The sequence below is a fragment of the Erinaceus europaeus genome, chromosome 15, assembly GCF_950295315.1.
Source record: "Erinaceus europaeus chromosome 15, mEriEur2.1, whole genome shotgun sequence".
In the NCBI taxonomy this organism is placed as follows: domain Eukaryota; kingdom Metazoa; phylum Chordata; class Mammalia; order Eulipotyphla; family Erinaceidae; genus Erinaceus; species Erinaceus europaeus.
In genome coordinates, this window is record NC_080176.1 from 69,472,759 (window position 1) to 69,544,847 (window position 72,089).

At 39.4% G+C, this 72,089-nt stretch overlaps 1 protein-coding gene across 2 annotated transcripts; it reads left to right on the forward strand.

Annotated features, from left to right (window-relative positions):
* Window positions 1-7,307: 7,307 nt before the first annotated feature.
* Window positions 7,308-33,949, forward strand: DYNAP (dynactin associated protein). 2 transcript variants are annotated; one of them, XM_060173906.1, is made up of 4 exons: window positions 7,308-7,441; window positions 26,373-26,463; window positions 29,681-29,761; window positions 31,338-33,949. In XM_060173906.1, the coding sequence occupies exons 2-4, from the start codon at window positions 26,407-26,409 to the stop codon at window positions 31,671-31,673; spliced, it is 474 nt and encodes a 157-aa protein (XP_060029889.1). In that variant the 5' UTR covers window positions 7,308-7,441; window positions 26,373-26,406; the 3' UTR covers window positions 31,674-33,949. The 2 variants fall into 2 exon arrangements, with proteins under 2 accessions (XP_060029889.1, XP_016041976.1); XM_016186490.2 differs by lacking the exon at window positions 7,308-7,441 and having other exon boundaries at window positions 25,127-26,463.
* Window positions 33,950-72,089: the final 38,140 nt, after the last annotated feature.

Consider the following 72,089-nt stretch of genomic DNA (forward strand, 5'->3'; position numbering starts at 1 on the left):
AATTCCCAACTATGATCTTAGTAGAGAAGATAGAAATACAGATGAAGTGGTCTAGGAGGTAGCACAATGGATAAAGCATTGGACTCTTAAGCATGAGGTATGAGTTCGATCCACAGCAGCACATGTACCAGAGTGATGTCTGGTTCTTTCTCTCTCTCTCCTATCTTTCTCCTCAATAAACAAATAAAATCTTTAAAAAAGAAATACAAATGAAGTAATAAATTCATTAATTGATACTGTTAATTTTGTATGCTTAGTAACTGTTGAAAATTTAAATTATAATTAATGGCACTATAGGCTTGTAAAACCACTCTTTGTATTGAACTGGTACTTCTAACTCTTATAGATCAGGCAGGGTTGAGAACCACTGGTTCACAGATCATACTGGGAAACATTAGTTACAAGGCCTGTGCTTTTATAACAGGTAGGCTTAACTTATGAGCTTTTCTGCATCTACTGCATAATGAAAATTTAGTCAAATTTTCTTCAGTTGGTATTTTCTCCCATTTTAATGCCTTGATTCTACCATTCATTCATCTCTTAATTTACCCACTCACTGAATATTCCATCAGTAACTACTACATGTGAGCTTCTGGGAATATGACAGCAGACAGAAGAATAAGACTCTAGCTATTTGTGTTTATAACAGGAGAAATGCACAAGCAAATCAGTAAGTCAACAAGATATTTTCCAGAAGCAGTAAACGCCATAGGGCTGTTGAAAATGCAAGCAGTAAGGCTGGAAGCAGGAACACTTTCTATCAACTTTTCTCAGCTCAGTACTATCAGCATTTTGGGTCTTATAATTTTTGTTCTGGGCATGGTTAGCAGCATCTCTGCTCTCTCTCCACTAGATGCCAGTAGCATCTACCTGTTGTGACATCCAAAATTATCTCGACATTTCCAAATGTCACCTGTAGGAGGAGATAACTTTACCCACTGCATATGATGATGTAGCTCTGCAGATGGCATTTGGGTGAGTGTCGCATACTCGGACCTGGCTTCAGTCCTAAGAAAGATGTGCTGTCCCACTTTGTCTCTCCTGAGGCCTTAGAGTCACAGCTCTCTCCATGCAGCAGAATACTAAGGCATGCTTGCTGCTAACAGGTGTTTTCCTCACCTGATTTCCTAATGCAGACCTAGCTGTAGGCTCATCTACCTGGCCTCTGTTTTGATATTCTGTTCTGATATCCTGTTCCCACCCCCCAACTCTGTTATCAGACCTGAAACCTTGCTGTTTTGATTTCCATGATGTTTTGCTTCTGTTTTTGGTGATCTAGTCTCATCCATGAATGTCAGATCCCTTTACTCTGGCTCTGTGTTCCTTGGACATATCTTGCCGGGGGCTGCCGGACTGGCTGTTTCTGTCTGTAGTTCTGATCGCTAGCACTGAACTCTGAGTGGAAGGAGATAATTTGTCTTGTCTGGTAGCTACAGACTCAGTATGCACCAGAGTCCTGCCCAGAGAAATCAGGAACTGCTTGGGAACTGAGTCTGCATCTTCTCAGTGGCAGCTGAACTGTGCGCTCCTTCACAAATCTCAGTAATTACTTTCTGAGAATGCCGGTTGCTTGCTGAAACACATGGCTGGATTATTTACCTCCTACTCTTTGCCTTTTGATACTTTCAGATACCTCTGTTGCTTTTTCTTTTCTTTTTTTTTAATATTTATTTATTCCCTTTTGTTGTTCTTGTTTTTTTTTTATTGTTGTAGTTATTATTGTTGTTGATGATGTCGCCATCATTGTTGGATAGACAGAGAGAAATGGAGAGAGAAGAGGAAGACAGAGAGGGGGAGAGAAAGAGAGAAACCTGCAACCTTGCTTCACCGCTTGTGAAGCGATTCCCCTGCAGGTGGGGAGCTGGGGGCTCAAACTGGGGTCCTTAAGCCGGTCTTTGTGCTTAACCCGCTGCGCTACTGCTCGGCTTCCTGCTTTTCATATTTCTTTGTCACTTATTTCCATGTGTAATGTTTTAACTTAGTACTTACTAGATATTTTTTAAAAAATTGGGTGCCATGTAGAGAGTACATAGCATGATTTTGGCTGCCAGTCACAATTTCTGAATATAGCTTGAAATTTAAAGACAGATAAAGCATTATTTCTCAAATAGAAGGAGTATAGTTAATTAATTAAACCCTCTCTGCTTGACTACGTTTCAAGACCACATTCGGTAGAGTTGAGACCATATTTTCAGTTTCTACTGTTCTTTAAAAAAACTTTTAAATTAGTGACTTAAAAGTGATTTAATTTTTAATTTCTTAGTGATTTAATAATGAACAATAAGATTTTAAGATAACAGGGATCCAGTTCCAGACAGTTCCCACCACCAGAGTTCTGTGTCCCATCTCCTCCACTGGAAACTGGACTAAAAATATTTATAGGGTGCAGAAGGTAGAAGGTCTGATTTCTGTAATTGCTTCTCCATTGGACATGGATGTCGGCAAGTCGATTCATACTCCGAGCCTATTTCTATCTTTCCCTAGTAGGGTAAGGCTCTGGAAAAAATAGTTATGTATACCATGCTAAGATTGTAGGGCATAGTTCACGCTGCTCCCACCACTAAAGTTCTGTGTCTCTACCATTCCAACAATAATCACCACAGTTCTCTCAAAGTCTTGGAAGTGATTTGGTTACTTCTGTTTCTCTCTCTCTCTCTCTCTCATTCATTCATTCATTCATTCATTCATTCATTCTTTCTTTCTTTCTTTCTTTCTTCCTTTTTGCTTGTTTGCACATTTTATTTCAAGTTCATGTATTTTGAGTCTAGTTGTCTTTTAACTCCTTACATTACTAAGCATAATCATGTGCATTTCCATCCATTTTGTTCCAAAGGACACAATGTCATATTTTCTAATTGCAAAGTAGTAGTCCATAGAATATATATTGAAGAAACTCTTTATTCGGTCAGATGTTGATGGGCATTTACACTTTTTCCATTCTTTGACTACTGTGGATAATGCAACTATGGACATAAGGCGAAAATGGCTCTTTTAGTGTTTAGAATGGTATTGCTGGATCATAAGGTATTTCCATTTTTATTCGTTTGAGATTTCTCCATACAGTGGTTCAAAGGATCTGTAGCACTTTGTATAAACTTCTGTGCTGGGGGCTGCGCAGTGGTGCACCTGCAATGTACGAAGCACAATGACCTCTGCAAGGATTCAGGTTCAAGCCTCTGGTCCCTCACCAGTAGGGTGAAGCAGGTCTGCAGGTGTCTACCTCTCTCTCTCTCTCCCTATCTCTCCTTCCCCTCTCAATTTCACTCTGTTCTATCCAATAAAAATAGAAAAGAAGTGGCCACCAGGAGCAGTGAATTTGTAGGGCTGGCACCATGCCTTATTGATAACTCTGGAGGCAAAAAAAAGTTCTTGTGTTTTTCTTACTTTTTTTCTTTCTTTTAATTTTTTATTTAAGAAAGGATTAGTGAACAAAAACATAAGGTAGAAGGGGTACAACTCCACACAATTCCCACCACCCAATCCCCATAATCCCCCCCCTCCCATGGTAGCTTTCCCATTTTCTAGCCCTCTGGGAGCATGGACCCAGGGTCGTTGAGGGTTGCAGAAGGTAGAAGGTCTGGCTTCTGTAATTGCTTTCCCGCTGAACATGGGCGTTGACTGGTCGGTCCATACTCCCAGTCTGCCTCTCTCTTTCCCTAGTAAGGTGTGTCTCTGGGGAAGCTGAGCTCCAGGACATATTGGTGGGGTCTTCAATCCAGGGAAGCCTAGCCAGCATCCAGGTGGCATCTGGAACCTGGTGATTGAAAAGAGAGTTAACATATGAGGCCAAACAATTTGTTGAGCAATCATGGATCCCAAGCTTGGAATAGTGGAGAGGAAGTGTTAGGGAGGTACTCACTGCAAACTCTAGTGTACTTCTGCTTTCAGGTATATATTTTGCAGTAGTTTATGGATACGTGTGCACATAAGCTCTCTCTCACAGAAACTGGTGTATATCTAGATTATGGGACTTTGTTAGAAAGTGAACTACCTGAGATGAAATTTTTTTCTTAAGCTGCTTTGCCATGACTTTCTTGTATGGCTTAATATATGGAACAATAACCTTGGCCTTTATGTATTTCTATTTTATTTCCTCTTCAGATTGTCAATAGCTTCTTAACCATGTGCCACAAATTCTATTCTTGCCTATTTACTAATTTAACATGAATTTTGATCATGTGACCCAGAAGAGCTGGGATGCCATCTGAACTTGATAATCTAGGTCTTTGTTTTAATCATCACATTGACTCCCTCTCTGGAATGACAGGTGGGGACACTTGCAGTGAACCTAATGATATAAAACAATTTATTCAGGATTGTCATTGCTTGAGTCATAGCAACTTCAAAGGTTTCCATACACAGGGTTGCTTAGCAGCCACTGTGAAGTTCTCCCTCAAACCAAAAATTAAAAATCTGCTACAGAAAGTTCACGTTGAAAATAGTTTCGAGTGGAGATAAGATCAGTTACTTCTGAAGTCATTATCAAAACTCACTGAAAATTCAGATGCTGTGAAACAGCTCAAAGCTCTCAAGATTCTTTTCCAAAAGTTCAGATTTCAACCCAACAAACAATACAACTGTTAACATATTTTGGGATAATTGTCACTGTATTTCTTTTAGTGGTATATATATGTGTGTGTATCATATATATATATATATATCATATATATATATATATGATATATCAGTATCAAGAAAAGAAAGGGAAAACATAGATGAAACAGAGACTAGGTGTAATGTATTGCACCAATGCAAAGGACTCTGGGGGGACAGGGGGAAAAATTAACAGCTTTCACCTATACTTCTTATTGCTCATTGAATTTATATTGCTCTTCCATAAATAAATCCTGATCTCTAACATTTAACCAATAAAAAGTTTGCTTATTAAAACTTACGTCTGGGAGTTGGGCAGTAGTGCAGAGGGTTAAGTGCATGTGGCGTGACACATGAAGACTGGTGGAGGGATCCCGGTTCAAGCCCCCAGTTCCCCACCTGTAGGGGAGTTACTTCACAAGTGATGAAGCAGGTCTGCAGGTGTCTATCTTTCTCTCCCCATTTCTGTCTTCCCCTCCTCTCTGCATTCTCTCTGTCCTATCCAACAAGGAGGGCATCAATAATAACAACAATAATAACTACAACAAAACAACAAGGGCAACAAAAGGGAATAAATAAATAGATAATAAATAAAACTTATTCCTTTGTCTATGCAGAATAATCTCAGAAATTCTCTCACTTCTACTACAACTTTGTGAATTATTTTTCTTCTCCTATTGTCTCAGGCATACAGTGCAACCTGAAAGGAAGTTGTTTCTGGGGTAGTGCTAGGGTTATCTACAGTTTAGAAGTGAAGGGATTACATGATGGGGAGGGAAAAGGAAAGGAGGGATGTTTTTCCTTGTGGAGTTTAATGTTGTTGAAGATAGAAAAAGTGAGATGTTTGGCATTTCTCTCTTAAACATCACCTGCCCATCAGCTCCCTCATTCTCTCTTGTTGGGAGTACTTTCATGTTAATAAACAATTCTTATTCTACTTACTACCCTACTTGTCTTGTGTCTTGGAAGCCTTCTACCTACCAAGGGCAAAAACTAAGAGGACCTGGGGACCCTGAAGTTCCCTGGCAACAAACTTAGTAATTGGGGGAATTAGGGGCTCTATAGTGGAGATGTGAGGTTCCTGCTGTCTTAGGGTTCAAAAAGACAATCGATAGTTAATGTTATCATCACATTATTTGTTAATTGGGTTAACTTTGAAAAGTCCTTTTGTTATGGTTTGCTGTACAGCATCTCCCAATCCAAACCAAATAATATTGCATCTGCCGATCACAACCTAACCAACGCAACGATTGCCACCTCAACATGCTTCACCTCAGACTGTGTCCAGAGACTTCATGTGTGGAATGACAACCCTTCAGCTTCATTACTCGGGTGAGACCTTTCCTTTTATAGTACACTCTAATTTCATCTCAGGTAGTTCACTTTCTAACAAAGTCCCATAACCTAGATATACACCAGTTCCAGTGAGAGAGAGCTTATGTTCACACGTACCCATAAACTACTGCAAAATATATACCTGAAAGCAGAAGTACACTAGAGTTTGCAGTGAGTACCTCCCTAACACTTCCTCTCCACTATTCCAAGCTTGGGATCCATGATTGCTCAACAAATTGTTCGGCTTCGTATGTTAACTCTCTTTTCAATCACCAGGTTCCAGATGCCACCAGGATGCTGGCCAGGCTTCCCTGGATTGAAGACCCCACCAATGTGTCCTGGAGCTCAGCTTCCCCAGAGACACACCTTACTAGGGAAAGATAGAGGCAGACTGGGATTATGGACTGACCAGTCAATGCCCATGTTCAGCGGGGAAGCAATTACAGAAGCCAGACCTTCTACCTTCTGCAACCCTCAACAACCCTGGGTCCATGTTCCCAGAGGGCTAGAGAATGGGAAAGCTATCATGGGAGGGGGTGGGTTATGGAGATTGGGTGGTGGGAGTTGTGTGGAGTTGTACCCCTCCTACCTTATGTTTTTGTTCATTAATCCTTTCTAAAATAAAAAATTAAAAAAAAACTTAGTAATTACTAAGTTATTACCAATTTATTAAAAATTGATGGGTCATTCAATCTATTTTTAAAAAATATTTTATTTATTTATTAATGAGAAAGATATTGTGAGAGAGAGGAAGAACCAGACATCCCTCTGGTACATGTGCTGCCAGGGACTGAGCTCAGGACCACATTCTTGAGATTCCAATGCTTTATCTACTGCACCACCTTCTGGACCACTCTATCTTTAAAGATCACTGATGTTTCTCTATTTTTCTCTGCAGTGTCAGCAAAGTGGATTTATGCTTCCAATCCCCATTCTTCTTTCAAATTTGAAATAGAATGATGTGATAAGAGCAATTCATGCAATGTCTTATCAATGAACAATCTAAGCCCTTCTTTTCCTATCCTTTTGCTACAATTAGCTTTATGGGAATTATATTTTCCTAAGTCAGGAAGACTATGCAAAAAGATGAATTGAGAAAATCTGTGTATTTTTTTTGAAACAAAAGTAATTTTTCTATTTGTTCTTTCAGAATTTCTACCCTTAGGCTAGTTGAATAATCTCCAAAGACTGGGAAAAAAAACCCCAAAGTTTAGAGAGGTCAGCAACTGTATTTATTGAGCATGTTAGAACTAAAAGCTAATTGTACTTACAATTCTAAAGCCAAGCTGCGTAAATGTTTAATCCCTAGTGCTTTCTTAGTGGCAAACACATAGCACATGGTTAGGAAATATTTACTGAGTGTGTTGAGTTAGAGTTTGAGTTCATTCTACCAATATCTCACCATTCGAAACCCTGAGACATCCAACTTTGTCTTGTAAGACACTAAAACTACTTTAGACAGACTGCCCCTTGGAACACTGAGATCTGCAAACTTCACTTCTGTATTGTGCAAGTCCTTATCACCATTTCTTGCCCTAGTTTCCATCCCCATCTTTCTCTCTCCTTCTTCTCTTAGTTAATCCTCCAACTTTTTTTCAATTCCAACTTCGATGTTTTTACACTGTGCATAATGACTATTATTTTTTTTTTTCAAAAATCTAAAAAAAGGGTCAGTTTTTAAAGTGTAGTCACTTATACTCATTCTTCTTTAAATTACAAGGTAGATTGAATTTTAACAGTCGGCTCAAATTGTGAATGCATTTCTAATAATGACTTGTTCTTTGAAATATTAACTCTCCTAAAAGCTTAGACCGAGGAGAAGAGAAGCAATCAAGTGGTGTTACTTTATAAAGTACAGCTATGTATAAATAACGTTAAAGGACATAAATTATGATGAGGTTGTGTATGATTTAGCAAATCCTAACAATGGAATTTTCAAAGCTAACCTAATTACCAAATAATTTGATTATAGGAATATCTATCTATTGCCTTCTTAAACTGTAAGACAGCGGGAACCTCTTGCTTCCTCTATAAAGCCCCTATTTCTCCCAGTCCTGGAACCTCTGGGGTGGGGCTTACTTTCCTGCATGCTTCTCTCAATTCAAACCAACTGATACTGCATCTGCTGATTCCAACTTAATCAATGCAACTAGTACCACCTCAGCATGCTTCACTTTGGACTATGTCCAGAGATGTCAGGCGTGGAATGTCAACCCTTCAGCCTCATTACTCAGCCACCAGGTTCCAAATGCTACCATGATGCCAACTAAACTTCTCTGGGCAGAGGACCCCACCAATATGTCCTGGAGCTCTGCTTCCCCAGAACCCTACCCCATTAGGGAAAGAGAGAGACAGGCTGGGAGTATGGATCGACCTGTCAACACCCATGTTCAGTAGGGAAGCAATTACAGAAGCCAGACCTTCCACCTTCTATACCCCATGGTGACCCTGGGTCCATACTCCCAGAGGGATACAGAATAGGAAAGCTATCAGGGGGAGGGGATGAGATGCAGAGTTCTGGTGGTGAGAATTGTGTGGAATTGTACCCCTCTTACCCTATGGTCTTGTCAGTGTTTCCATTTTATAAATTAAAATTATAGAAAAATATGAAAAAAATTAGAAGATAGTCATTGAAACAATAATGTAAATAGCTCACCAAAGAAGATCATGTTTACGTTATGACTGCCATGGGAGTAATAAAGAAGTCAGACTTCAGCCTACCCCAGCTAATATGCTATAGAAGGAATGGTTTTAATGTGCTTTTGTCTTTATTTGATGATGGAGAAAGAGAGAGTAGAGAACAGAATGTGTCTTCCTCTATTTTCTTCAGCAATGTGTTATAGCTTTCATTGCACAGGTCTTATATCTCTATATCAGTTATTTTAGAAAATTTATAATTCTTTAAAAAAAGAAGATTTATTTGTTATGAAGATAAAAATGAGACATGAGAGAAAGAGGTGGGGCTTTGGATTGAACTTTTGCTACCTGGGGCCCCAGGCATGCAGGTTGGTGCTTTATAAGACAAAGTATTCTATATCCTTGACCCTAATTACTTTTTATTTTATGTGTTTAGGGAGTTCTAAGCCCAAGAAATTGAGCTTAGGAACTTAAACTTGTACTCTACCACTGAATCTCCAACTTGGTTCAATTATTTTATTTTATCTTTATGGGAGGTGGTACAGAAGGGGCAAAGCATTGCTGTACCACCATCCATGGATTTCTATTCATTTTGTCTTAGTTGCTCTCATACAGTGCAAGGAACTCATTCATGCAAGGCAGATACTCTTTTACTGAGTCATTCACCTAGTCATTTACTTATTATTGATGTGATTATAAACTGGACTGTTTAATTTCTTTCTATTTCAGTTTTTGCTTAGAGATAAGCAATAGATTTTTAATTTTGCATCCTATAACTTTACAGATCTATTATTTTTAATACATTTTAGTGAATTCTTTGGTGTAGATTGGCAATTTTTAAAAACACTACTTTAGATTTGTGATGTTCCATACAAGAACTTGATAGGATCACCCCATTCTGAAAAAAGCCTCAGCTCAATTCAACAATACTTTATAAGTTTTCACTATTACTATTTGTATTTATCTAAATAATAGTGTAAGTGTATGTGTGTGGAATATACATATATATATATATATATATATATATATATGGAGAGAGAGAGAGAGAGAGAGATGCTAACTGTTCAGCTCTGCTTTTGGTGGTGCCAGGGATCACACTTAGGACATCTGAGCCTTAGCCATGAAGTCTGGTATATTCCCTTTGGAGTACTTCTCTAGCTCTAAAGTCTCACTATTCTGCAAAATGTTTATGTAAATAAAGTAGGCAATGTGACTTTCCTTATCACAGACTAGAAAGAATGTAATTCATGCAAGTAAAAATGTAATTGTATGCAAGTAAAAATACCATTCAGCTTTTGATAAGTGTTTTAGTCTATAAATAAGCAAATAGACAAGAGGTACCACTATTGTGGACTTTTCTTCTTGTTTGGTCCACGTGTTTTCTCTGTCCCTGTCTCTGTCTCTTAAGCTTATTTGTCTCTGATTGTCTAGATTTTCACTGGAATCCTGCCTGCCTACATAACATCTTATGGCCAGCACATTGCACCAACAGGAGGTCACATCATGCAAACAGAACTTTGTCACATGTGAGAGTGTTATGAGTGCTTCTGCTCTAAGCATGACATATTAGTAACTTAGGAAAAAGATGTCAAGAAGCCCATCATAGGAAAGAGAAGAAGCCATTAAAAAGGAAGAAATGAAGACATGTGATAAAGGAATCAAAAGAGGATAGTATCCTCAACCATGTCAAACCATGAGAGAAAACAAGGTCCAATAAGAAAAGACAGATGCTAATTAAATTTAGCAATGGAAGAGTCATTAGGAAAATTACAGAACAAACAGGAATTTTGGGGGAATGGAGAAGCCAATAGGTAGCATAGAAGAGTGAATGTGAGAGAAGAAAGGAACACTGTATTTAAATGTCTTCATAAAAACCCTAGGTTGCAAACTGCTATAAAGAAATAAAAACAATTAAACTGGATTGTGTAATTCCATTCCAGGTGGTCCACTCCCCAATGAAGTCCCCAAACCTAGATATAGTCCAGGTCCCCTAAGATAGAGCATAGGTTTACCCGTGTCTATAAACTAGGGGAAAATATATATACCTGAAAGCAGAAGTACACAAGAGCATGCAGGGAATACCCCCAACACTTCATCTGCACTATTGCAGTCTTTAGGTCCATAATTGTTCAACAATTTGTTTGGCTTTGTATGTTAACTCTCTTTTCAGCCACCAGGTTCCGGATGCCAGCATGATGCCAACCAGACTTCCCTGGACAGATGACCCCATCAATGTGTACTGGAGCGCCACTTCCTCAGAGCCCCATCCTACTAGGGAAAAAGAGAGACAGACTGGGAGTATGGATCGACCAGTCAATGCCCATGTTCAGTGGGGAAGCAATTACAGAAGCCAGACCTTCCACCCTCTGCAACCCACAACGACCCTGGATCCATACTCCCAGAGAGATAGAGAATGGGAAGGCTATCAGGGGAGGGGATGGGATGTGGAGATCAGGTTATGGGAATTGTGCGGATTTGTACCCCTCTCATTCTATGGTTTTGTTAATGTCTCATTTCTTAAATAAATAAAAAAAAACTGGATTGTAGGTCTAAGGGCACCTGATTTAGTTTCTTTGCTTACTTGCTTTCAGGTGGTAGTGGTTGAACGTATTTGTATACTGAGAGGAGGGAACAGATTAGGATATTAAAAAAAAATCTATTTATGAGTTGTTGTTTATGTGCCCTGACCATCACTGATTTCTATCTGCAGATGTTGAATCTGATTAGTCACTTAAAGGCAGGCCCTAAGATGTAGTCTTAGCACACAGACTTAAATGCAACATGTTCTAGATTCATTTCCTGGAATAGTAATGAGCCAGAGCTGAGCAGGAATATGTATATATTCACCTCTAAACTGTATGCACTTTAAAACTAGATCTGTATAACAAGATATATGATAAGATAAATATAGATCTAGGTCTTAAGGTGCATACAATTTTGAGGTGAAGACATTTTTACTAGGACCGGAGAGGTTTGCATAGGCCACATTTAAACCCTGACACCATACAGGAGGTGCTCTGGCCCCTAAGGTGAAATCTTCTCTTTTTCTCTGGCTCTCTGTGCATAAACATGTATGCTGGGGTAGTGAAATAGTTCATACATGTGTGAGGCCCAGATCCAGGAGGAAGAAAAAGAGATCTCCTCTGACTTTTTGTTAAAGATCAGTGCTACAGAGAAATAAAATAATAAACAGTGCATTTCATAATGACTAAGGGTGATATATTTTATGTAGAATTATCAAGAAAGACAGAGAGCTAAACAGAACAGCAATTCATGTAGCTAACCATGGCAAAAATTCCCTACTTATATTCATTAGAGGCTGACAACAGAGTGAGCATGGGAGACAAAGTGGCAGGAGATGATGGCGTCAGAGCAATGGGATGAGGAGATTGGTTGAACAGGGCTCACTCTTATACGAGGGTGCACAATACCAGGCCCATCCTTCATAGTAAATGAAATGGGAATTCACTGTAGGGTTTTTTAGCTAAATTTTTAGCAAGAAAATAATAGTCTTGAATGCTATATAGTGAACAGGACATAAAGGATCAGAGTAGAGGCAAGGTGACTAGTTTGGAAGGAATTGAAATAATCCAGATAAGAGAAGATTAAAATTTGTCTCAAGAAGGTAAATGGTAAATGCTAGGATTTGGGATTTTGGTGAGAGCCATTATATTTGCTCATGGTTGAGTTGTTGGGCGTAGGAGGAAAAGAATGACTTTGTAAGTCTTGTGTTGTCCAACAGAAATGGTAGAAGTAACCTCTTACTGAAGTGGGTGACAGTGTAGACACTACCAAATTTATTTATTTGTTTGTTTATATAGTAACTGGGACTTCACCACTCTAAGACAACCTTTTGTGTAGAAAGAGACAGAGATAGGACATAGAGAAAGACACTACTTACCCTATAGCAATGGTTTATTTATTATAGTGGAGCTGGGCTTGACCCTGAGTGGTGTGGGTGATGAAGCAAGCACACTGTCCAAGTAAACTATCTTGCCTGCAGCACTTAGAGGCTACAATGAAGGAAGATTACTTTTGTAACATTTAACTGTAATGCAACTCCCACCATGCCTCCTTCATCTGCTCCACCACTAGGTGAACTGCTAGGAAAGCCCAGGAAATGTCTCTGCCACTGGCACGAAGTTTAAACCATGCAAGTCACTGCCTGCAGGGAGAGCCTCCTACCCCAGTTCTCCTTTCTATTCAGAATAAAAAGCAATCTTGTTCCTTTCCCCGGCTCATCTCAAGCTACTTCCGGACCTACCTACAGCCCTGCCTGCTGTCCCCACAAAGTCTTCTCCTGTGAGTAATAAATCTCTTCATGTTGTTTATGTGCCATCATTAGTCTTAAAATACAAGTCAGAGTTTGGGTGAGGACATCCACCCATCTATGCAGAACACCATCGACAGAGACAAATAGGCTCTGTAATATTGTTGAAGGGCTGTGTGTGTGTGTGTGCGCATGTGTGTATGTTTTATGTGTGTGTGTGTGTGTTGTGTGTGTGTGTGTGTGTGTGTGTGTGTGGCGCGGGGAGTAACGTATGTGTGAAAGGAGGGCTAAGGAATTCAAACTTGAATGTACATGTTTAAATTGCTTGTTAGATAGTGGAGTGACAGTGTTGGGTAGACAGCTATGTGTCTGGAATTTAGAAGATAATGCCAGGCTGTAGATTGAGACTGAGGAGTCATAAGCATGTGGATGGTACTTTCAACTGTAGACAGGATGCGTTCACTCAACATAAAGAGGGGAGTGAGCCTAGGAGCTGGGCCCTGGCAATCTAATAATTAGAGGTTGCAGAAAGGGGGAGGAACCTGTATGACTTTATGCGAAAGCATGCCTAAATAGAGTGGTTCCCTGGAAACTAAGTAAATAGGGGAGGGCAGTTAGGCCATTGCTGCCAGGTCAACATGCATTCTTTCCAGACAAAGTTATTCAGCAAGAAGAATAAAACCAAACTAACTAACCTTCACTAATAGGAAAAATGAAAGTTTAACCATAAATAAACTTAAAACCAACAACCATGAAATTGTGAATGAATGAGTACCTACAAATATGCTGTGACTATGTGGGATGTGGGCGTTGCACTGGGCCACCCAGGCATCTCTAAGATTCAGGTACCAGCAGTCCTCTCTCAGGGAGTCTCGATAGTGTACTTAAAGGACAAGGTGTTCCCCTAGTTGATGGGTGATGGTGGAAGGTACAGCATGTTTCCCTGAATGCTTGGCCGCTGAAAGGTCTGTCAGCAACTTAAGTGACTTAGTGAAGGACAGAAAGGCCTCTGCCAGCAACCATGATTCATCACTGTCCTGGCTGACATTCTTTGACTGTCTACTTTTCAGTTCAAGAATAACAAAAGATACCCCATTTCTGCCTTCCAACAACCAGGATGCCAGACCTCTTTGTTCCTCACTTCCCTCTTATTTTATCCAACAGAAAGGGGTCTTCCAGAGCTTAAGTGACACAGGCCTGGCTGATGTGATCCTGACAGATGTGGGAAGAGCTTTAGGAGTGAGGAATGAAGAAGCTCTCCATCTTTTCATACTATGTACTTGTTTCTCCAATAAGCAAGCCCCAATATGCCGAGAACCATAGAGACAAGTGAGGTGAAGGGATTACTGTCACTATCTCCCAATAAAATAAATAAAAAAGGAATTGCATATTTAAATTAATCGAGTAAAATGCTCTCTCAATAAACATACTTAAATCTATACACTTGGGACCAGGTGGTGGTGCACCTGGTGAATGCACATGTTACAATGCACAAGAACCCAAGTTCAAGACCCCGGTCCCCACCTGCAGTGGGAAAGTTTTGCAATTGGTGAAGAAATGCTGCAGGTGTCTCTCTCTCTCCCTCCCTCTCTATCTCCCCCTCCCCTCTCAATTTCTCTCTGTCTCTAGCAATAAATAATGATAACTTTTTAAAAAAAATCTAGACATTGAAAAAAACTCCTTTCCTCCTTCTGTCCCTTCCTTCCTTCCTTCCATCCTTCCTTCCCGTCCTTTTCATTTTTCTTCTCTTGTTTTTTTAGTGGTGGGATCAAATTTAGGGCCTCATACGTATGAAATATGTGCTCTGTCATCTGCTCTGCCTTTTATGCTACACTAAATATCAGTCTTATTCAAAGACCCTAGAAATGACTTACATTTCTACGTTTTATAAGCATTACTTTACTCTGTTTATATAGTAAACTTCAGTGTTCAAGTCATCCATTCATTCATCTATTAAGCAAACAATTTTTGAGTAGAGGATTTTCTGTGTGCCAGATCTGTTTCATGTGCTTAGTAGTAATTCAGCCAGACATAGTCTCTGACCCAGGGATACCCCCCATTAATGAAGCAGGGATAAAATTCAAGTAAAATCTACAATTCCAGATGAAGGCATTCTGATGTATGGGGAGAAAACTCAAGGGTTAGAGTCAATTTGCTTGTTGGTATTTATCCAGCTGCCAATAGTCCTATACCTTCAGAGTATTATTCCTGTTCTTGGTAAGATGCGGTGATTATTGTATTTTATTTGGTTGTTTTGAAGAACGAACCTCTTAGAACCCTAAGTAAGTTTTCAGATACAAAAATACATAGGAAAATGTTTGGTGTGTTGAGTACCCTGATAAAAGTCTTGCATAACTGGAACTATTAAATGAAAGCAGATGGATTTGGAAAAGAGGCCACAACCCCATTATATGGAAACTTGGTTTCATTTTAGTGAAATGTCAAGTTACTTATTTTATTCTACAAAAGCCTATGAGATATTTTTTTAGGTGCTCAGCAATGTGCTAAGTGATGGAAATTCTAAGGAAAATGTGGTAGGACAACCAACTATTTTTAAAAATTTATTATCTTTATTTATTGGATAGAGATAGTTGGAAATGGAGAAGGGGAGATAGAAAGGGAGAGAGACAGAGACACTCCTGAAGTCCTGTTTCACCACTTGCAAAGCTTTCCCATTGCAGCTGGGGACAGGGGCTGGAAACTAGATCCTTGCACATTATAGCACGTGCACTCAACCAGGCATGCCACCACCTGGCCTCTCCCAATTAAATTAAATTAATTAATTAAACACTGGGGCTTGGTGCCTGCACTACAAATCCTCAGCTCCCGGCAGCCTTTTTTTTTTTTCTTTTTCTTTCTCTCTTTCTTTTTAAGAGAGAAATTGAAAGGAGAGAGGAGATAGAGAGGGGGAGAGAAAAGACTGACACCTGCAGACTTGCTTCACCTCCCGGCAGCCTTTTTTTTTTTTTTCTTTTTCTTTCTCTCTTTCTTTTTAAGAGAGAAATTGAAAGGAGAGAGGAGATAGAGAGGGGGAGAGAAAAGACTGACACCTGCAGACTTGCTTCACCTCTCTTGAAGTGTCCACCCTACAGGTGGGGAGCAAGACTCCAACCTGTGTCCTCACACATGGTGATATGTACACTTAACCAGGTGCACCACCACCTGGCCCCTGACACTATTATTTGTAAAATTTATTACTTAAAAGAATTTAAAATGTGTGTTTGAACTCTGCTGCTTATCCACCTCCCTGCTCTTTTTTTTTTTTTTTTGGCTCCAGGGTTATCACTGGGGCTCTGTGACTGCACTATGAATCCAATGAGACCATTTATCCCATAAATGTTGTTGGATAGGATAGAGAGAAATCGAGAGAGGAGGCAAAGGCAGAGAGGGGGAGAGAAAGACAGACATCTGCAGACCTGCTTCTACTGCTTGTGAAGCGACCCTCATGCAGGTGGGGAGTTGGGAATTCAAACCAGGATTCTTTTTTTTTAAATATATATATTTTTTAATTTAAGAAAGGATTAATCAACAAAACCATAGGGTAGGTGGGGTACAACTCCACACAATTCCCACCACCCATTCTCCATATCCCACCACCTCCCCTGATAGCTTTCCTATTCTCCATCCCTCTGGGAGCATGGACCCAGGGTCATTGAGGGTTGCAGAAGGTAGAAGGTCTGGCTTCTGTAATTGCTTCCCCGCTGAACATGGGCGTTGACTGGTCGGTCCATACTCCCAGTCTGCCTCTCTCTTTCCCTAGTAGGGTGTGTCTTTGGGGAAGCTGAGCTCCAGGACACATTGGTGGGGTCTTCAATCCAGGGAAGCCTGGCCAGTATCCTGATGGCATCTGGAACCTGGTGATTGAAAAGAGAGTTAACATACGAAGCCAAACAAATTGTTGAGCAATCATGGACCCAAAGCTTGGGATAGTGGAGAGGAAGTGTTAGAGAGGTACTCACTGCAAACTCCAGTGTACTTCTGCTTTCAGGTATATGTTTTGCAGTAGTTTATAGATACGTGTGAAGATATGCTCTCTCACACAGAAACTGGTGTATATCTAGGTTTTGGGACTTTGTTAGAAAGTGAACCACCTGAGATGAAATTAGAGTATACTATGAAAGGAAAGGTCTCACCCGAGTAATGAAGCTGAAGGGTTGTCATTCCACACGTGAAGTCTCTGGACAGAGCCTAAGTGAAGCATGTTGAGGTGGCCATCGTTGCGTTGATTAGGTTGTGATCGGCAGATGCAATATTATTTGATATGGATTGGGAGAGGCATACGGGAAAGTGGGCCCTATCCACTCATCAACAGAAGTTGACTAAGAAGATCTGAAAGGGAAACTAAAAGCAGGACCTGACCAAATTGTAAATAGGGCACCAAAGTAAAAACCCTGTGGTGAGGGGTAGACATGCAGCTTCCTGGGCCAGTGGGGGGTGGGAGTGGGTGGGAGGGATGGGTCACAGTCTTTTGGTGGTGGGAATGGTGTTTATGTACACTCCTAGCAAAATGTAGTCATATAAATCACTAGTTAATTAATTTGAGAGGGGGAAAATCAATTGTATGTCTCCAAGTTTTTCAAAACACAAACTGAATCTTTTTAATATATAGGCTGTGTATTTGATATGCAGACTCTCTCAAAAGCCTAGACCAAGTAGTTCAGAAGCATCCAATAGCACAGCTATATAGGAGATACTGGGTACTGTACAGCAAACCCTAACAAAAGGACTTTTCAAAGTTAACCCAATTATCTATTAATGTGATGATAACATTAACTGTCAATTGTCTTTTTGAACCCTAAGACAGCAGGAACCTCACATCTCCACTATAGAGCCCCTACTTCCCCCAGTCCTAGAACCCTTGGATAGGGCCCACTTTCCCGTATGCGTCTCCCAATCCATACCAAATAATATTGCATCCGCCGATCACAACCTAACCAACGCAACGATTGCCACCTCAACATGCTTCGCCTCAGACTGTGTCCAGAGACTTCACGTGTGGAATGACAACCCTTCAGCTTCATTACTCGGGTGAGACCTTTCCTTTCATAGTATACTCTAATTTCATCTCAGGTGGTTCACTTTCTAACAAAGTCCCAAAACCTAGATATACACCAGTTTCTGTGAGAGAGAGCATATCTTCACACGTATCTACAAACTACTGCAAAATATATACCTGAAAGCAGAAGTACACTGGATTCTTACCGGCCCTTGTGCTTGGTGCCATGCTTATTTACCCCACTGCACTACTGCCTGGCTCCCCCCACCCCCCAATTTTAGTTTTATAGCTTTTATAAATCAAAAGGAAGAAAGGAGAGAAAACACAAAGGGAGAGAAAGCACCAAAGCAGTACTCCTTCACCATACATATGCTCGCCTCTCTTTGGTTCTCTCATGTCGTGCCAAGGATTAATCTAAAGTCTCATGCATGCTGAACCACTCCCTGGCCCAGTGAGCTGGTACTTGATAGAGCTGTGCCAGAAGCAAGCTGAGGATGCTGTAAAGACACGCAGAAGAGCAGCATCAGACTTAGCAGTGGGTGGCCTTGTTTTTCATTTTGCTGATCACCAGACTTGTTTTTGAGTAAGCCAAGTCTAGAAAAAAAATTTTTGATATTAATTGTATCAATATGTCTATTTTCCTCATCAGATATGAATGTCTAATGTCCATTGTGAAAGGTTAAATAATGCCCCCATAATCCTTAGAGCCTGTAGGTATTACCTAGCATATCAAGAAATGGTGTAGTAATGAGTAAGTGAAGGATCTTGAACTGATGGGTCCCATTGTTACAAGGCTCCATGCAAGGAAGAGGTAAAAGACAGACTTAATATTTGTGATATGGAATTGGAGGTGAGGAAAGGACTGTGAACCAAGAAATATAATCAACTTCTAAAAACTGAAGAAAGCAAGGACATGACACTTCTCAAGAGTCTCAAAAAGGAATGCAACAACCTGCTTAGTGGGGGAAGATTCATGGTTTTGGGAACCAGTGAACTACAAATCCCCACTTCTTCAAACCACACACTGTCCATTTTCAAGAGTGAGAAGCTGTCCATCTCTTATTTAGTTCATAGTTATCTTTGAGGTAATCTCAAACTGGGAAATAACTGCTGGAAATAATTGCTGGCAAGAATTGATGAATTACTGTGAATCAGCAAATAACCAATTTATCCAGAACATAGTTATTCAGAGAGTCTTACATCATTTTCCAGTATCTTGCAGGAACCCAAGATATTCTAGGCTGGGACATTTCCTACATCTCCTATAACCAATAACTCAATTTCTACCTCCTATAACCAATAAATAAATAAATAGAATTAAAAAAATTAAAAATAGAAAGGACAATTGTCAAGTGTTGAATGTTTATATGAGTTGATGAGAATCAGGAAAACTCTCATGCAGAACAGACAACAGAATGTCATGTAGTTATCAAGCAATGATTAATAAGCTCTAGAGATATAAATAGGACACCTCCCCTTTTTTTTTCTGGAACTGAGATCTCATGAATGTACAATTTCATTATTCTGGGCCAACTTTTTCAGTGAGGGAGAGAGAAAGAGACACCAAGAAGGATTCAGAGGCTCTAGTGGGGGTTGTATTGTTATATGGGAAACTGGGGAATGTTATGCATGTACAAACTATTGTACTTACTGTTGAATGTAAAACATTAATTCCCCAATTAAAAAAATTTTAAAAAAAGAGACACCAGAGCACCAAAATGATTCCCAAATATCTAACTCTCATCTGGTGCTAGGGCTTCAAACTGGGCCTTGCAGATGAAATATTCCTCTGGCCCTTATAGACAAATTTTTCACAACCCCAAATAAAATACAAAATGGATGTACATGTTGCATTTATCAAAAAGTAGCCATTCCTTAATGTGGTAGTTAGAATGTCCAATAAGCAAACAGTTCTCCTAGCCTCTTGATTTAATAATTAAATTTGTTTGTAATTAGGTAACATTGTTTTTAAGAATTTGAGCAAAACCATCCCTTGTGGAAAAACTTAGACTATCTTAAATTGGAAGGGAAGAAAATATTATGCAATAAATGTTCACGGTAAATTGATTCAGTATGTGAGAAAAAACAGAAGTTAACTTTGAAAAGGTCAATTATTTTGAATATGAAAATATAAAAACCAGAGATAATTCACTTAAGCACCTAAATTTTTTAAACTTTGGTAAGTTAAAAATAATCCCACAAAAAATTTAGGAGATTGAGGGGGATGGGCACCAAACTCTTATGGTGATGTGGAACTATACCCTTGTGAACCATTACAAAATTATTAGTGAAAAAAATTGTTTTTATTTATTTTCCCTTTTGTTGCCCTTGTTGTTTTATTGTTGTAGTTATTGATGTCGTTGTTGGATAGGACAGAGAGAAATGGAGAGAGAAGGGAAAGATAGAGAAGGGGAGAGAAAGACACCTGCAGACCTGCTTCACTGCCTGTGAAGCGACTCCCCTGCAGGTGGGGAGCTGGCTGCTTGAACCAGGATCTTTATGCCAGCCCTTGTGCTTTACACCATGTGCACCTAACCCGCTGTGCTACTGCCTGACTCACAATGAAAATTAAAAAAAAAAAATCATACCACAAAAAAAAAAATCAGGGAACAATCACTACTGGGAAAACATTTGCAAAACATAAGATTAAAAAAAATATTACTTTTTTGCATATATGTATTCTTTCATATGTATATTCTGAATTTACATATATGCTTCTGTAGTATATATGTATACAATAAAACTGTAGTTTATTTTAGGTTATTTGTGGATATTGTATTTCCCTGATAAGCTTCTAGACAATTTTCATAGACCTGAATATTTCTTTATGTGGGATTCTATGTTCAAGTCATCACAACAGTGGGAGAGACTCAAATTTGTTTTCTTTCATTTTGATTTGTAGCTTATTTCAGAGCCATAAGAAGTGCAAATATTTCAACTATTCACATTATCTTGGAAATTTATTTTATTTCTTTGTATTATTATCATCTGCTACTTTGAACAGTTGACATGCCCAGGATTTACAATTATCTCCATAATTTTGACATTTACATAAACTTTTTATTTCAAAATATGTACAGTGGAACTCAGACACCTAATATGTTCAATTCTTCTAAAGACTCTGAATAATTACTCCTCCTTTTACCTTTGTGTATAATATAGAAAAATTCTAGACATTTCAGAGAAAACCATATCAATTCTGGCTACAAACTTGTGATTCACGATGCTATATGAACGAGATTTCAGTAGCTGACAAAAGATATTATCCCTGACTTCATGTCACCTTCTGTGTGAGTGGCAACTCTGAAAACTTCGAAGGTCAGGAGGGAGAGAAAACTTAAAGGCTAGAGCAAAAAGAGATGTCATAATAGATTAGGTCAGACCATGCAGTTTAAGGGTCAGTACAAGTTTAAGGATTAGTAAAAGTTCTTTAATATGCTAGTAAGATCAGCAAACAAAGAAGACAGAAGATGAAAATGAACTCAAGAGTACACAATGACTGTGCAAATAATCTGGGGCCTTAGTGCAAACTTTGCTTCATTTTAGGAATTGCTATATTTTTTAAAAAAATGTTTATTAGTGATTTAAGAGCAGTTTACAAGGTTATAAGATTATGAGAATATGGTCCCACACTGAACCCACCATGACTGTTCTGTGCCCTCCCTATCCCCACCCCCGACTCTCCCTCTAGGATTCCCCCCTCCTTGACTATATAGTTTTCACAAAGTCTTAGTGACAGTTTGGCTGCTTTTTTCTTTTTAACAAATTTGTGTGCTTCGGTTCTTTATATTGCATATGAGTGAAATCATCTGATAGTTAACTTTCAGATAAAGGTAGGTTATTTGGTAATAGATATAAACTATAGCAATTAGAGTCCTTGAACACATATAATAAATTACAGATCCTCAAGGTATTACATATGATAAGAAGTTTGGGAGGGAAAAAGTCATAGGAAAGAATAAAAGTAACAGAAAATGACATAATTTAAAAAGACATAAAGAACTGTGTGCATGTGAACTGTTATAAATAAAGCTGTTATATAGATAATTTATATACAAATACATTTAAGAGAATTAAAAGAAAACATACACTGTTCAGACAAAGAATAGTGAGACAAAAGCAGGTTTTTTTTTAAGTAAAGTCTCTATGTAACCACTGTGCTATTTCTCTAGTTGCTTTTAATGTCTTCATAGTTTTTCTTATTACTGTCTATATGTGAGAAAACCATTCATAGATATACTTGCCAATACTTGATTTTCATTATTGAAGCATTTCACTGCACACTCATATCACAATCTGCTTGTCAGTTTTGCTGTTGATATATATTTAGGTTGGGCTTAATGATGATGATGGGCTTGATGAGATGGATTTATTTAGTTGATGGGACAAGAAAGAGAGAGGAACACTATTCAGGTGTATGCAATGTTGGAATCAAACCCACGCTTCACTTGCGGAAGCTTGCCAATTCTGTGCTTTACCTACATGTTTACCTTCTCATCTCAGGTTTGTTTTTTTTTTTCTCCAGGTTGTTTAACTGGCAAAAGTAATGCTACTATTACTGTTCTTTTAAGTGTGTGTGTGAGAGTGTGTTGTTCTTAGGAACCTATCAGGAGTGGAAGAGCTATATAGCCTATCATATGAGTATCTTCAAATTTGCTATTTAATGCCATATGCTTTTCAAAACATCTTGCCAACTTATATTGCTGTTAGCAGTATATTTATTCGTTTGTTAATATTTTTATCAATATGCTTCATGAGTTTTCACTAAAACATTATTCTTCTATTTGTTTCTAGATACTTAAAATTTTTCTTTAAACGTCTTTCATATTTTTGAATATTTGTTTCTAATAAAAACAAGAATGATTACTTATGCATATATAACTAGAAATAATGTATTAAATTTTTTAATCTGTATTATCTAAATGTCTTAAATTACTGTTTTGTATCCACTAATCTTGCTAAACTCTTACTCATTCTAATGGTTTGCTTAAGTGTTTGTTATTTGAGTGTCTATGTTTAAAATCATACTGTATGTAAGTAAGAATAGTATAGCAACTTTACATCATTACTTGCTTCTTTTCTTCTTCTTTTTTTTTTTTTTAAATTGCTTATTTTCATTCCCTGTTAGAATCTTCACTAAGGGGCAGGAGTACATAACATAATGGTTATGCAAAGAGACTCTCATGCCTGAGGCTCAGAAGCCCCAGGTTCAATCCCTCCACACCACCAAAAGCCAGAGCTGAGCAGTGCTCTGGTGTTTCTCTGTGTCTTTCTCTGTCTTTCAAAAATAAAATAAATAAAATAATTTTTTAAAAAAAGAATCTTCACTAAGGGGCAAGAATTACAATGCTTTTTCTTCTTGTCTTGTTACATTTCCTGTTTCCATAACACCTTTTCCCATATCACACCTCTTCCAATTTACATAGCTGGCAAGTTTTCTTTCTTTCCTTTTACCCTATCCTGTTTTTCCATTCGTGTGTGTGTGTGTGTGTGTGTGTGTGTGTTGGTGATAATCTTGGACTTAGATTTTGTTTACTTTAAAATGATGTATTTTAACTTTTTGATATTTTCTAAATTTTATTTATTTACTTGTATTATTGGATGCAAAGAGAAATAGAGAGGGAAAGAGGAGATAGAAAGAGGAAAGACACCCACAACACTACTTCACGGCTTATGAAGATTTTCTTCTGTAGGTGTGGACTGGGTGCTTGAACCCAGGTCCTTGAACATGTTAACATGTATACTCAACCAAGTGTGTCACTGTCTTGTCCCTTCTAATAGACACTTTTGCTTGATAGATATTTTTAATTTGCCAGTAATTGATTTTCAGTGCATTGAATATATATATGGATATATATATATATATATTTATTATCTTATGACTTTCATTTTTATTTTAGAGAGTTGATATGTGGGGGCTGGGTGGTGGTGCTCGCAGTTAAGTACCCATATTACCATGCACAAGACCTGGGTTTGAGCACCTGCTTCCTACTTGCATGGGGGATGCTTCATGAATGGTAAAGCAAGTCTACTGGTGTCTCTCTCTCCTTATCTTTATTTTCCCTCCTCTCTTAATTTTTCTCCATTCTATCTAATAAAAAAAACTAGAAAATAAAACAAAAATAAAGCATGAAAAATGGCCGCCAGGAGCCATGGATTGGTAGTACTGGCACCAAGCCCAAGTGACAACCCTGATGGCAGAATCATAATAAAAATAAATAATAATGATAATAATGTAATAAAAATTCCATAGTACAACTCAAAAGTAACCAAAGAATGAGACCTGAGGCCACATGGAGGACAGGGAGTTACATTTATTTTATGTTAAGGGATTACAGGCCGACTCCTACCAGACCTACACATGCTCGTCCCGCAGCACCCAGCTTTTCTCAGTTTCAAACTGGGCGCAGCACAAGCTGATGCGTTAGAAACAATGTCCATCAAGGTACTGACAATAAAGGTGAGAGCATTTGGTTACCATTAGAGCCTGCTTGAATGTAGAAGTGGGTGTTCACCAGGAGCCTATAGATTTTTCATTTTGATAATAATAATAATGATGATGATGATAATGGAGATTTCATATGTCACTATAATAGATTGTGGTAGCTACATGTCAAAGAAAAACTTGGAAGCCAGTTCCTGAAGTTTTTTTTGTCTCATTCTTTATTTTCCTAAAATTTACATGACCATTGAGAAGTTTAGAAATATAATGCAAAGGTCACAGTTATCTGACCATTTCTCATCAGTGGATTCTGATACAGATAAAATCACAGGCACACCGAATTAATTAATGAGCTAGTATATGCTAGATTTAGCCATAAGGAAAAGGAAGGAAAGAAGGTAGGGAGGAAGGAAGGAAGGAAAAGGAAGGAAGGAAGGAAGAGAAAAAGAAAGAAAAAGAGAAAAGTGGTGGCTGGCAAAATCTTTCATGGATGATGTTTGTGTTGGGCTAGCTTCGCGGGCGGGAGAGAGAGACAACCAGGGACTCATGGCTGAGTGGTACGCAGTTCAGTCTTTATTCATGTGGAACACCGCTCAATCTAAGCTATCTCTAATCACAATCTTGTCCTTATATATCCTGAAGCGGAAGAGTCAAGTCCGAAGAGGATGTACGTAGGATAGGGGGTGGGGAGAAGGAAAAAGCTTGCCAAACAGTGAGGATTAAACCAATGCCCTGGAGGCAGGGTGGTGCTTAGTTAACAGTAGTTATCTAAATAGAATACAGTGTTAAGCAGGGGGGATTAAACCAATGAAACAGAAGGGGTCTTAGAAGCAGAATTTAGAAGCAGACCAACAGTATTGCTTTCCCATGGGTGTGGTATTGGAGGCCAGCCCCACCACACTGAAGAAAGCTTTGTGCTGTAGTCTTTTCACTCTCCTTTTCTGCTTCTTAGTCTTTATTAAAAAAAGAAAAAGATAGCTGTTCAAAAAAGAAATGAATAGAAGAGGTGCAAGTTATAATGATGTATAGTAATTTAATATTTGTTTAATAAGAAATATAGAGATTTGAATTGGTTATATCATAAGTAACCCTAATACATATAAAAAGACTTGTTTGCTCTTGAATTGGGACATAAAACCATTAACATTTTGGAAATTTGTGTCACTCACCTTTTCACCAAAGTTGTCCTATAAGGAAATGTTTGATTAAAAAAATCTTCAGAGTCACTTTTTTCTGCTCTATTTTATTGTGTAGAACACTTTGCCAAGGGTCAGAGAATATCAACACGTAGAATATCAGGCACTATCTCGGCTTTGCCTGCTGCATCATGTCCGCTTACCCCTGTGAGAAGTGGCAATGTACCAGACATTCTTGGCTAGTTCCTACTCATAAGAACCAGAGGGATCATAACATAGCCTGAAGCACAACATACTGTGCTTTGAAGCAGCCAAGAAGGGCCTCATATAATGCATCATTTACATACAATCCAAAGGGACTGAAAGACATTGATCCTCTAGTTTTATCATTAACTCTAACTAGCATCATTTTAGTATTTTTTTCCTTTGCCCATCTCAATATGACTGCTGACTTGAATAGCATAGTAAGTAGATTTACTGATCATTCACCTACATTTATCATGATCCAGTAATCTCAACATTGTCTTATTTTTGGACAGTTTTGCTGTTAGTCACCAGCATAATCCTTCTGTTTGCTTAACCACAGAATTCAACAATATTCATAATTAAGGAGTGGCTTTGTGTGTTTTTAGAAGCAAAAACTAAATTCCTAAGCCGTGAGAAATCAAGTTCTAGTGATTTTAAATAGGTCTGGTGACATAAGAAAGGCAAGAGTTTACCTCTGGTCAGAATCCTAGAGTCTCACTTAAAGTTGAGATAATCTTCCATTTATTGTTTTTAAAGGCAGCAAATATTTCCATTTTATTTTTCCACAGCTAACATAAACTGTGTATTTTGTGGTTGAATTTGGAAATTTCCCCAGAAAACAGATAACAATTTGTTTACATAGTCCAGATTGAAGAAATAGAAAGTTATTAATTTAACATAAATCCAGTATCTACTCATTTCTAATCCCAAAGTGAGTGTTGGAAGCCTTTCTAATCCCAAGACCACTGGAATGGATAGAAAACAACAGAAGCAAACTGAGGACATTGAACAAAATGAGACTGAACTGGTAAGTACTGTAAATACTGTTTCATTGTTTCCATGTTTTATGCTTTTGCTCAAAGAACACATTTAGTTCTTCAAGGAAATGAAATATCATTTCTTTCCTTGTGTTGCTATCACAGGATGAATAGGATCATGGATGTGACTATCAGTAAACACTAACTGTTAAGGAAGTTATTTACTTAGTAAAGAGAACTTCCACATAATTTGAAAAGTGTGCATTAAACCATTTGCCTAAATTTTGATATGCCTATCAAAAACACATGGTAAGGCGCCAATAAGCAGATTTAGAGAAGGATTTAAAATGCTGTACTTTGAATGAATATTCACAGTATTTACATTTCTACATGTTTTACATTGAAGAAAATATTTTTCTTTTCCTACTGGCATACCGGTATTTAAATTAGTAATGGACAGAAGATCCATGGTACAAAGTTATGCTTCATATGTGTAAACCGTACTTCTTAGGAGAGTAATGAATTTCAATTCAAACGAATCTCTTCATTTTAGAAATATGGAAATGGGAAAGGAAGTCCACAAAACTACTTGCAGAGTCAGATACTAAACAAATTTCTCTCTTTCTCTCTCTGTCACACACACACACACACACACACACACACACACACACACATATTTATTATAGGAAATTATTTTTGTAAAATAATAATTTGTAAATTTAAAATTATTGTAAATTGATGAAAACTTGGTTGTGTAGAATAATGTATTGTGATGTGTGATATAGCTTACAAAGTATAATTGCCAAAAATAACTGCCTGTATTTGGAGTGTTGTTTTTTGTCTGTAGATATAAACCCATTGAGACATTTAGCTATATAAATTTTTAAAACTAGTGTTTGAGTTATAACATAATTGTAAATTAATGACTAATATCTTCATACATTGATTCTTATGGTACCAGCTCAATGAACAGAACAAGATGAAAGTATTCTTGTAATTTTTGTAACTAAAGTAGAAATGAAAAATAATGCCAAAGAAAAGATAAAAGTTTCTTTTTTAAGTCATGTAACTTAAAAAAAATATTCCTAACAAAGAAAAAGGCATTTCATAATTACCTTGAGGTTGAAGAACCACAAGAAAAAAAGAGTTCTCCCACCAAAAAAAAGGATAAACTTTATGATAAGGAATTGTTTTACAATTTGAAAAATTCATTATTAACTTCAGAAATTCAGTAACTCAACTAAAAATATAATTTATCCAATACTTCATATTGCAAAGAAACTGCCAGATCTCATTGCTTTGATATCATATGTACAACATTTTATATTCTTCTCCTTTTTATAATGATTTATGGTGTTTCCTCACAATACCAAAAACATGTGTGCATTTTGTCCCTTGAATCAAATTTGTTGATTATGCTAAAAAATAAGGTATGAGATTGAAAGTAAAAAGAAGTAATTAGACATTTTCATTTTGGGGTAATCTGAGAGCTTATAAACTCTTAACTCATCCATCAACAGAAGAAAAAAAAAGAAGAATTTTGAAAATCATTATTATATGAATTAATTTGTTTCCTTTAAAATGTTTAGAGGAAAATAGAAACTTAAAAAATATTGAGGAGGGGTTAATGATTTACAATCAACAGTCAACACAGTTGTTGGTATATGTGTAAAATTTCTTAGTTTTCTGCCTAACACCGTAACCTTCCATCTAAGTCCTCCTCCACCATAGTACACCAAGACCTGAAGCCCCCACCCTCACCCCAGAGTCCCTTAATGTGAGGCAATACACCAAACTCAGTCCAGATGAAAATATAAACTTTTAACAACAACAACAATAGTAGCAAAGTCAGTCCTGATTCCTCCCAGAGAAAATCATTGCTCAAGTTTGCTTCCTGCCACCCACTCTCCCATCATCTAATCTAATTTTGTTTTTTTGGGAAGGTTGATTTATTTTGCCACATGGAATTTTTGTCAGTTTGCCCAAGTTTTTTTTTTTCAAGTATCCCATAACAATCTTAACTAAATACAGAGAAATGAGACTTCATACTACTGAAACTTTACGAAAGAACTTTTTTTTGAGTTGTATTTCAGCTCCTCAGTGAAGTGTCGTGGTTTGTCTTTAAGTCCTATGATGCGCCATGCACTCAGCTTTTATGTATGATTTTCTGCAACAGCAGTGACTAATACACGCATACTCAAGAGCATCAGACAAGTGCTGGTATATATATAATCTTCTCATTTTATGATTGAACAATTGAATCTGTTTTTACTTTTGATAGACTGTATGGTTGTTGATTTAGATTTTATTTTTAAATGACCATAATTCACAAATAATGTTACTTTTATCTTTAACCTTTCTGTTATTCATTCTTAACTGACGACAACTTCTTTTTTTTTTGCCTCCAGGGTTATCACCGGCTAATACACTGGTCCTGGAGGCCATTTTTCTCATTTTGTTGCCCTTCTTGTGGTTGTTATTGTTGTCGTAGCACCTTTTGTTTTTCGATTAAACAGAGAGAAATCAACAGAGGAGGGGAAGACAGAGAGGAGGAGTGAAAGGTAGAAATCTGCAGACCTGCTTCACCCCTTTTGAAGCGACCCCCCTGTAGGTGAGGAGCTGAGGAATCAAACCAAGATCCCTGTGCTTCCGTACGCTTAATCCGCTGCGCTACTGCCCAGCCCCCCCATGACAACTTCTAAATAAAAAATAAAAAAGAAAGAAAGAAATATAGACTTGTGAGTCATCAGCTGATATGAGGAGGTTGATGTATTAGCAGCGTATTACCCAGCAGAGGTGGAATGCTTTCCTCAGGTTTTGAAGACTCTCTTCTAGCTTTATGTTAATTTCTTTGTATGCATTAAATTCTTAACTATTAAATAAAAAACTTCAATGAATATTGGTGGTAGAAGATGTTCTTCACTTCCATCTTTCAAGGTATATGGGGGCATATTATTGATACGGCTCATTGTTTTGAGGGAAATCTTTCACATTTGGGGATTCATTTGTCTGCTTTTGTCAGAACTGAATGCTGACATATGTTGAATGATCATCTATGGAGACAAATGGTCATTCTTTTTTACCCTTTTTTTGTGAAGAATTCATTTGTATAACTCATATTGTAAAATCATTACTAGAGTTGCAGATTCTCAAAGTCCTTGGTTTAATACAAATTGGATTCACTGTTTTATGTATATTTAATACGGAGATGTTCCCTCATCCTTAATAACTAGTGCTATTATTTATTTAAAAACTCTTTCTCTGCAGCTGCCGAGAAATCCATACTGTTCCAATGAAGGCGCACACTGTGGCTGCAGATTCCCCAACATGACCTTCCAACCACAGTTGGTAAGATTGGGGGCCCAAGGGGAGGGGTTCCTGTGGATCATTCTTTTGAAATAACTGTGAGACAGGCAGACTTTCCTATGCACCTCTGCAGAGCACTGCTCTCTCTCTTTTAAAAATTGTTTTATTTATAAAAAGGAAACATTGACAAAACCATAGGATAAGAGGGGTACAACTTCACACAATTCCCACCACCAGACCTCCATATACCAACCCCTCCCCTGATAGCTTTCCTACTCTAATCCTCTGGGAGTATGGACCCAAGATTATTGTGGGATGCAGAAGGTTGATGAACATGGGCATTGACAGGTCGATCCATACTCCCAGCCTGTCTCTCTCTTTCCCTAGTGGGGAAGGGCTCTGGAGAAGCGGAGCTCCAAGGCACACTGGTGGGGTTGTCTGTCCAGGGAAGTCTGGTCTGCATCTTGCTAGCATCTGGAACCTGGTAGCTGAAAAGAGAGTTAACATACAAAGCCAGATAAACTGCTCTCTTTTAAGCTTTACTCATCCACTTGTCCTCTGGCTACTCTGTAGTCACTCCTAGTCTCCTGGCGACTGGGATGGGGGTGGGGGCATCAATGCTGCATTCTTGTTCTTGGAGAGTCTTTCCCATACCCCTGACAATTATCTTTCTAATTTGAAGTCTTTCTAAGTACAATGAACTTTCTTTTATTTATGTTTAAGAAATAAAAATCATTTGAATAATTTCTTAATTTAAAAAATCATAGCATGCCATGTGAAAATGAAAAACAAAAGTGAGTGGTCCGGGAGGTGGTGCAGTGAATAAAGCACTGGACTCTCAAGCATGAGGTCTGGAGTTTGATCCCCAACTGCACATGTACCAGAGTGATGTCTGGTTCTTTCTCTCACTCTCTTCCTATACCTCTCATTAATAAATAAGTAAAAAAAAATTTTTTAAGTGAACAAAAAGAATACCTAATACTTACTATCACCAAAAGATAAACAATTCTCAGAGCTGGGTGGTGGCATACCTGGTTAAGCGCATGTATTGCCAGGCACAGGGATCCGAGTTCAAGCCCCCAGATGCCACCTGCATGGGGGAAAGCTTCATAGGTAAAGCAGTGTTTAGGTCTCTCTCTGTCTCTCTTTCCTTTTCTATCTCTTGCTACCACTCAATTTCTCTCTGTTCTATCAAATAAAATAAATAAAGTTAAAAAAACAGTTCAATTTCAACATAATTTTTATCATTTTCTTCTCCAGAGAAACTAATTAGCTAATTAAATATATATTAAATATGATGTTTGTAGATGTTACGGTAATAACCAAATGTGCTATATTTCTGAGCATCCATTTGCATTTGAGATGAAGCTTTATTACTTGAATTCAATGAAGTAATAAGAAGACGTTTTATTTTCATGGGCTTGTGAACAAGGTGTATGTATGTATGTGAAAGAAAGAAGAGTAGAGAGAAAGAATACGAAAAGGAGTTAATGCATTTGTGCATTCTAGTTACAGCATTTAGAATAATGAGACGTTAACCTTATTCTAATTAAAACCAGTTACCTACATCACTCTTGTGTAATTTGCTAAAATGTTAACTTTTCACAATCCCTTGTAGGTTGCAACAAAACCATGGTCACTCTGGAAGACATTTCTGGTGTGTCTGCTAGCCTGTCTAATTGCTACGACCCTTCTTGTCTTGGTCTTATATTTTGTCCACTTTGGCAAACCCAATGGCAGTGGCACCACTATCATCATTCATGCAGATGGAAAGTCCAGTCATATCACCTGCATCCCTGGTTCTTCTCTGCCTCCCACCTCCCCAACTCAGCCAACACCTCAGAGCACAGTGCCTTCTAACACTACAGTAGGCCAGAGCTCATCTACTGGAGTGCCTCTACCTGCTTTGAATACCACTGTAGACCATGAAATTATCATTGGTGATGAAATATGACATTTCCCAAGTCCTTAACCCTCCTCAAGACAAATCAACAACCCTGCACAGAAGGCATGTCCAAAGTGTCCCCTCCTCTTTGCTAAAAGTTTTCAAAACATTTGGCTTCTTGAGGTCTTATCCCTCTTGCTCAATCATTTGCTGGATTTCCCATAAGATGATTACTCAGTCTTAGGCCTTCCAATGTCCAAATAATTGGAAAAGAAAAATTTCAACTGATGGAGCTTGATTCACTCACACAATCTTGGAGTCTAGAGTTTTATTTCCAGCTGCCCTGTACAACCAACTTCATTTATCACCAAGGAGGAATTTAACTGCTTAAAGAGGCAGCCAGACCCTGCTGTGCTTAGCAGCCTGGATGTGGGTTTGTCAAGTGAAGGTTTGCTTGTTCATTTGGGTTTGTTCGTTTGTTTCTTTGCTTTAACCACCTTTTAAATGAGTATTTCACAATATTATTTATATTCCATGAGGAAAGAAGGAAATATCCAATTAAAAAGTGATTAGTGAAAATGAATTATTATGTGAATATATTATAGTTCCTCCTAGCAGGGAATTCAGATAGGCAAGAAGGGAAGTTCAGGAAGTCAACAATAACCAAGAATAACCAAGGAAAATTTCAGAGAAAGATTGGAAAGTGAAAAAGAGAGGAAGCTTCAAGGAGAGATAATTAAAATGGAAGTGCTCTAATAAACTTAAAAGCAAAAAGTACAGGAGGGACCGGGTAGAAACATACTTGGTAGAACAGACATATTATAATGGACAAGGACCCAGGTTCAAACCCATGGTCACCACCTTCAGGGGAAAAGTTTCACAAATAGTGAGGCAGTAGAGTCATCTCTATCTTCCCCTCTCTTCTCAATTTTTCTGTCTCTGTTCAATAAATAAATGAAAATTAAAAAAATAAAGGCTAAATTAGTTTTTAAAGAAGTGTGTTCAGAAACACACCAAGTGTAATAACAGATGTGTTTTATATATCTGTATTTTCTCACTAATATTGTCAACATTTTTTCCATGTTTGATATTTCTCTTAATCTCTATACTTCTTCAAGGCCTCTGTAAAATTACAAGGTTCAGATTGTGTATTATGATTTATATGTAACGTTGACTGCACAACATTTTTGATTTACTACAGTTCTTGTTCAATGTCACTTATATTCTGAGTGTTTACTACTTGCTGGAAGGATGTATACTTTCATGGAGTCTAACCAACCTACTCATTCCACCTGGCAACATCCGGACTCTACCAAAGGGAAGAGTCCTTTCCAGCTTATGACTTGTGATTCTCTTTTACATCTCTGGAGTTTTCCTTTCCAGCTTATGACTTGTGATTCTCTTTTACATCACTGGAGTTTCTGTATGTGCTTATAGTATCTCAAGCTTTCCTACAACAAAATATTTTGTGTTCTATACAAACCTAGGTTGACTTTCTGCATCCAATAGCATCTCATTTAGATAAGCACAGATCTAACAAAGTAGAATTTGACTGAGTTTGGAGTATCTCACCAAAGTAAAAATCTCAGAGTGGGAGGGAGAGATTAGATTTTTACTGCAAATAAATAAATAAACATAGATCTTTAGGACTTTCTGAATGATAAGAGTCTGCTAATGAAAGATGAGGCTTGTAGGTTTTTTCTTCAGATAAATAGTTTCTTTAGAAGGCTAGTACTATATCTCAGACTCTGAGATAAAATTTGAGTCTTTGAAAAATAATTTTTGTACCACAAATATGTTTGGATAACAGAATTTAAGAACTGTGAAAGGGGGAGTTGGGTGGTAGCGCAGCGGGTTAAGCTCAGGTGGCGTAAAGCACAAAGACCGGTGCAAAGACAGGTTCAAGGATCCCAGATCGAGCCCCTGGTTTCTCACCTGCAGGGGAGTCGCTTCACAGGCGGTGAAGCAGGTCTGCAGGTGTCTCTCTTTCTCTCCCCCTCTCTGTCTTCCCCTCCTCTCTCCATTTCTCTCTGTCCTATCCAACAATGACGACATCAATAACAACAACAATAAAACAACAAGGGCAACAAAAGGGAATAAGTAAATATTAAAAAAAAAAGAACTGTGAAAGGCATACACCTATTATAAAACAAATTTCATAAAGTGGTAGATAAAATTAAAAGAGTGGGTATGCTTATATTTTTATGTGATGTGCTTCTAAATATATTCATGTCTACCATGATCTTGATATCAATGCAAAAAAGAAAGTTTACAATTATTAGCCTCAATGATTTCTTATATAAGTTAAACTTTGTGGTAGAAGATAATAAAAGTTCTCAAAAATAGATTTAGAATGAATTTATTGCTAATAAAGAATTTTTTAAGGGGGCCTGGTGGTTGTGCACATGGTTAATTGCACATACAGTACTAAGTGCAAGGACCCACTTCAAGAACCCTGTTCAAGACCTCATTCCCTGCTAGCAGAGGGTCTGCTTCATGAGTGGTAAAGCAAGTCTGCAGGTGTTTATCTTTTTTCTCTCTCTCTATCTCTCCTCTCTCAATTTCTGTGCTGTCCAATAAAATGGAAAAACTGGCTTCCAGGAGCAGTGGATTCATATTGAGTCAAATATATATGTATTTTCTATTACATATATATATATATATATGTAATAGAAAAAAAGCAGATTACTGCTTTTATCACAACACCTAGTTACAGAATACAGCTTCCAAAGTGCAAATGTGTGTATATATACATACACATACACATACACATACACATATACATATATATACATTTGCACTTTGGAAGCTGTATTCTGTAACTAGGTGTTGTGATAAAAGCAGTAATCTGCTTTTTTTCTTTTACAAAATAGAAAAAATTACAAGTAATATGGAAGTCCGGATGAGCGTTCATGGTGGGTAAGTATTCTATATTTAAAAAAATCATTTCTGAGTGGTGAAGTTCTTACATTAAATCTTGGGTTGGAGATTATGATTAAGGCTATCCTGGACTTCTGTGCATTATACAGTAGGCATGTAAATGTATGCCTGACTTCTATTTTTTACTTTAGACTTTTGTGATTCAAAATATTAAACTAATAAAGAGTTTTGGAAATATTTCACATGAATTGAACAAAAATTTTATGAAGTACTAAGCAAATGTTAAAGTGTGCAAATTTACCACATCACTGTTCACCTCTTTTTTACTATTAAGCAATTTTTATTCACTAAACTTTGAATGACTGATATATTTTAATTCAGTCAACGAGTTTCTCTTTTGAAATCATCTCCTACAATTGCTTTTGTGAATACATTGTTTGCTCTTAAATACAAAGTAAATTCATGTGAAATTAACACATTGCACTTCCAAGTACACTGAGCCACATTAAGAGTATTATTCACTTCTTAGAAGACTTACTGGAAAAAGAAAAGGTGATTTATTGGGGGGGGGGGAATTTATTCCTGACGTAGGCCCATTTTTACACACTAGAGGTCTGCTGTAGTTATCATTGCTCCATGATTATGTCCTCAAGCATTTTGGGGGAATTTTTTAGATGTTACACTATTCAAACCACACTCTTAAATATTTTGTAGTAATGAAATAAAATATTTTTGAATAGTGAAACCATTTCTACTTTGAGACAAATTGTTTTTTTTTCTGTGCCTATTTATCTATTTAGACTTTGAATTCTTCAGTTGTTTTCCAAGCATATCAATAATTGCTATTATACTGATAATCACCCAGTATCAGTATTATGATCAAATCAGACACATCTCTATTTTGCCACATTGCCTGATGAATTTTGCTGTGGCATGAGAGCAGTTCCCAAGGTCTGAGGAGTCTCTCTTTGTCATTCAAAATTGTCCAGACTATCCAAATAGTCACCAGATTTTCCATCAATCTGAATTTTAAAAATTATTTCCTTACTTATATTGACTTCATATGAAGGTTCTTCCTCATATTGCTTTCACAGATGGGATATGTTTTAAAATGCCCATAACGTATGTCATGGTAACACACAAACAAAGCCTGAGGCAGATGAACAACAGAAAGGAGAAGTTGAAATAATTGCTCACAGAGACGAATTGAGATGTTGCCAAGATGGTGGCATCGGAAACCTTACTCTCCATCTCTCCACAAAGATAAAGAGATTGACAACTAATTATGAACAAAGCCAGCTCAGGAGGAGCTCTAGAATCCAGTCAAGAAAAATTAGTATCACAACTGACCAAAAATCCTGAGACTATCATCACACAAAGAGAGGGGCAGGAGAGCTTTATTTTGCTTTCATCATCCCGTCTGCCAAATTGCTGTGGTTCAGCTACATGAAGGAACCCTTTAGACATCAAAAGAGTAATAGACTTTTTCCAGAAATAGAAAAGAGGTGAATAACTAGCTCCCCCTTGAATTGTGGCACTATATGAAGTTCTCCCTTTAATTTTAGTTTTCACAGACTGTAATACTGAGATATATGGAGACAACTAGGGAAAAGGAATGCAAACAGGAGCTACCAATGCAGCCGTGCAATGAGAGAGACAATGATTCATAATAATCTGTTCTGCACATCAACCCAGCAGTTTTAGCCATGGATTAATTATACAATGGCTAACACAACTATAGCCAACTGCCAGCACATCTCACTAGCTTCTGTCACACAGATGCTGAGGTGTGCTAACATCAACAACACCATAAAGCTCAAGATCACATAGTCTTATTGTTCTACCAAACATATAAACAAGAATTAATGTCAATCCTTGTTCTCCTTCTCAGTCTTTTGCTTCTTCTCCTTTTTATTACCACCAGGGTTATAACTAGGATTTGGTGCACGCATGACAAATTCACTGCTCCTGGTGGCCATTTATTTTATGTTTTCTTTTGTTCTGTTATTTATTTAGGGTAGATATAGATAAATTGACAGGGAAAGTGGAGATAGAGAGGGAGAGAGAAAGAGAGACAAAGAGATCTACAACACTGCTTAACCACTCACTAAGCTTCCCCCCTGCAGGTGGAGACCAAGGGATTGAACCTGACTCTTTATACATGGTGACTCATATGCTCTACCAGGCATGCCATTGTCCAGCTTGCCAATCCTTCTTAAATTTTTGTCCAGGTATTGCAGAGGAGTGAAAACTCTCTTTTTAAAAATATTTATTTATTTATTTATTCCCTTTTGTTGCCCTTGTTGTTTTCTTGTTGTAGTTATTGATGTCGTCGTTTTTGGAGAGGACAGAGAGAAATGGAGAGAGGAGGGTAAGACAGAGAGGGAGAGAGAAAGACATCTGGAGACCTGCTTCACTGCTTGTGAAGCCACTCCCCTCAGGTAGAGAGCCGGGGGCTCCAGCTGGGATCCTTACACTGGTCCATGCGCTTTGCGCCACATGTGCTTAACCCGCTGCGCTTAACCCGCTGCGCTAACTCTCACATCTCCATTTATAAGGTTATCGCTACTCTGATCCCAAAGGCATAGAGAGAGACAAGAAGAGAAAACCACAAGCCCAAATCTCTGATGATACACATGCAAAAGTTCAGAACAAAATACTAGCACACTGATTTAAATGTCATAATAAAAGGCTCGTGGTGCAACATAATGAAAGAATATTCCTCTGTGATCAATCTAAAAAGTATTGGTAGTTGGGGTGGGGGATGTGTGTGTATGAAATACTGGGGACTTGGATGCAAGAGATTTCAAGTTGAATCTCTGGTCCCACATCTACAGAGATGGTGCTCTGTTTTCTCCCGCTATTGTAAAATAAGTAAATAAGTCTAGAAATAAAGTTAAAAACCTTCTGTATAGCAAAATAAATCATAGAAAATAAAAAAGTGGGGGCCAGGTTGTGGTGCACCTGTTAAGCACACACAGTACTAAGCACAAGGACCAACTGCAAGGATCTTGGTTTGAACCCCCCACTCCCCATCTGCAGGATGTTGGGGATGCTTTGCAAATGGTGAAATAGGTCTGCAAGTGTCTGCATTTCTTTCTCCCCATCTCCCCTGCTCTCTCAATTTATATCTACCCTATGCAATAAAATGGAAAAAATGACCATCAGGAGAAGTGGATTCCTAATGTGGGCATTAAGCTCCAGTGATAACACTAGAGGTTAAAAAAAAAAAGGGAAAGGTAGCGCAGTGGGTTAAGCAAAGGTGGCACAAAGCTCAGGGACCTGCATAAGGATCCTGGTTCCAGCCCCCTGCTCCCCACCTGCAGGGGAGTCATTTCACAGGCGGTGAAGCAGGTCTGCAGGTGTCTATCTTTCTCTCCCCCTCTCTGTTTTACCCTCCTCTCTCCATTTCTCTCTGTCCTATCTAACAATGACAACATCATCATCAATAACAATAATAACTACAACAACAATGAAAAACAACAAGGGCAACAAAAGGGAAAATAAATATTAAAAAAATTTTTAAAAAGGAAAAGGAAAGGAAAGGTACAAAATAGGAGAAAATATTTTAAAATAATATATCTGATAAGAGGTTAATAATAAAACAGGAAATTAATGTGTATAACTCAGTAATAAAGGCAAAATATCTAAGCAACCTGGGGAGTAAAGAAATACAGTGTTAAGAGTGCAGGACTCAAGAGCATAAAGTACCGAGTTTGACTCCCAATATCACATGTGCCAGAGTGATAGTCTGGTTTCCCCTCTCTTAAAAAGTTGATTAAAATGGGCAGGGGTGGGGGGTTGGACAGTGGTGCATTCAGTGGGGTGCACATGTTATCATGCCAAGAACCCTGCCTCAAGCCCCCAGTCCCTAATTGCAAAACAGGTAAAGAGGATAAAATGTACAAACTTCCGGTTACAAAAAAGTCATTGAGAGCTAATGGCCTATGTGGTGATGATGGTTGATACTGTGTTGAAAGCTACTAGGAGAGTCAATCTTGAAATTTTTCATCATAAAAAATAAAGTACTATAACTATATATGATTACAGATATTAATGAAACTTATTGTGGTGATTATTCTGATATTGAGTCACCATGAGACAATTGTTATGTATGAAGTGAGCTCATGTTGTTTTCTCTAGGAATAGAGGGGGTGTGTTTGCTCTGAAGTGTAGCTTTTTTATTAGTGATTTTATTATTAGTGATTAAATAATGATCCACAAGCTCGTAAGACGTGTATCCGCGTCCATACAATTTCCACCACAAGAGTTTCTCCATTGGAAGAGGATTATTTATACCTATTCTTTATCCGTCTGGGAGTATGGACCTAAGATCTTTATAGGAAGCAAAAGGTGGGAGGTGTGGTTTCTGTAATTGCTTCTTCACTGAACATGGGCATTCACAGGTCAATCCATACTCCCAGTCTGTTTTTAATCTCTCCTTAGTGTGGTAGGACTCTGGGAGGTAGGGGTCCAGGACACATTGGTGAGGTCATCTGCCCAGGTAAATCAGGTTGGCATCATGGTAGGTTCTAAAGCTTGGTGACTGAAAAGCATTAAGTCATAAAACAAAACAAATTGTTTAATAATCAGAAACCTAAAAATAAGAGTACAATGGATGATATTTGGGGTTCTTATATTGGAAGAAGTTAGGAAGTCTATTTTAGGGGTAAATGACTTTACTAATTTTTGCCTGAGCCCCACTGATAAAATGCAGGTGGGTTGAAAGTATTCTCTGGGAGGATGGTGTCAGAGTTGGGAGTAGGAGTAGAGTTGGATCAGGGTAGAAATTAGCTCCCAAATATGGGAAAAGTATATAAACACTGTTAACTGTAAACCCCATCAGTTTGACCTAGGGCCCATTGTCGTATGCTTTACATTGGCTTGTTCTAGCCCTCCCCCTCCAAGAGAATTGGATGAGTCCTGTTAATTTCGCGGGCCTGCTTGGCCCCGCCCCAAGGGACCCTGGGAGAGGGTTCCGGAGTCCGAGAGTTCCTGAGTTCCCCAGTGACAGAGTTCCTGAATTCCGGAGTTCGAGAGTGCGAGGGTGCGAGAGTTTCTGAGTTCGAGAGTAAGGGAGAGGGTTCCTGAGTTCGAGAGTGCCAGAGTTAGCCAGAGTTCCTCAGTGACCGAGTTCCTGAGTTCCGGAGTTCGAGAGTGCGAGGGTGCGAGAGTTTCTGAGTTCGAGAGTAAGGGAGAGGGTTCCTGAGTTCGAGAGAAAAAGAAAGAGTGCTTGCGCCGCCGCAAAGAGACAGCAGAGTTCTGTTTGGTGATTAGTTTGTCTTAGTTTATGAATCGTTGTTCCTGAATAAAGAAATACAGCTTCCCTGCCTAGCCGTTGTCTCCGCGTCTCTGTTCACCACCGTGAAGCTAGCCAGCCCGGCAAGAGCCTCAGAAATTTTAACAACAAATGGCGCCCACGTGGACCTGACCTGCGCATCTCTCAGATAAGTAAAGACAATTTGGCTACCTATGCACGATGGCCTTCTCTTCTGCTTGTGAAGAGATCTCCAAAGGCCTCTGCTCTTTCTTCACGAGACTGTTTTGCTGTTTCTGGAACATTTATCTCTGGACCACTCTGTGGTTTCCACTCGCTCGGGCGAACTCAGAACAGCCAGCGGGAAGAGCCAGCGGGCGGGAGGCAAGGCGCGGAGCTGCTGTTTCCACCTGGTCAAACAGCCAGCCAGCCGGCTGCGCCCAGACAACCCTGTGCACCGCGCCAGCAACCCCGCAGCCCCGCAGCCCACAGGAGGCCTACGCCACCATGCAAGAGCCCGATGCCAGCACGCTAGAGCCCGATGCCAACATGCTGGAGCCCGATGCCAACATGCTGGAGCCTGAGGCCAACATGCTGGAGCCCGATGCCAACATGCTGGAGCCTGAGGCCAGCCCACAGGAGCCGGCTCTCCACCGCGTGGTGCAGGGCACTGGACGTGTGATCCCTCCACGCTGCTCGGCCACTGCGAACAGGGCAGCAGACATGGCAGGGCCATGGGGCAGGGCCGCGGCGTTCTATCATGGCCGCCACCCCTGGGCACCTAGGCTCACGCCTTCTACAAAGATGGCCTGCCTGCCCTCTTTCTATGAATTCTGGAACCATCCCGGGCCTCCCGGACCCCCGGGCTCCCTGCCAAAACTGGGCACACGAGATCTCCAGCCGCTGGTCCGGTCTGAAGACAGACAAGCTGGAGTACGCAGAGATTTGTGCAGAGATCGCAACCTGCAATTCCTAGAAGTGGAGCTGCGCGGGAAGCCACCTCCGGATGGTGAACCCCCCCCCCAACAACTAAGACAATATAGATTTAAATTCGTGTTTAAAATGACATGTCTTCGTAACAAAGGTTTCTCTCCTCGTGTATTAATGACTATGTTTATGTGTATGTTTAAAGTTTGGTAAACAGTAGCTTTAAGGCTAAATTCTTACTAGTCAAAGATAAATGAAAAAGGTTTTCAACGTAATTCTCATAAAGATAAAAATTAACTTACATTTAAAGTCTGAGGTAAAAATTAGTTAACAATCAATATATTTCAACTAAGTTGGTCTAAACAAAAGGTTAAATAGACTTGTTGATATGTAAAACACTACCTTCTCTATTAGAAATGGTAGATCGCACAATGGCTATGCTAATTATTCTCATGCCTGAGGTTTCCTCTCCGGCCCACACCTAGGGTGTGTCTCCATCTTGAATGGGTGTAACAAAAGGTTAAAAGACGTTGTTGATATGTAAAAGTCTCAAATTCCTTCTCTATTAGAAATGTTAGATCGTGCAGTAGATATGCTAATAACAAGTTTTGTTTCATAGTAAGTAAGTTGCAGCCAGCTGCCTTTGGGACCCTAGGCCGTTCCCCGCCCCCATGCAAATGCCCGTCGAGGCAAGTAGCCCCCCAGAGGCAAGAAATGTTTTTTTTTTCAGATATGGCCCCCTCAGGCCTTCCCTTGGCAACATGCTGGTTTTGGTTATATATGTTTCTGTTCACCCCACACCCTTGATACTATAGTCATTTAGTTAAAAAGAAAAGGGGGAATTGTCGTATGCTTTACATTGGCTTGTTCTAGCCCTCCCCCTCCAAGAGAATTGGATGAGTCCTGTTAATTTCGCGGGCCTGCTTGGCCCCGCCCCAAGGGACCCTGGGAGAGGGTTCTGGAGTCCGAGAGTTCCTGAGTTCCCCAGTGACAGAGTTCCTGAGTTCCGGAGTTCGAGAGTGCGAGAGTTCGAGAGTTCGAGAGAGTGCTTGTGAGAGGGGTTCCTGAGTTACAGAGTAAGAGAGAGTTCCAGTGTGCCAGAGCTTCAGAGGGTTCCCGAGTACGAGAGTTCATGAGTTCGAGAGTAAGGAACCCCGAAAGAGGGTTCCTGAGTTCGAGAGTGCCAGAGTTTCAGAGGGTTCCCCAGTAAGAGAGTTCCAGAGTTCCAGAGTTGGAGAGTTCCTGAGTTCGAGAGTAAGAGGGAGTGCTTGTGCCGCCGCAAAGAGACAGCAGAGTTCTGTTTGGTGATTAGTTTGTCTTAGTTTATGAATCGTTGTTCCTGAATAAAGAAATACAGCTTCCCTGCCCAGCCGTTGTCTCCGCGTCTCTGTTCACCACCGTGAAGCTAGCCGGCCCGGCAAGAGCCTCAGAAATTTTAACAACAGCCCATGTCTACTCATAGTCAGCACAGGAGCCTGTGTAACCTCTGTATTCCTGTCAGTCTGAGCTCACATTCCATGGTCATAGCTAGGAACATTCTAGGCTGCACTCATTTCAGGACCAGTCTTCCTGGAGTGGCAAAATATGTAACCCAGGCTCCTTTTGGGACAATTTCTACCACTGTTGTTCTACATTAAGGACAAGGTCCTGATGCTTCTATATATTATATTAATTCTATAATTGCTGCTGGCCTAAATAGAAAAATGGACTACTTTTATTTATTTATTTATTTACCAGAACACTGCTCAGTTCTGATTTATGGCAGTACTGGGGATTTAAGCTGTGGCCTTTGGTGCCTCAAGCATGAAAATATTTTTGCACAATTTTCTGCTGTCTCCCCAGGACATGGGTTTATCTTAAAAGTAAAACTAGGCCTCTAATCCTATAGTTTTGTCAATATTTCCATTTTATAAATAAAAATTTAAAAAATAATAAAAACATGAAAAAGAGTTAAACCAGAAGTCACAAACCATAATTTATTACAATAAGTATTTATGCATTAACTAAGATAAACTTCTGCTGTTAGTGACAGATAAGACTAAATGTTAATGAAGTTATAAAACTAATATAAGAATGACATATAGATGTTTATCTCAAACACATTAAAACAATGAAGATAGTTGCTTAAGAGTTGAAAAACATAGTTTTATGTTTTCCAGGTGGTACACCAGGTTATCTGTACATAGTACCAAGCACAAGGACCTGTGCAAGGATCCTGGTTCGAGCCCCTGGCTCCCTACCTGCGGGGTGTGGGGTGGTGCTTTATAGGTGGTGAAGCAGGTCTGCAGGTGTCTGTATTTCTCTCTCCCTGTCTAACTTCCCCATCTCTCTCAATTTCTCTCTGGCCTATCCAAACAACAACAACAAAAACAAATAAAGAAAAACAAGCAAACAAACAAAACTGAGAAAATAGCTGCAGAAGCAGTGGATTCTGCACCAAGCCTCAGCAGTAATCCTGGAGGAAAAAAAGGAAAACGGATTTTTATGGTGATCAGAGATAAATTCCTTTTCTCACTCCTCTATATCCACAGCATCTGGCTTTGTAGGGTATGGTTCAAAATGTCTGTCAACACTCCAGTCTTCTGTCAGAAAAAGCAAGGGGGATAAAGGGCTTGATCTTTCCCTCTAAGGATATTTCTCAGAAGTTTGCTACAGTAATTTTGCTATCTCCCATTGTCAGGAATTGGTCTTACAATCATACTTAGTTACAAGGAAGACTGGAGAACTTAATGATTAGTCTCGATATTTGCGTGACAAATTCAAACTGAGGACTCTATTTGCAAGGAAAACAAACAACAAACAAAATGAATGGGACTGGGTTTCACTGATTTATTTTTGCCTCCAGGGGCTCAGTGCCTGCACCATGAATTCACTGCTCATGAATTCATTGACATTTCCCCTCCCCCCCTTTTTTGGGCCATTTTTATTGTTGTTACTGCTGTTGTTGTTGAATAGAACAGAGAGAAATCAAGAGGGGGCAAACAGAGAGGGGAAGAGAAAGATAGACACCTGCAGACCTGAAACCTGCTTCACCACTTGTGAATAGCTTCCCCCCTGCCCTCTGCAGGTGGGGATCTGGGGCCTCGAACCAGTGTACTTGCACTGGGGGACTGAATTTCTGACACAGAGTTTCTGACACAACAGTTCATCAACTCCACTCCCCACAATTTTACAGGATTTAAATCTTTCACTCAAAATTCCCACTATGAGCCCCAGGTAGACTTAAATGTTCTTTGTACAAAAGACATTCAGAAGTAGTAGTAGGTGTTGGTGTGACCTAGAAAGGAAGAGAAGGCAGGACTATAAGAAAAAAGTGGGCAAAAATATCTATCCATACAGATAGATAGATAATTATAGAAACAGTAGTCAACATATATCTGTGACCTTAGAAGAACCACCATAGTTTCCAATGAAGGAAATGGGGACACAGAACTCTGATGGTGGGGGCAGTGCGGAATTGTACGCCTGTTATCTTATAATTTTGTAAACCAATATTAAGTTACTAATAAAAAAAGTTCTTTAGTACACATTTGACAGTTGCAAAATTTTAACAGTGGCTAGTAATCGTGACTCAGATGTAGTCAATTATAGCATCAACGTGAGCTGGCCTCAGGTCCCGGCCACACCTGTTGAGGCTTCCGATAAGTCTGCAGCAGTTTCACCTGGCCCAGATGAGTGCCCAGAGCCCTTCCTGGAGGGAAGGAGTCATATCAGATCTTATGCTTTTTGTGCATCTGCACTGAACCCAGCCCTGTGTTTTATGTGGAGAAACTGCGAAGCAAGCATTTAATGTATTTAGGCACTGACTACATCCAGGATCATCAAGCAGAAAGCACCAAAAAGATTATCTAGTCCAAACACTTCTCATTTGAGATGAAAGACCCAAAGATAGGATAAACCTGGATGAGAGCTGGGTGTATTCCAGCTCAACATAATGGACTCTAGTCCTTTATCTTACCCTACAGTGCAGTAGTATAAATCTGAGATTACACAAACTCAGGCTGTGGACTGCACTCAAAAGAAACCTTTCTGTTACACTCAAGGATGAATTGAGGTTAAGGGTTGGGTGAAATAAAAAAAATGCCTGTAAGTGAAATCATCTGGTATTCTTTAATAAGCAAGCCTAGAAAGGGAATACGCAAGGGAGTCAGGCAGTAGTGCAGCGGGTTAAGCACGAAGCGCAAGGACCAGTGTAAGGATCCCTGGTCGAGCCCCTGGCTCCCCACCTGCAGGGGAGTCTCTTCACAGGCGGTGAAGCAGGTCTGCAGGTGTCTATCTTTCTCTCCCTCTCTCTGTCTTCCCTCCTCTCTCCATTTCTCTCTGTCCTAATCAGGACGATATCAATAACAACAACAATACAACAACAACAAAAAATAAAGGGCAACAAAAGGGAAAATAAATAAATATTTTAAAAAAGAAAGAAAAGGAATACACAAAGTAAAACTTTGATTGGGTTTGATGTATGCATCAAAGCAAAGGACTCTGGGAAAGGAGTGTTGGAGAAGGCATCAGGGTTCTGGTGTATGATGTTAGAAAGAGACCTAAGCTGGGGGTGGAAGTGTTTTGTAGACAACTATCACGGGGACATGAGAAGCTGTACCCATGTGTTATCAACTATACTGTAAACCTTCACCACCACCACCTATCACAACTATAAAAGACAAGCAAACCACAAAGTGAATGTGGAAAGACCTTGCTTTGACTGGAGATGAAAGCGGAGTGGCTGATGAAAGGATTACTTGCTCTCTTGAGGGAGTGACAGGATGAATTACACAAAGGGAATTGTACCTGGATAGACCCCTAGAAGAGGGATTTCCAGGCTTTAAGGCAGGCCCATTTCTAATGTTCTGAGGTATCTCCAGACAGTCTTCAACAGGGTTTGACCTAATTTGCATTCCTGCCAAAAGTGTAGAAGTGTTCCTTTTCTCCACTTTGTCAACCACCACTTGTTCTTGTCCTTTCTGATGTATAATGTTCTTACAGATACGAATATCTCATTGCTATCCTTAATCACATTTCTTTTACAATCAGTGACTGATCATTTTTTTCATGTCTATTGGAAAAAAAACCTATGTAGAGAGATCTATGTTCATAGAAGCACAATATGTAATAGTCCAAACATGGAAGCAACCCAGATGTCCAATGACAGGTGAATGGCTAAGGAAGCTGTCCTATCTACATCCAATGGAATACTACTCAGCTATTAAAAATGATAAAATCATCCATTTTAATTCAATTTATTTATAAAATAAAAGAGAAAATATCGACAAAACCATAGGATAAGAGGGGTAAAATTCCACACAATTTCCACTATCAGAGTTCCATATCTTATCCCCTCCACTATAAGATTTCCTAATCTTTTTCTCTCTGGGAGTATGGACTCAGGGTCATTATGGGGTACAGAAGGTGGAAGGTCTGGCTTCTGTAACTGCTTCTCCACTGAACATGGATGTTGGCAGGTAGATCCATATTCCCAACCTGTTTTTATCTTTCCCTAGTGGGGAGGGCTCCAGAGAGATGGTGTTCCAGGGTACATTGGTGAGGTCATCTGCTCGGGGATGTCAGATTGGTGTCATGGTAGCATCTGCAACTTGGTGTCCGAAAAAGCAGTAAGATATAAAGCAGAACAAATTGTTTAATAATCTAGAACCTAAAGGCAGATGAGATTTGGGGTTTCCATTTTGGAAAAAGCTAGTAGGTCTATTTTAGGTATATTCCAAGGGACCCATGACTTTACTTACTTTTGACTGAGCCTGACAGCTAACCTGCAGGTGGGCCAAAGGTATTATTTGGGGAGATGATGTCAGGGTTAGAAAAAGGACTAGAAAGCTGAATCAGAAAGACAATCGATAGTTAATGTTATCATCACATTATTTGGTAATTGAGTTAACTTTGAAAAGTCCTTTTGTTATGGTTTGCTGTACAGTATCCAGTATCTTGTATATAGCTGTGCTATTGGATGCTTCTAATCTACCTGGTCTAGGTTTTTGAGAGAGTCCGCATATCAAATACACAGCCTATATATTAAAAAGATTCAGTTTGTGTTTTGAAAAACTTTGAGACATACAATTGATTTTCCCCTTCTCATATTGATTAACTACTGATTTATATGTCTACATTTTGCTAGGAGTGTACATAAACACCATTCCCACCACCAAAAGACTGTGACCTATCCCTCCCACCCATTCCCACCCCCCACTGTCCCAGGAAGCTGCATGTCTACCCCTCACCACAGGGTTTTTACTTTGGTGCCCTACTTAGAATTTGATCAGGTCCTGATTTTAGTTTCCCTTTCAGATCTTCTTAGTCAACTTCTGTTGATGAGTGGGATCATCCCATACTCATCTTTATCTTTCTGACTTAGTTCACTTAACATAATTCCTTCTAGCTCTGTCCAAGATGGGTCAGAGAAGGTGGGTTCATTGTTCTTGATAGCTGCATAGTATTCCATTGTGTGGAGTTATACCCCTCCTACCTTATGGTTTTGTTAATTAATCCTTTCTTAAATAAAATAAACAAAAATAAATACAGCTCAGAAATAAAAAAATTGTTAGAAATTTCCAAAAATATTGCATGCATGTTATCAATTATATGAGAGAAGTGTAAATCAAGTTTTCTGTTAATATTATGTATTATGGAATCATTTTAAGTACTGAAGATTTAAATCACATTCTTAATCATAAAATGCATTAGTCAACAGTTTTTTTTTTTAATCTTGTAGCTCTATTAACTAAAACAGAACAAATTAAACTTATTTAAAAAATAAAATCAACTCGGGTAAAAAAAAAAAAAAGAAAGCTGAATCAGGGAAGAGAGCAGCTTCCAAATCTGGGAAAAGTATATAAATACCACTAGTTGTAAACCCCACTGATTCAATTTGGGGCCTATATTTAGAGAAGGAGTCTGTGTAACCTCTGCATCATGCATAAAGATGCATCCTGTAGGTCTGCATCTTTAGTCCTTTTTTTAATGCCACTATGGTTATTGCTGGGACTTGGTGCCTGCACAATAAATCCACTGATTCTAGTGGCCTTTTTTTCTTTTTCAATAGAGATAAAGATAAATTGTGGGGAATAGGATGAGAGAGAGAGAGAGAAAAAAAAACCTCTGCAGAACTGCTTCACTACTTGTGGCGCTTCCCCAGGCAGATAGGAACCTTGGGTTCTCACTCACAGTAATGTATGTGTGCTCTACAGGGTCCTCCCAAATCGTCTTCTTTGCTTCATTTTGGGTGAGCCTTGGATGAAGGACTCACATTAAATGAGATAAGTTACAGTGAGACAAGCCAATGGAAAAGGACAAATATCATGTGTTCACACTTATGGGTGGAGCTTAAGAAGCAAGGAAAGAATGGCAAAGCACTGGGTAAAACTCAGATTAAGCAGTCTGTTACACCAACGCTAAGAACGTGGGAGTAGGGGATGGGATACGGAGTTCTGGTGGTGGGAATTGTGCAACGTTTTACCCCTCTTATCCTATGTTTTTTTCCACGTTTCCTTTTAATAAATAAAAAATTTTTAAAAAGAACATGGGAGTGGAGGAGGTGTAGAGGCTAAGTGGATGGAATATCTAAACTGTAGTGAGAGTAATGTGCCTACCACAGAACCATAAAGAAGTATGTCCATATGATAACAATAGTCTTGTTATCACTATTTTGCTGATCAAACTACAGAAAATTAGAAAATTTATTTCAAATAATTGCACTGTGCACATCTTATCACAGTAAAAAAAAGTTCTAAGAGATTTAGCTAAGGCCTAGGGAAAGAACTTAGTGTTAAATCAGAGAACTAACATGCCTGTTGGCCTTAGAGGCTTAGAGGTTTAATTTCTGACATTTTCACATGCCAGATCTGAGAAGAATTCTGGTCTACCTCTCTCTCAGGAAACTAAATAACATAAATATGCACTAAAGATAAAAATGTATTTTAAAATATTTTAGATTTTGGTGACTAGTGAGTACAGGAAATCAAGATAAAAACTGTGGGATTTTTTTGTTTGTTCTAATGAATGAAAGTTTGTTTTAATTAATATTTGATGTTGCATTTGATAAATATTTGATATATCCATATTCTCAGTGATTCTTTCTTTAAGACATCATGGTAAATTTATACATTTAAACTAATTGCTCATTGTAAATGGACCAGATTATTCTGGTTCTGGGGATGGTTTGGGTCAGGAAGGTCAATTAAAATGCTGCTTCAGGTCTCTCTTTTCTCTGACAGTATGATCCATCATGCCATTTCTTCTCACAAGAATGTGAGAACATGGCAGCATCACACAATTTTTGTCTTCCAAGAAAAATATGGTGGTTGATAGTGCCCACAAGGACATACACCATTAAGACAGGATGGTGGCCATGCTTCTGCCACTCCCCAGTTGTTTATCATAGGGGAAACTTTTCAGATTGTTGAATATCAAATCAGAAACCAGAACACATGGGGCCAGGCTAAGGTTCACCTGGTTAAGTGCACACATTACAATGTGCAAAGACCCAAGTTCAAGTCCCTGTTTCCCACCTGCAGGGGCCAGATTCACAAGTGGTGAAGCAGGGCTACAGGTGACTTTCTATCTCTCTCTTCCTTTCTATCTCCCCCTCCTTTTTCAACTTCTCTCTGTATCTATCCAATAATAAGTAAATGAAATAATAATAAAAAAGAAACCTGAACACAGTCACAACCTGTTGTATAACCATATTATGTCCCTCCAGGAAAATCTGGTATGTATCACTGATTAAGAAGTTCTAAATCACACAGGTCCAAAAAGGATGAACCTAGTGGGGGTTGTATTGTTATATGGAAAACTGGGAAATGTTATGCATGTACAAACTATTGTATTTACTGTCAACTGTAAAACATTAATTCCCCAATAAAGAAAATTTTTAAAAAGCTCTAAATCAAGATCAGCAGTGTAAGAAGAAATGTACCAAAGCTATACAGAGGTTTATTTTCCAAGAAAACTTGTTTAAGCAGTGGAATGTAGAACACTAATCAAAATCAATTCAGGGGAAATTTACTAAGCTGGCTGATGAACATCAAACTTTTCTTAAGAATCAGCATTCGGCACCATTGTTGGGCAAATTTCATTTGGCAATCCATACCTTTATCACTTTAAAGCTAGTAGGGGCCTGAAAGTTACATTTGAAAATAATTTTTTGACCCTACAAAAATTTTATTGTCACTGGGACGTCAGCACTTTGGGTTAACTTTTTTAGCTGGAAAGAGAAAGAAGAGACAGAGAGAGGGGAAATGATGCCACAGCTCTGACATTACCCCAACTGTAGTAGGAACTGACTTGAACCTGGTTCACACACATAGAAAATTCCCTATGAAATTTTATCATGGGTAAACAACAAAGGTATACAACAGCTGTAAGTTCTGAATGGTATAAAGTGATAGCTCTGTGGGTTCGAGGATAAGCAACAGATTTAATGGGAGAGGCAGAATATATGCTTGTTGTGAAAACAAAGCTAGAGATTTTAAAGATGTGAGGAGAGAAGCGGGGGGAGGGGGGTCGGGGGGGGGAGAGAATCCCTAATCTTAGTATCACAGCAACCACTACCAGCATCTTATTCTTTCTTTTCTGTATTTTCAAATACTTGGGGCTATATGAAACTATATGACACATTGCTCCTATTTAACCAATATATTTAAAAAGGCTTTGTGCACAAGGACCTAGGGTTGATCTCCTGTCTCCCACTTGTAGGAGGGAAGCTTCACAACTGGTGGAGTAAGTCTGTCTCCTTTTCTATCTTTCTTGCTCTTCTCAATTACTCTCTGTCCTACCAAAGAAGAAAAGAAAAATGACCATCAGGAACATTGAATTTGATGTGCTAGTACTGGGCCCCACCAATAACTCTGGTGGCAAAAAAAAAGGCTCAGTCTTTAGCTTGGAAGTCCTGTTTATGGAATTCATAGTACTTATGAATATAGATAAGAACATAGCATAATGGCTATACAAAGGGACTCTCTTGAAGCTTCCAAAGCCCCAAGTTCAATTCCCTGCTCTACTATTGGTCAATGTTGAGCTGAGCCCTGGTGGGAAAAAAAAAGTTTAAAAAAATTAAAAAAGCAAAGACTCAAGTACAAAGGTAATCATCACAACATTTTTATTAGTAGTGGAATACAATTTACTCCCAACAGGAAATAATTAAGAATGACCACACAAGAAAGTCTCAGAGTAGCTGGAACTTGCCAGGGACTAGAGATGGGAATGGAAGGGAAAGAGAGACACATGAAGTGTACAGCCACATAATGCTCAGAAAGTCACAGGAGCACATAATAAGGACAACACATGCTGTATTCATCTTCCCCCCAAAACTTAACTTGAACATAGTTCTAGGTCAACACCTATCAAGCAGGAAAACCCTAAGTCAGTACCCATATTGAACCCCAGTTGAAAATGCTGAAATGGGGATTTCCAGGCAAACTAGAAATAACTAAGTTTTGATTTTCCATCTCCTCCCACCAGGTCTGAATCTTTTGGAATTCTTGCTAGCCAGAGGCAAAGAGGATAGCACAGCTACTGAGCCCTGGCATACCAGTTCCTCTATACACACTATACAACATTTGTTACAACTTTCTGTAACCTCTTTTTCATCCATCCTCCTACCCCATCTTTCACAGACTAAGCCCCATGACTACATTACCTATAGATTTACATCAGACAAATTATAATCTCTTAAGATTCTATGAGTCAGAGAGTCTTACCCAAAGGCATGGAGTTTCTCACTTATTCACCAGCCTCCTGAATGACAACACTGTATGTTTAAGCCATAGTGATACTATCTTAGAGATTTATAGAACAAGGTCACTCCTTAAATGTCCTAACTACTCTAAAAATTTGCAGAACTACATCAAAGCCACAAACCTTCTTTCTTAAATCCTAGTTAAATATGGGTGCTAGGCATGGCTCCTAGGTCAGATTGATGATGTTTACAGTTAATGGTATTTAAATACATTTCCCATATTTGAGAGCTACTTTCTTCCCTGATCCAGCTTTCTAGTCCTATTACCAACTCTAACACCATCCTCCCAAACAGTACTTTAACCTAGTTAAATAGCTGCTTACTGAAACCACTTGTTGGATATATATGGTCAGTTTCCCAGATATTTCCCCTTTTCTAGAACATTTAGTCTCTACGAATATCCAACAGTCATCTGCTCTCCAGAAGAGTGCCCTGGAAAACACTGAGGAAGGAGAGGCTAGTTATTTGTTTTAATTTTTTATTATCTTTATTTATTTATTGGATAGAGACAGCCAGAAATTGAGAGGGAAGGGTGATAGAGAGGGAGAGAGACAGAGAGACACCTGCAACACTGCTTCACCACTTGTGAAGCTTCTCCCCTGCAGGTGGGGACTGGGGGCTTGAACCCGGGTCCTCACACACTATAACATGTGTGCTTAACCAGTTGCACCACTACCTGGCCCCTGAGAGCCTAGTTCTAAGTCAGTATTTGGAATTAATCTTGACCGTTAGGTAGGGCTTTAATGGGCAGAAATTTGTGAATGAAATTTTCAGTTAAAAAAATAACATGATTACCATGGGGAAAAATAGGACAAAAGGATAATTTCCTTAGAGAACAACTTCTATGTAACTGTGAGTTAACGGGTTTATCATCTTATTTCACAAAAAAGGTCTAATTTCAAGTCTTGTTTGGAGTTGAAAAGCGTGCTTTTAAAGAAGTGCAAATAAACTGTTGTGGCTTCCACCTTTAGAAGCAGTGAAGAGAGAAGCAGAGGTTGATGATAGATAGATAGGTAGATAGATAGATTGATAGATAGAGTTAAATAAGTAGATGGAGGATAAAAAGGGATTTAAGAGTAAAGGCAAGAGGTAGTACATACCCAAAGGTTCAGGAGAGAAAAGTTGTGCCACAAATCTGAAGACCTTTAGGTTTTGTAGGTTTTCTTCTCTTGAGAGTCTTTCCTCTACTTGTCAGCATTTTATTCACATATGTATAGGATTGAGTCAGTTGTGAATCATTTATCTGGTTCAGAGAATTTTGGTTAGGCACCTATGGCTGCTTGCTATAGTCCATGGTCTTGCAACTGACTTTTATATTAGCTGCCTGTCTGCCATAGATTGTGTGATACAAGGGATACAAGTCCATACAATTCATACCAACAGAGTTCCATATCCCATTCCTTCCACTGGAAGTTTCCCTATTCTTTATCTCTCTGGGAGTATGGATCAAACAGCTTTGTGGGGCACAGGAGGTAGGAGATCTGGCTTCTGTAACTGCTTCTCTACTGGACATGATAGGTCAATACATACCTCCAGCCCATTTCTATCTTTCTCAGCTGGCGTGAGGCTCTAGTGAGGTGGGGATCCAGGACTCACTGGTGAGTTTATCTACCTAGGGAAGTCAGTTTGGCGTCATTGTAGCATCTGCAATTGGTGGTTGAAAAGCATTAAGATATAAAGCAGAATAAATAGTTTAATAATCAGGAACCTATAGGTAATAATAGAGCAGATGAGATTTAGGGTTTTTCATGTTGGAAAATGCTAGGAAGTCTATTGTAGGTATATTCCCAGGGGTCCAGGACTTTACTAATTTTTGCCTGGGCCCAACAGCTAACTTTCAGGTGGGCTAAAAGTATTATTTGGGAGGATGGTGTTAGAGTTCAGAATAGGACTAGAATGCTGAATCAGGGAAGAAAGTAGCTCCCAAATATGGGAAATGTATATAAATACCATTAACTGTAAACATCATCAATCTGACCTAGGACCCATGTCAAATTTATCACAGAAGGCTGTGTAACCTCTGCATCCATGTCAGTCTGATCTCACATTCCATGATCATAGCTAGGAACATTCTAGGCTGCACTTATTCCAGAAGTCAAAGGCTTGTATACTAAAAATTATGAGTTACTACTTCAGGAAATAGACAAAGATACAAAGAAGTGCAAAGATATTCCATGTTCATGCGTTGGAAGAATTAACATCATCAAACTGATTATTCTAGCTAGACCCATACAAATTTAATTCAATTCCACCTAGAATGTTCCCAGTTGTGACTATGGACTGTGAGCTGTATGATAGGAACTCAGAAATTTTACAGGCTCCTGTATTAAATATGAATGTATTTAAGAAGATAATAGATAGTTAATAGATAGTTATTGCTATAATCACATTATTTGACTATTTGGTACACTTTGAAATATCCCTTTGTTAGGATTTGCTGTATCATACACAACATCACCATAATTTATGTCCTTTGACATTATTTGTATATAGCTTTGCCACTGTATGCTTCTGTTCTCCCTGGTCTAAGCTTTTAAGAGAGTTAACATATGGAAGAGTCAACCTATTGTCTGTTCATTAAAAAGTTTGAGATATTAAATAAATTTTTTCTCTCTCATATCAATCAAATAGTGATTTATATGACTAAAAATTAATAGGAGTGTACATAAACGCCATTCCCACCACCAAAAGACTGTGTCCCTTCCCATCCTCCCCTTCGACCCCCGCCCTGCCACCCTCAAGCCCCATGAAGCCGAACATCCACCATCACCCTCAACCCAGGGTTTTACTTTGGTGCCCTACTCCAAATTCAGTCAAATCTTGCTTTGAGTTTCCCTTTCTTGCTGGGAAAATGTGCAGATGCAATCACATCTGCCATGTTGCCCCCTCAGGCTACTGCTAGTTCCCACGAGAGTTGGGACATTCTCGGAGTGCCTGTTGTGCCCTCAGGGCATTGTCTATTTCCCTGCAATATTTGGAGTGCTTTGATTACTCCTCCCCCCTCTCATTCTCATGAGAGTTATTATCCTATCCTGGAGTGCTATGGTTACTTCTTCCCCTTCCCATTCTCGCGAAAGCTGCTCCTATAAAAGCCCTTCTTCTTCCACACCTCACTCTCTTGCCAGCGCTTCACTTCAGTGTTCAGACGCAGGAAAGGTTACTGCATGAGGCGGCCATTTTCGCTACCTCCACGTGGCCCAACCTGCTTCTCTAGTACCCAACTCTGAGGTGCCAGCGCAAATAAAGATTTGTGTTCCCTCTTTGCTCTGGACCTCCTCTCTCTCTTCTCCACGGCCTGCACAACAATATCTGGCGCCCGACGTGTCCCACACTCACGCCCAGCCTGAGGTCCAGAAAAGCCGCCCAGACACAGGTAAGTGGCAGCCTCCTGACTCTGTGGCCCTGCGCTTCCCCTCACCATGGGATTTTTTTCGTTTTATGAGGAGGTGTCCCAGACATTATCTCCTTCTCTCCTAGGACAGGTTCTCACTCTCAGAGACACTTTAATTTTCGCTACACCGTGGGTTCTCATAGCTATAATCGCTACATACAAGATATGTACAACGTGGTCTGCCATGAGGATAAGTGACCTTGAGGCTGAGATACGAGAGTTAAAGCATATGTGCTTAAGACTTAGACGCCCTAAGCGATCAGCAGCTAGTCCCAAAACTTCCATCCCCACAGACACGTATACGTGTTCGGATGCTCCTCCTTTGACCCCGCCCCCAGCTGCCATGGTTTCGGCTTCCCCTGAGGCTTCCGGTTCTCTAACCCCACCCCCTGCTGATACCTCATTATTAAGAGACCCTGAGGTTTCCGCTTCGACCCCTCCCCCTGCTGATACCTCATCAAGAGACCTTGTAGTGGAGATACAGCAGTTAAAGGATATGTTTTCAGCGTTTAGAGACCTTAAACCTTTTGCAGTCTGTCCTAAGAGCTCTGTCCCCATAGATACATGCTCAGTTTCCCCTGTAGCCACTACGGCAGCTTCCACTTCTGTAACTCTTTCCCCCCGTGTCATCAGACCAAGTCCACACCTTCCCGGTAAATGTGGCCCCCAATAGACAAAACACTCAGGTGTGGCACCCTTACTCCTCCAAAGTCCTCAGAGAACTCAGACAAGCCGTGAAGGTGGACGGAATTCATGCTCCATGGACCAAGTCTATTTTAAGGAGTTTTTATCAGCATCTAAATACACCCAGGACTGGAAAGACCTGGTTTGTGCTGCATTGCCAGACCCCCTCTATCTACAGTGGAAGGCATGCTTCTGTGACGAATGCTCTAGACAATTGCAGGAAAATAGTCACAAACAGCTAGCATGGAATTTTGATGCATTGTTTGGAGTAGGAGAGTTTGAAACTGGAACTCAGCAGGCAGAAGCCAAGTTTCCAACCAGTTATTTTGAACAGGTATGCATCTGTGCAACACAAGCATGGGAAAGGTTAACCCCAACCATAGTAGAGGCCTCAGTCCCTATTAACTCTCTTCGCCTAAACACTGATGTATCCTTAGCAAATTTCATCTCAAGGGTGAGGCAAACCTTAGAGAGAAATGTTTATAATCCTGAAATCCTCTCTTTCCTCTTGTGTTCTATTGTCTGGGATGGCATGATACCACAATTCCGTCAGGCATGCCTTAATCTTAAACACCTACACCCAGATAATTGGATTTTAGTGACACAGGAACTTACATCAGGCAATTATGGGGCACCCGCTACGACACAGGTTTATGCAGTTACCCCATGTAATCAAAATGGGGCCTGCTTTCAGTGTGGTCGCCAAGGGCACTGGCGTAACCAATGTCCAGATAAGCTGCGACCATGTCTCCAGTAAGGGCAACCACACAACCAGTCAGGGCAACTATGTAACCAGTCAGGGCAACTCAGTCAGTCAGGGAGCCAGAAGCCACGAACACCTTGTCCTAGATGTCAGAAAGGGTTTCATTGGAAGAGAGACTGTTAGTCCAAATTTCATATATATGGCACACCCCTGAATGGTACAAATTTGGGGCCTGAGATTTTGTGGACCACTCCTGTTTTAGAATGAGGTCACCCTACTACGACAGTAAGGATTGGCAATATTCCTTTTAAATTTTTGATTGACACAGGGGCAGAAAAGACAATTTTAAGGCAAGCAGAGGTTCCCCAAAATTGGGAACTCCTCCCGGGACCCCATATACATGGGTTGGAGGGGTGACCCAATCATTTCTCACACGAGATTCATTCATGTGGGAAGACCCGGAAGGTTCTACCGGACACTTTCGGCCTCTGGTAGCTGATATCAGCACCAACCTACTGGGCAGAGATCTTCTGGAATGTCTTGATGTTAGGATATCCACAGTTGCCTCTGTAGAGCGTAACACCCGCTCCTGTGAGACCAGATCTAATCAGCACCCCCAATACTAACTGCCACTGTTCATAGCCAAACTCCCTGCTTAGGCTGGCTTTCTAATGAGCCTGGATGGGTGGAACAGTGGCTTTTACCTAGGGATAAGCTAGAAATTTTAAAGGAGCTCGTCCAAGAGCAGTTGTCCTTGCGACACATTCGTCATTCTTGAAGCCCATGGAATACTCCTGTCTTTGTGATTAAAAAGCGCTCAGGAAAATGGCACCTCTTCCAAGATCTCCATGCGGGTAATAGAATCATGCAGGTCTGGGGCTCCCCTCAAAGGGGTTTTCCTCTTGATTCTGCAATTTCCATGGGAATTCCAATCATAGCTATTGATATACAAGATTTTTTTCTCTATTCCCTTGCATCTGCAAGATTGTAAATGTTTTGCCTTCTCTCTTCCTTCTATTAATAACACCAGCCCTTCTGATAGATTTGAATGGGTGGTGCTGCCCCAGGGCATGGCCAATAGTCCTACAATTTGTCGAGAGGCTGTTAAATCTGCCCTTTTCCCATATATCCATAAGGGTCTTAATGATTTTCATTACATGGATGATGTATTAATATGGTGAAAATCAGATACAGATCTCTGTGCCCTACGTGATTTTCTCATTCCTGCATTAAAGAAAAGCGGCCTTAATGTGGCTCCTGAGAAGATACAGCTAATTCCTCCAATATCTTTTTTAGGTTCAGAGATGTCTCTAACACAAATTCATCCTTTAAAACCTAGTGTTACTTTTCCTTCTAACCTCACTCTTGCTTCTTTACAAAGTTTTCTTGGAAATTTAAATTGGCTTAGGCAGTATCTTTATCTGCCTACAAACTGCCTTCAACCACTGTTTGACCTGTTAAAAGGAAACAAACAGCCCTCCTCAAAATGTAAGTTAACTCCCGAGGCCTCCTTGGCACTGGAAAGGGTTAACCAGGCCCTCCAGGACATGCACCTTGTTCGATTCTCCCCCTCCTCTCCGGTAAACCTTCTAATCTTTAACTCCACCTCCAAAGTAGTAGGGGAATTGTGGCAGAACCATGGGGTTCTTGAGTGGCTTCACATGCCAGTAGGCGGAGCTCCAAGACTCCTCACTGAGATAGACACATTAGCATTCATGGTTCGCCAAGGAAGAAATAGGTCTGTGCAGGTCTTAGGGAAAGAACCTGATTTAATTATTCTTCCCTTTTCTCTCACAGATACAGAGTGGCTCATACGCCATCATTCCTGCTTTGCCATAAGCTTCGTGGGGTTTCCAGGACAAATAGATAACCATTTTCCTTCTAATAAATTGATAGCTTCTTTACCTCTTTTGCCTCTACTAGCACCTAAACTTTTCTCTCGAGATCCCATTCCTTCTGCTCCTACAGTCTTCACTGATGGTGGAAAAAGGGAGCTGCTGCCCTTTTATATTATGGAGACAAACAACCCCCTAAACCTCTCTTTACTGAGCTTCCTGAGAATTCCCCTCAGTACAAAGAACTTTATGCTGTTTTCCTTGCATTAAAAGCTGTACCAGAATCCTTCAACCTTTTTTCTGACAGTGTGTATACTGTTAACTTACTTCCATGGCTTGCTCGTTCCTATGTGAAAATTGATGACAACCCACTTTCCCCTCTCTTGATTCAAATTGCCTCTATGCTCTCTTCTCGAACCCAACCACTATATATTCAGCACCTTCATTCCCACAGCCCTCTTCCTGGTTCCCTATCCGAAGGGAATGCTGCAGCTGACCGCTTTGCCTCCACAGGAGCTATCCTAGTCTCTGTTTCTGATCCTGCTGATTTCCATTCTCTAATCCATGTTAATCTTAAAGGTCTTTGAGCTCGATTTCCTGATGTTCCTTTACCACAGTTAAAACATATCCTAGCTACATGTTCTTCCTGTGCAAGTCTCATAAAAACACCTGCTATTCAGACTCTTGGTGTTAACCCCTGAGGCTTAAAATCTAATGCTATTTGGCAAATTGATGTCACCCACATACCAAACTTTGGCAAACAAAAATGTGTTTGTCTCAATTGATACCTTTTCTAAATTTATGTGGGAAACAGATCAGACAGGAGAAAGCTCTAAAAGCTTATAAGCCATATGCTCTCCTGTTTTGCTGTGATGGGCTTACCTCTTCAAATAAAAACTGACAATGGACCTGTGTTTACCAGCAAACAATGTAAAGATTTTTGTTCCCTCTGGAACATTACTCATACCACAGGCATTCCCTATAATCCACAGGGACAAGGCATTGTCGAGAGGGCCCATCAAACTCTTAAGGCTCAATTAAATAAAGATAAAGGAGGAATGTACCCCCCACAATATCCAGCTAGCAAAAGCCTTAACTACGTTAAATCTCTTTAATATTTACAATAACTCGGACTTACTTCCTATTATTCTTCACTGGCAAACACCATCTACTCTCCCATCTATTAAGGTCAAATGGAAAGACCCACCTGATAAAATTTGGAAAGGACCTGACCCTCTATGGACCATGGGAAGAGGTTTTGCATGCATTTTCCCACATAATTACTCTAAACCTGTCTGGGTTCCTGCCCGCCATGTCCGACAATACCCTCATGATGGCACTGTTATCCCTGAAGAACAAGAAATACAAGAGGACTAGCTGCAGGATACATCCCAGGAGCCATAATATGACATGGAAGAACCTACAAAAGTTGGCTCACAGAGCCCTCTCTCCTACGCCTCCCCTGAATGTCTTATGTTATGACTGGCCAGTTGTGTTTTGTGAGTGTGTTGAATGACCAAAAATTTTTGCATGACCCATCTGCACAGAGTACTCTATAAGGTAATTTTATATTTTATATAAAAATGCTGGATGCAGCCAAAATTTCTGGATACATCCAGAAAAACTCCAAAAATGTTTTTTCTCTCTCTTTTGATTTTATATATAAGTTTTGGTATATATGTAAGTGTTTAGTCTTAAACTGTGTGAGTAATGAGAGATATAAATTTGTTTTTTTTCTTTTTTTAATGATATGTTTTTATAACAAAAGTTTTTTTCCCTCCTGTGTGTTATAACTAAATGTTTATATGTATGTTTCAAGTTTGGTAAAACATTAACTTAACAGTTAAAAGTGTAACCTTGATGCTATATCACTACCAGGAAAGGTAAAGTTAATTTGCTAAAGTTACTATTTAAGGTAAAGTCTAAATATTTAATGTGACAATATATCTCCAAAACTAAAATGCAAATTCTGTTTACAGAACGCTTTTTGAGGGCCCCCAAAAGTGCCTTGTAAACTATCTTGTGGAAACTAATCCACAACAGATCTGGCATCAATCTGGCACTGAAAATGTTAAAACCATTGTCACTAACATACGTTAACTCTGTAAGTGACCTGAGTCTATTTATACTCCAAAGTAAAAATGGTTAAAAATCAATATATATTTTAACCATAATTGGTCTAAAGATCCTGCTGTAGAGACTGCTACAGGAGGTCACATTAGATGACCTTTCAACAAAATCATAAAGATATTCAAACCAATTATAATCATTGAGGTATCAATTATAGTAAACCTCTAACTTGTTACAAGTTTTATTTTTTTTCACAGGTAAGTGAGTACAGCTATCAAGCCTTCATATTAAGAATCATCTGTTCATATGGTAAGGTATTAAACTATAAAAAGTTCCTCCATACACAACCTATGTAAATTAACAACATTCACATATTCTTGTAAACTTAACTGGGGTATCTTGTCTTGCCACCATAAGCCATGCCTCTGTCAGCCAACAATTTAAAGATGTTTCCTTTTATAACATCACCCCTGCCATGGACATCCTTTACTACCCCAAAGACAAATGGCTGTTCCCCTAGACATCACATCCACTGACTGCTTCCCTTAGACTTGAGATATGATCCCACTTCTTCATACCGATGGATACATTCCCCCTTCCTTACCTGTCTACCCTTAGTTGTGGGACCCTAGCTTGTTTTACTTCTTCTGCTCACAATAGGTCCTATAATTCTTTTTTTTTTTTAAACATTTTCATTTATTTATTAATGAGATAGAGAGGAGGAGAGAGAAAGAACCAGATATCTTTCTGGTACATGTGCTGCCAGGGATCGAACTTGGGACCTCATGCTTGAGAGTCTAACACCTTATCCACTGCGACACCTCCCAGACCACGGTCCTATAATTTTTAATAAGCTCATGGCCTTTTTGCAACAACAGATTGATGCTATAAAGATGCAACCTATACAAACTCACTATCATAGGCTGGACATGGCAGAATATTGAGTTGCTGTGGAGGATTCGCCCCCCTCCATCAGAATGTCCACCATGTAAAGGACTGGCTAGCCAATGATGGGTAAAAGGGAAACTAGAGCTATCCAATCAACCTAAGACAGGGCACCTGGTACTACTGGGCAAAAATGACCAGGTGTTCCAATGACGGGTAAGATGGAAGGCTGATCCCCAACCTAAGACAGGCACAATTCGCCCTGCCACAAAACAAAGTCCGCCAAACATCAGAACAGGATATAAGAAAGGGGGACATGTGGGGAGCCACATGTGCCATCAAGGTTGCTATTGGCATGGCCATAGAGTTTATGTTAAAAGATAGTTCCTGGGAATCAGGCGGTGGTGTAGCAGGTTTAGCGCAGGTGGCGCTAAGTGCAAGAACCAGCTTGAGGATCCCAGTTTGAGCCCCTGGCTCCTAACCTGCAGAGGAATCGCTTCACAGGCAGTGAAGCAGGTCTGCAGGTGTCTCTTTCTCTCCTCTTCTCTTTCTTCCCCTCCTCTCTCCATTTCTCTCTGTTCTATCCAACAACCACAATATCAGTAACAACAACAATATAATTACAACAATAAAACAACTAGGGCAACAAAAGGCAAAATACCAAAAAAAAAAAAAAAAAAGATCCCGCTTCCCTACACCTTAGAGTCCTTGTTGAAAGATAAGTTCTTTTTCCCCATGAATCACCCAGGACCTTCCAGATAACGGCTGACTACCATGACAAATAATATAAAATAATAATAATAAATGAATAGGAAAGATACATCCTCCAATACTCAGTTGGCTAAGGCACCAAATCTCTTTTTCCATAAAGCATTCAAATCGGATGCCCTGCTAACCACGAGAAGCAGATTGTTTGTGTTTCTTCCACAGGAATCCCGGAAAAAATCATCTGGACCCCTGCACACCTTGACATCACCCACTAGATGGCACGACTACAGTGGCACAACCCCCCTGAAACCCTAGATGTCACCTGATGCGATCTGAAGTACCTGATTCACAGACTCCAAGAACAGAACTTTTTTACTGCCTGTCTGCCTTTCCTGCTTCTGCTTTGACCTGTCACGTTTTGGCAGTTCCAGCTCACTTTCTACAGAAAAGCAGAATTCCAGAGGCTGACCTTCATCATGCAGCATTTCATCCCCTGCCATTTCTCCCCCTAGTCGCCCACTTTGGACTGAGACTTCTATCGGACTTGCTGGTATACCCTTTGAACACTTTAGACAATTTTACAGCAGCTTTCTTCCCTTCACGTTGCTGTTTTTTCATAGACTGACCCTGAGTAGTTCATAGACTTTACACACTGTTGACCTGAGCATTAGATAAAAGGAAGGGGGGAGATGCTGGGAAATTGTGCAGATGCAGTCACATCTGCCACGTTGTCTCCTCAGGCTACTGCTAGTTCCTGCGAGAGTTGGGACATTCTCGGAGTGCCTGTTCCACCATGTTGTGCCCTCAGGGCATTGTCTATTTCCCTGCAATATTTGGAGTGCTTTGATTACTCCTCCCCCCTCCCATTCTCATGAGAGTTATTATCCTATCCTGGAGTGTTATGGTTACTCCTCCCCCTTCCCATTCTCACGAAAGCTGCTCCTATAAAAGCCCTTCTTCTTCCACACCTCACTCTCTTGCCAGCGCTTCACTTCAGTGTTCAGATGCAGGAAAGGTTACTGCATGCGGCGGCCATTTTCGCTACCTCCACGTGGCCCAGCCTGCTTCTCTAGCACCCAACTCTGAGGTGCCAGCGCAAATAAAGATTTGTGTTCCCTCTTCGCTCCGGACCTCCTCTCTCTCTTCTCCGCGGCACACAACAACACTTTCTGTTCTTTTTTTTAAAATTTTTTTTAAAAAAATATTTTTATTTTATTTATTTTTTCCCTTTTGTTACCCTTGTTGTTTTTAATTGTTGTAGTTATTATTGTTGTCGTTGTTGTTGGATAGGACAGAGAGAAATGGAGAGAGGGAGGGGAAGACAGAGAGGAGGAGAGAAAGATAGACACCTGCAGACCAGCTTCACCGCCTGTGAAGCGACTCCCCTGCAGGTGGGGAGCCGGGGTTCGAACCGGGATCCTTATGCCGGTCTTTGTGCTTTGCGCCACCTGTGCTTAGCCTGCTGCGCTACAGCCCAACTCCCAACTTTCTGTTCTTTCTCAACTTCTGTTTATGAGTGGGATCATCCCATACTCGTCTTTATCTTTCTGACTTAGCTCAATTGACATAATTCCTTTAGCTCCATCCAAGATGAACCCCGCCTCACTAGGGAAAGACAGAGGCAGGCTGGGAGTATGTATCCATCTGTCAACACCCATGTTCAGTGGAGGAACAATAACAGAAGCCAGATCTTCCACATCCTCAGCTCTATCTTTAATTTTGCAAACGAGGAAACTGGGGGCCAGGGAAGTAAACAAGATGCCCTTCATGGGTGGTGGAGTGCCACTAGGTTCCAGATGTTAACATGACGCCAACCTGACTTCCCTGGGCAGATGTCCCCACGAATACGTCCTGGAGCCCTGCTTCCCCAGAGCCCTGCCCCACTAGGGAAAGAGAGAGACAGGCTGGGAGTATGGATCAACCTGTCAAACTTTATGCTCAGCAGGGAAGCAGTTACAGAAACCAGACCTTTTACTTTCTTTACCCCATAATGATCCTGAGTTCATACTCCCAGAGGGATAAAGAATAAGAAAGCTATCAGGGGAGGGGATGGGCTATAGAGTTCTGGTGATGGGAATTATGTGGAGTTGTACCCCACTTATCCTATGTTTTTTGTCAGTGTATCCTTTTCATAAATAAAAATTAAAATTAAAAAATATAAATGGATATGGGCCCTGGGTTAGATCCCTGTAATAAATATTGAATTGCATTATATATTATATATATTTAATGTATTAATATATTATTTAATAACATAATTAAATATAATATTATATGTAATATATAATATGGTAGCATATATTAAATATATAATTGCACTACATCTTAAAGTGTGTGAGCCACCCTCTGCCTAATCCTGCTTCCTAGTTCTACTCTCAACTCCAACACCATCTTCTCAAACAATATTTCTGGTCCACCCCCACATTAGCTATCAAGTTCAACAAAGATTTTTAAGACACTTAAAAACATTCCTAAGAATATTCTTAAAATAGACTTCCTAGCTTCCTTCTACCCTAAGGTACCTACTTTCATCTGCTCTACTCCTATTTTATGGCTCCTGTTTATTGAACATTTTTTCCTGTTTTCCATCTTGCTGCATTTTAGTCATCAATTGCAGATGCTATCATGATTTCATCCTGACTTTCATGGGCAGATGATCTCACCAATGCTTCCTGGAACCTCACCTATCCAGAGCCCTATCCCACTAGGGAAAGGCAGAAACAGACTAGGGGTATGGATCAACCTGCCAATTCCCAGGTCCAGAATTACTGAAGTCAGAACTCCCACTTTCTGCCCAAACTATTAAATGATGGGATGAGAATCTCTTCAACAAATCATATTGGAAAATTAAGTTAAAACATGAAGAAGAATGAAACTGAACCACTACATTTCACCAGACACACAGTAAATTCTAAATTAATCAAGGAATTCGTTTTTAGACAAGAAACTATCAAATTCTTAGAGGAAAATACTGGTGGGATTCATTTCCATCTAAATTTTATAGACATTTTCAATGAAAGGACAACAAAAGTTCCAGGTTCAATCCCCAGCACCATCAGAAGTCACAATTTAGAAATGTATTATGAATTAAACATTTATTTATTTATTTGCCTACAGGGTTAATGCTTGGTGTCTGCACTATGAATCCACTGCTCCTGGAGGCCATTTTTGTTGCCCTTGTTGCTGTTTTGGGATAGGAAAGGAGAAATTGAGAGAGGAGAGGAAGACAGAGAGGGAGATGAAGACATCTGTAGACTCACTTCACCACCTGTGAAGCGACTCTCCTGCAGGTGGGGAGCCGGGGGCTGGAATCAGGATCCTTGAGTCAGTGCTTGTGCCATGTGTGCATAATCTGCTGCGCTACTGCCCGGTCCTGGGAATTAAAGTCTTTCTATATAACTACTCTGTTATCTCCCCAGTATTATAGTTTACTTTTAATGTGTCCGTTGTTCTTCTCATTATTTTCTATTTGTGAGAACCAACCATATGATATAATTGCCAACACTTTGATTTTAATTATTGAAAGTATCTCACTGCATACTCATCACAGTTTCTTTTCCTTTCCCCCCTTCAATTTCTTTGTCTTTCTCTTTCCTTCTCTCTCATTTTCTCTCTTCTATTTTTTTCATCTTTTTTTTAACCAGAGCACTGCTCAGCTCTGGTTGTATGGTGGCGCAGGGGACTGAATCTGGAACCTCGGAGACTCAGGCATGAGAGTCTCTTTACACAATCATTGTGCTATCTACCCCCTCCGCACTTCCTTCTTATTTCTTTCTTCTTTCAACCAAGATTATTACTGGGGTTCAGTGCCTGCATTATGACTTTACCATTCTTTCAGTCATTAATTTTTTTCATCTTTCTTTTTTAAAAAAATATTTATTTACTTTTGTTGCTTGTTGTTTTATTGTTTTAGTTATGACTGATGTCGCTGTTGGATAGGACAGAGAGAAATGGAGAGAGGAGAGGAAGACAGAAGGGGAGAGAAAGGACGCCTGCAGACCTGCTTCACCGCTTGTGAACGGACTCCCCTGCAGGTGGGGAGCCGGGAGCTCAATCAGGATCCTTAGGCTGCTCCTTGCGCTTTGTGCCACCTCAGCTTAACCCGCTGCGCTACCGCCCGACTCTCCTTCATCTTGCTTTTGACAGAGGTGAAACAGAGAGAAGAGACAGAGGAGACAGACATCGCGAAGCAGAAACATCTGCAACACTGCTTCAACACTTGTTAAGCTTCAGTTCAGCCGGCGAGGGAACAGGGGCTTAAGTGTGGGTCTTCACACGTGGTGACGAATGTGTTCTGTGTGTGCCGCCACCCAATCCCTGGAACTCCACTTTTATTTTATGAACTTGATTGTAAGAAAATCATTTACAGTGGAAGGAAAGGAGAGCTTTGGGATTAAAGCAGAACACATGTTTCTAATTGTTAAATGTCCCTGCTCTGAATAACAAAAAACTGATGACCTCTTTAAAGAGCTTTGTCCGGTGTGTTTTATTACAAATGTACTTCCACCATGGCTATACAGGTGCTCAGTAATTATTATACTTACTTGTTTGAGTTGTCTTACATTATCTGAGAGTCACTTCACTTTTTCTAATTCTTTCTGCTTTCACTGCTCCTTCACATATGTAGGGTTTTTAAAAAATTATATTAATTATTTGCTGCATCAAGTGATACAGGATATTTGCAAACTATGTTTTATATCCTTGATATTTGCATAATTTGGATTGTAATGAATACCCTTGAGAATCTTTGAAAGTATTACATAGACCTTTCATAAAAATGTAGGTATAATGAGTGTATCCTTATTATAAAAATGATATTAGAATGAATTGGCTAAATTAGTAGTTTTGCTTAAGTAAATCAGTTTGATGTTATTAAAGCAGATTCTATCCCCATATGTAATTAGTCTTTCTTGAAAAATGAAAGTCTTTTATTTATTATGGGTACAGCCCTACCTTTAAAAAATGGAACCAGTACTGTAGTATCAAGCCATTTTTTGCTTATGCTAGACACAAATTCTAAAAGTGTCTATTTTTCTCTCCCCCTCTCTGTCTCCCCTCCTCTTTCCATTTCTCTCTGTCCTATCCAATGACAGCAACAACAACAACAATAATAATAATAACCACAACAATGATAAAACAACAAGGGCAACAAAAGGGGAAAGGATGGTCTCCAGGAGCAGTGGATTCATGGTATAGGCACTGAGCCCTGGCAATAAACCAGGAGGCAAAAAAAAATTCTAAAAGAAGCATTTTCATGTTTATTTTTAAGGAAATAAAAATAAATGCTATGAGGAAATGCTTTCAGTGTTGTGTTACCAACAGATTTTTCTCAAAGAAACAGACATGATTAAAAACTTGTCCGATGGAGGAGGAGAGACATCTGGTAGATGTCAGTTGGAAAGAACCAAAACCAGAACCTCTTCATGCAGCTTCATAAGACAAGATGTTTCTTTTCAAGAATATTTCATTTATTTATTTACTTATCAGATAGAGACTGAGGAAATGAGAGAGGCAGAGAGACACATGCAGCACTACGTCACCACTTGTGAAGCTTCTCCCCCTCCCGTCCTGGCATGAGAAGACTGGGTGCTTGAATCTAGCTCTTTGCATACGATATGTGCACTCAACCAGGTGTGCTGCCACCCAGCAGCCATAAGACGGTAAACAACAAATGAAAGTTACAGAGGCTCCCAGAGGGCTAGAGAATGGGAAAGCTACCAGGGGAGGGGATGGGGTATGGAGATTGGGTGGTGGGAATTGTGTGGAGTTGTACCCCTCCTACCCATGGTTTTGTTAATTTATCCTTTCTTAAATAAAAAATAAATTAAAAAAAAAGAAAGTTACAGAGGGAAAGCATACTAAATATCTTAATGTTTGCTGTTTTGTCTTGTTAGGAAGAGTTAAATTAGGAGTCTGGCGGTGGAGCAGCTGGTTGAGTGAACACATTACAATGTGCAAGGACCTAGGCTCAAGACCTTGGTCTCCATCTGCAGGGAAATCTTCACAATCTGTGAAACAATGCTGCAGTTCTCTCTCTCTCTTTCTCATGCCAAGTTCTCTCTGTCTCTATAATAAAAAGAAAAGAAAGAAAGTTAAATTATTTGTGGTCCAGGAAGTGACCCAGTGGATAAAGTGTTGGTCTCTTAAGCGTGAGGTCCTGAGTTCAATTCCCTGCAATACATATACCACAGTGATGTCTGGCTCTTTCTCTCCTCCTAACCCCTCTCATAAATAAATAAATAAAATATTTAAATAAATAAAAAATAACATTAAAATATTTGAAACAAGTTTGGGTTGAAAATAATTAGGTACATGCCTTTTTTCTCTAGCTAGCACCTCTAAGTATAAAACATTCTTAGTCCAGATATAAGTGTTAATGCATTTTAAGTAAATGAAAATAATAAGCTATCAAAGGATATGAAGGGAAAAGCTTTTAGTGTGTGTGTGTGTGTGTGTGTGTGTGTGTGCATGTGTGTGTGGAAATTCCCACCAAAAGTTTAAGTTCCGCTAAAGAAAAAGCATACCTACTTCAATGAAAATATACTGCCCACATATTGGCAAAAGTACACAAGGATACATACAAAGGGTCATGTTCATGAAGCATGGCTTGCAAAAACAGGAAAAAAAAAGCTGGAAACAGTTTGGATCTCCACTATTAGAGTCATGATTAAATAAATTAGCAGGTCTCACTATAAGGAAATATTACTATTACAAAGAAGATATATTTATATCAACATTAACCTAGTCTCTGAATGTAGTGTGTTATTAAATAACTCCTGTTTTTATTTTGTTTTTTTTCTTTATCTTTATTCATTTTCTTTGAGGACAGAAACTGAGAGGGATAGAGAGTCAAGAGAGAGACAGAGAGACACCTGCAGCCCTGCTTCACCACTCATGAAACTTTCCCTTTGCAGGTGGGGACCAGGGGATTGCACCTGGTTCTTTGGACATGGTAATATATGCACTTAACTAGGTGTACCACCACCTGGCTCCTCAAATAATTTTTGTGCATGTGTGAATGTTTTGAAATTTATGGAATACCTATTTTGACTTCATATTGAAGGATCAAATATGAAAATCCGTATTTGGCCAATACTAAGGCCAAGCAAATGTCAGCAGTAAGAGAATAAATCTATAAGTAGAATGAAAAAAATAACACTTTCGAATAGCATAGTGATTATATTTTATCTTTAAAATTTTGATAGAAAACACTAGAAGTTGCTATACTAGTAGAACAATGAATTTTCATGTTGTAGTAGGAAAAGGTACTTGAGACAGCCAAGGCAGTAGTACAGCAGTAGAACATAGGACTTGCAGGCATGAAGTCATGAGTTCTATCCTAGGTATCACATATGCTAGAATAATACTTTGGTGTTCTCTCTCTCTCTCTCTCTCTCTCTAATAAATAAATGTCTATGGTCAGGGAATAACTCAGTTATGTAGTTATTTGAGTATCAGATTTGCATGTCTGTGGTCCAAGGTTTAGTCCCTGGTTCTGTAAATAATAGTAAAGGGATGATCTGGTTTCTTTCTCTCTCTCATGCAAAACTGTTTCTCACATGCACTAAATAAAATACATTTTTAAAATAAGGGAACTGAGAAGGTTTCAGATTTCATGTTAAAACTAATCTCTAGCTATCCTGTGGTGAATTTTAATGTATCTAGAATTATGGTAGAATAATGCAATTATACAAATAACTGAAAATACTTCTTTATCAACTATTTTTCTACATGTGATAGACTTTCTTCCCTGTTCATTAACCAAAGCAGCATAATATACAGATCAAATGTGGAAGCACATATGAAAATCCACCTGCCTTCCTTTACTGAACAGTAAAGGGATCTGAAAAATATTGCTACACTTTACTGGTCAGCCGACCCCTCCCCCTTATTTTGAAAGATATAAAAAAAATATGTGTTAACATGGAATAGCTTTATTAAAGTTATTAAAGTGAATTTGTAATTCTTTCTGTTTTAATTTTTGATATGGTTATTTCAGTAGAGATAGAACCTTTTGAAATCTTCAATAAATTTATCAGTGTAAAAGGGCCTGAGGCCAAAAACGTTTGAGGACTGCAGCATTCTGTTCTCTCTGTCCTCCTAACTACCGAGCCTTGACTGCTGCCCACGGCTACATGGCCTGTCTCCAGTTTCACTTATGATAGACATGCAGTACTTTGGCATTCTGGAAAGAGTAAATGTCAGATACTGAGTTCTAAAGAGAGTACTATTATGGACTTGACTTTGTTCCTATAAAATTACACACTGAATTTTGACCCCCTGAGCTTCAGAATGTGACTCTATTGGAAAATAAAACCTTTAAACAAGTTTTATTTTTTCATCTATGAGAGAGAGAGAGAGAAAGAGAGAGAGAGAGAGAGAGAGAGATTGGACATCAGAACATTGCTCTGGCACATGCAATACCAGATACTGCACTAGGTACCTCATGCTTGAGAGTCCAATGCTTTATCCACTGTGCCACTTCCTTGGATAAGAGAAATAAGTTAAAATAAGGTCAAAGGCCCCAGACTGTTATGAAAGATGTCCTCAGAGGTATTGATTAAAAACCACAGGGGAACCATGTTACCACATGAAAAAACGTGCAAAATTTAACAGCTGTATGATAATTATTTAGAAAATTAATTATTTTTCTTTAACAGTCTATATCCTTCTTCAGCCTGCTTACCTGGGACAGTAGAAACTGGTAATGCATGAACTGTTCATAACTTGATTTTACTCAGCAATCTGCTGTTCATGATCTTTCTTTGAACTCCCGGGTTTTATTCTTTGGTATGAAGTTTATTTTTTAGTATTTATTATTCAGAAAATACTATATTTTATCTTTGCTTTTTTCCTCTGACAAGCCCATTGATAACCAGACCTTTGATGCTTACAGACCAATATCTATAAACTGACACAAAATTCAGCCTTTTTCTCCATCAGTAAGAGCTACTTTTATTTGTACTCTTCTTATTTTCTCTTGCAGTCAAAATATCATAGATCTAATAACCATTTGAGAGTGAATTGATCACTGGAACATATTTACCCTGGAACATATTTCAGAGTCAATGATAACAACAACAAAATCTATACTGTAGAGCAAATATTCAATGAAAAAATATTTATTTATTTATTCCCTTTTGTTGCCCTTGTTGTTTTATTGTTGTAGTTATTATTGATGTCGTTGTTGTTGGATAGGACAGAGAGAAATGGAGAGAGGAGGGGAAGACAGAGAGGGGGAGAGAGAGACAGACACCTACAGACCTGCTTCACCGCCTGTGAAGGGACCTGCCTGCAGGTGGGGAGCCGGGGGCTCGAACCGGGATCCTGACGCAGGTCCTTGAGCTTAGCGCCACCTGCATGGGATGCATTGGCTTGACCTTCCCGTGGTACATCCCGTGAGTACCCATTCATTGGGGAAACTGACGATCCTTCCTAGCCGACTGAATCCACATGGATCCCAGTCACTTTCAAAGCCAGCAACAAGCTCCTGACAGCTTTCAAGCTGTTGGTCCTGCTCTTCGAGTCCACCCTGTCCAATGTTTGACGTCTAGTCACCCAATCTGATCCCCTACGCCTACACCGAACTTCTCTGTTCCAGACTCTTGGAAACAGAGCTGGCAGTCAGCTGAGGTAAAGAACAAACACCTCATCACAGACCCCTGCAAGCGTCAACCCGGCTTTGACCCGCTATCGAACAGGCCATGGCCGGTGCGCCGCTATGTTCCATCGCTGGGGAGCCAGAGACGACCCGAACTGCCCCTGCGGCTCCAGACAGACTATGACCCACATAGTCAATGACTGCCACCTCTCCAGATTCAAAGGAGGTCTCGAAACTTTACATCAGGCTCAACCTGACACTGTTGACTGGCTACGGAAGAAGGGCAAACGCTAGAAGAAGAAGAAGTGCCACCTGCGCTTAACCCGCTGCGCTACAGCCCGACTCCCCAATGAAATTTTAATCATGTGAGATGGGAAAGAGCATAACGGTTACACAAAAAGACTTTCATGCCTTATGCTCCAAAGTCCCAGGATCAATCCCTGTACCACCATAATGTAGACCTGAGTAGTGCTCTGGTAAAAAATAAATCATCATCATCATCATCTGGTTTAACCCAGTGATTGTTTTGAATCATTTTATCTCATGCATTGTGAATTTCCTATTCTGTAACAGATAATTCAGTCCATCACATTACTTTCACGATGTATAAAGTCTTAATGTTTAATGTTTGGTATTAATTATATTTGTGTTATATTTGTTATACATATGAAATTAAATACTATTATTTGGTCCAATAACATTACAGTTTGGCATCCTGTAGTATTGTGTTCAATATTGTTGACTTCACCACTAATTCCTATTCCACATTGCAAACTACTTGTTCATGTTTCATGACGTAA

What these genes read in the sequence shown, in the direction of transcription:
- DYNAP (XM_060173906.1), top strand. Translation starts at nt 26,407, where the DNA reads ATGGATAGAAAACAACAGAAGCAAACTGAGGACATTGAACAAAATGAG. An exon ending in AACAAAATGAGACTGAACTG is followed by an intron (nt 26,464 to 29,680) that starts GTAAGTACTGTA and finishes CTTTCTCTGCAG; the next exon opens with CTGCCGAGAAATCCATACTG. An exon ending in TGACCTTCCAACCACAGTTG is followed by an intron (nt 29,762 to 31,337) that starts GTAAGATTGGGG and finishes AATCCCTTGTAG; the next exon opens with GTTGCAACAAAACCATGGTC.